Here is a 72,089-nt window from a genome sequence, read left to right on the forward strand (position 1 = left end):
GAATAAACAAATATATATATATATATATATATATATATATATATATATATATATATATATATATATATATATATACTCCCATTGTAGCCGAAGCATAGGAGTGCCAAAGAAGTCTATGGAAACTAAGTTTCAGAACTCTGTGCAGTGCTGTGAAGCACATGTTAGGACTTTACAATTTGCATATTTACCACATATATATATATATATATATACATATATATATATATATATATATATGTATATATATATATATATATATATATATATATATATATATATATGTATATATATATATATATATATGTATGTATATATATATATATATATATATGTATATATATATATATATATATATATATATATATATATGTATATATATATATATGTATACATATATATATATACATATATGTATATATATATATATATATGTATATATATATATATATATATATATGTGGTAAATATGCAAATTGTAAAGTCCTAACATGTGCTTCACAGCACTGCACAGAGTTCTGAAACTTAGTTTCCATAGACTTCTTTGGCACTCCTATGCTTCGGCTACAATGGGAGTGGTTTTCCTAACAACGTAGCTAGTCCTCTTCTGTGTCTGGAATCAATTAAATTGCCTCTTGAGCTGCGTTTACACAGGCAGCCCAATTCGGATCTTTTTTCCCCACTAATTTGATCAATCAGATCAGCTCTGAAAAGATCTGATGTGAAAAGATCTGGTATGATTGGTCAAAATACCAATTACTGCATAATAGGTCAGAATTGGGTTGCATGTGTAAAAACAGCCTATGTGAAAACGAATCATCACTCAGATGTAAGCTTTTAAAACCCATAAACCCATAAAGCCAAATAACCTGAAAAGAAACATTACCAGCTATTTTTATTCATTGTGTCTATAGTGTCATGGGCCTATAGGCTATACGATAGTATAAACGTTAACCTGTTCGCATGTGGAAGTTACGTAATTATCTTATGGGTGTTTCATGTGTGCTGCTCGCGTGTAGTCTCAATAACCAATCACACTCCAAGCTCTTGACTTGCTACCCGGAGAGGGCAGGGTATAGCTGCTTTTATGATGACGTATTTGGATTGACGTGCCTGTGAACGAGTGACCCCGCCAGTCCACTGCCATGCCCCTCGTTGAAACCTAAACCAATGCATTCGCTCGAGCGGAGTAGTCCCGTCTGTTGACAGAGTACGAGCGTAGCAAATAAGATTAAAACCTACTTTTTAAGTCCTGGACTAATTTGGTCGAAAACGTTATAGCTACTCTCAGAGGCTTTTGTCGTTGTTTTTGTGTGGCTAACGTTCTATGTTTGGTATCGGAGTGGAATAGTGTGTCCACACGGAAAGGGAGGATTCATTCTATTCAACCTGGGCCCCGTTCATGCAAGTGAGTTGTGCGCTTTTATTATATATGTACAGTAGCTAGTTAGCTAGGCTAACACGTTAGCACAGTAGCTAGTTAGAATTAAATGCCACGTTAGCATACTGGCTATCTCATAACTTTACTTGTAGTTAAAGACGTCTGTGAATCTATTGTCATGCCATATAACGTCATATTTCTTATTAAAAAAAGTAGTACACGTTTGATTACAACGGAATTTGTTACCCAGTTTTACTTGCTCGCGACGACAGGGACAAGCCGACCACTGTACTGTTGGACTTCGATTGATCGACCTCAGTATAGTGATAATTCCATGAAATGTTGTTATTCATGCCAAACTTTAACGTCATTATCAAGCATGACAAAGTTAGACTTGGGGTGAAAGCTTTTCAGCCTAGTAAATGTTAATTTAGCTTCCAATTAACTAGCTGTCAACATTTCAGGCGTAATTTGAGTTAAACCTAAAGCCAATTGTCTCTGGTAAACTACCAAGCCACTAGTTGACGTTAGTTACCCACTGTAGCTATTCAATTCAGAGGGACTTTATGTTTACATGACCAAAGCAAGTGAAATAAACAAAAGTGAGAAGACACAAAACAACATCAACAAAAACGTTCTCATTCTAGAAGATGGGAGAGGTTACTGTATACTATAGAGATAGATAGAGGACTCATCTTTGTAGCTGTGCTTTTATAGCGTCTGACAGCATGGGCAAATTGAAGTAGTACATTTTTCACAATTGGCTGATCACTCCTGTGACACGGTTGAACATGAATCCAACAGGGTCACAAGGAGGGATCAGCCAAACAAGTTGGAAGCACTGATATACAGTGCCTTCAGAAAGTATTCACACCCCTTGACTATTTCCAAATGTTGTAGTGTTACTACAGCCTGAATTTCAAATGGATTACATTGAGATTTGTGTCACTAGCCTACACACACAATATCCCATAATGTCAAAGTGGAATTATGTTCTTTTTTTCTTTTCTTTTTTTTTACAAATTAATACAAATATTTAATATATTGAGTCAATAGGTATTCAACACCTTTGTTATGGCAAGCCTAAATAAGTTTAGGAGTAAAACATGTCTTATTAAGTTGCATGGACTCACTCAGTGTGCAAGTGTTCAACATGATTTTTGAATGACAACCTCATCTCTGTACCCCAACATACAATTATCTGTAAGGTCCCTCGGTCAGGCAGTGAATTTCAAACACAGACTCAACCACAAAGACCAGGGAGGTTTTCCAATGCCTCACAAAGGGCACCTATTGGTAGATGGGTAAAAATAAAAGCAGCAGATGTTGTATATCCCTTTGAGCATGGTGAAGTTATTAATTACACTTTGGATGGTATATCAATACACCCAGTCACTGCTAAGATACAGGCGTCATTCATAACTCAGTTGCCGGATAGGAAGGAAACCACATGAGGCCAATGGTGACTTTGAAATGGTTAGAGTTGAAAGACTGTGATGGGAGAAAACTGAGGATGGATCAACAACTGTAGTTACTCCACAATACTAACCTAATTGACAGTGAAAAGAAGGAAGCTTGTCCAGAATAAAATATTCCAAATCATGCATCCTGTTTGCAATAAGTTACAAAAGTAATACTGCAAAAAATGTTATTTTTTGGGGGCAAATACAACACATTACTGAGTACCACTCTCCATATTTCAAGCATAGTGGTGGCTACATCATGTTATGGGTATGCTTGTTGTCGTTAAGGACTGGGGTTTTTCAGTATAAAAAAGAAACGGAATCGAGCTATGCACAGGCAACCCACACACATTCATATAACCTGCATAGACACACACACAACACCCACACGAATAACGACACAACACAAACACACATACAGTGCATTTGGAAAGTATTCAGACCACTTCCCTTTTTCCACATTACATCCCAGCCTTATTCTAAAATTGATTTAAATAATACATTTTCCTCATCAATCTACACACAATACCCCATAATTACAAACCAAAAAAGTTGAGACATTTTTGCAAATGTATATCAATTAACAGATACCTTATTTACATAAATATTCATACCCTTTTGCTATGAGACTTGAAATTGAGCTCAGGTGCATCCTGTTTCCATTGATCATTGATGATTCTACAACTTTATTGGAGTCCACCTGTGGTAAATTCAATTGATTGGACATGATTTGGAAAGGCACACACCTGTCTATGTAAGGTCCAACAGTTGACAGTGCATTACAGAGCAAAAACCAAGCCATGAGGTTGAAGGAATTGTCCGTACAGCTCTGAGACAGGATTGTGTTGAGGCACGGATCTGGGGAAGGGTACCAAAAAATGTCTGCAGCATTGAAGGTCCACAAGAACACCGTGGCCTCCATCATTCTTAAATGGAAGGAGTTTGGAACCGCCAAGACTCTTCCTAGAGCTGGCCGCGACGCCAAACTGAGCAATCGGGGGAGAAGGGCCTTGGTCAGGGAGGTGACCAAGAACCCAATGGTCACTCTGACAGAGCTCAAGAGTTTCTCTGTGGAGGTGGAAGTACCTTCCAGAAGTACAACCATCTCTGCAGCACTCCACCAATCAGGCCTTTATGGTAAGGTGGCCAGACGGAAGCCACTCCTCCAGTAAAAGGCACAACAGTCCGCTTGGAGTTTGCCAAAAGGGACCTAAAGGACTCTCAAGACCATGAGAAACAAGATTCTCTGGTCTGATGAGACCAAGATTGAACTCTTTGGCCGAAAGCACACATTACACGGACACACACACAAACTTTTGTTGCTGCTACTCTATTCTTTATTTTACTCTTATCTATCCTGATGTGTAGTCACTTTACCCTGCCTTCATGTACATATCTACCTCAATACCTCCTACCTTGATCTGGTACAGTTACTCCCTGTATATAGCTCCATTCTTGTGCGTGTTACGGTAAAGTCTACACCAGTTGTATTTGGCGCATGTGACACACATATTTACATTTTTTTATTTTGTTTTAGAGTGGCGCAGCGGTCTAAAGCACTGCATCTCAGTGCAAGAGGCGTCACTACAGTCCCTGGTTCGAATCCAGGCTGTATCACATCCGCCGTGATTGGGTGTCCCATAGGGCGCCGGGGTAGGCCGTCATTGTAAATAAGAATTTGTTCTTAACTGACTTGCCTAGTTAAATAAATAAATAAAAAGAGTAAAACCTGGTTGTCTGCTGTCCATCAGGCACTGGGAGATAAATTCACCTTTCAGCAGGACAGTAACCTAAAAGAAGGCCAAATCTACACTGGAGTTGCTAACCAAGAAGACAGTGAATGTGCCTGAGTTGTCGCGTTACAGTTTTGACTTAAATTTACTTGACAATCTATGACAAGACCTGAAAATGGTAGTCTAGGAATGATCAACAACCAATTTGACAGAGCTTCAAGAATTTGGAAATTAATAATGGGCAAATGTTGCACAAACCAGTCCTCCAAAGGAATGAATGGAATTCTAGACTATTTCAATTTTAAATGTTTCAAGGACAATATTACGTGTTTGAAGTATTTTGTTGTTGTGGTGGGGACTGTAACATGAGTAATAATTAGCTCTCTAAGTTCTTCAATGACTGACATGACAAGCAGAACTGCTGATGCGTTACCCAATTTCGAAATTGCACCTTGTGCATTCTACTATTACAACAGTTTGGGAACCACTGCATTAAACACTACAGTATTTCATTGGCATTCAACATGGTTTAACAGCATAAGCAAATGTAAATCAATGCACTTTTTTATTTATCTATGTTAGCATTCCATCTCATAAATTATGTTAACCTAAAAAGGTTTTAATTAGTGCTTATTCAACAACTGCTTGTTTGAGTTTTGGGTTTATTCAGCAGAACTACTCATTGGCACTAGTGAAAAAGCCACAATATGTAGGGCGTCCAATCAAAACCGCATCTTTTGACTAATAGTAAAATATTTTACTTGTGTAGATACTTTTCTAAGAAAAGCAATGGTCCAAACCTCATGTCTCTATCATCTGTCCAAAAGTTATTGGAGTTTTTACCCTTGTAGGATTGCCAAGATTAGGGTGACTAAATCTTTGGAATTCGTAAGAAGAGGGGTTAAAAATCTGAAAAGATATATTTTTGTCAGCTTGTCTGGATGCTGTGTGAGAATCAAGGCAAACTGACAGGCTCACCGTTGAACTAATTATCTTTCTTCTCAAATCTGGAGGGCATCAAAAAATATAAAGGTAAGACGGATGTTGATTTTCAGATTCTAGTATACGCTTTTTTTATATTGTGATAAACAAGCATATCTCTGTGAAATGTCAAAGGAGCACTGAGTGTACCGCAAGCTTTTACATTTAATTAAACTTGTCATGTTAATTTCTCTTTTTGCGACAACTTTGCGACCACCACAACCTGTAAAATCCTGAAGTCGCTGCGACAAATGGCACCGCTCTGTCAACAGAGCTCTGTGCTTATTATCGGGTGTATTAGGTTACGAAATGCAACTTTTGGGATATAATGTTAATGAGCGATTCCGAATATGAAGAATCATATTTGTCATAGTAAAATGTATTTTATAACATAAGGAAGTGAAATGTCATCACCAAATGTGTTTTTACTCAGGGTGGGGGGGGGTCCAACTTGAGGTGTCCAACAAAAAAAAGACTGCCGTTGTTGCGCTTAGACATTTCCACTTCACAATAACAGCACTTACTGTTGACTGGGGCAGCTCTAGCAGGGCAGAAATAACAATAACTAATGACCCTGTGTTGATAATCATGGATATTGACTTGACCACTTTGGCATACTTTTGTGGCACAGTCTGTAACGCATGGCTACGGGCGTAGGGCCACGAACGAGACTCTCACTGCCTGTCTCTTTGCACTATGGTCAGAGCTGGCTGCAAACGAGGATCAGCTAGGGGGCTATCAGATTTAACATTTTGATGCTATATTTATAATTATATCTAGTATATGCAACAAATTTTCCACCAACAGGTTTCAATATCATGGTTTGCATTTTCAACACCACAGTCAAATAGGCTGTCGATTGCAACAAACAGAAAATACATCCCTCCCTACCTTGTACCCAGTATTAGAAGGCATTCTCTGAATGTCATAACTTTTAGGTGATTCGTAACAGTCTCTTTCCATTCCTCAAATGCTGGAATTGTACTGGAAAAAAATATATATAAATGCGAAATGTTGGTCCCATGTTTCATGAGCTGAAATAAAACATCCCAGAAATGTTCCATATGCGCAAACAGCTTATTTCTCTCAAATGTTGTGTTTACATCTCTGTTAGTGAGCATTTTTGCCTTTTGTCAAGATAATCCAACCACCTGACAGGTGTGGGATATCAAGAAGCTGATTAAACTGCATGATCATTACACAGGTCCACCTTGTGCTGGGGACAATAAAAGGCCACTCTAAAATGTGCAGTTTTGTGACACAACACAATTCCACAGATGTCTTAAGTTTTGTGGGAGTGTGCAATTGGCATGCTGACTGCAGGAATGTCCACCAGATCTGTTGGCAGAGAATTTGTATGTTCCTTTCTCTACCATAAGCCGCTTAAAACTTCATTTTAGAGAATTTGGTAGTACGTCCAACCGGCCTCACAACCACAGGCCACGTTTGAATTATATGTGGTATGATTGCAAGTTAGCCTATTACAGATCTGGACAAACGATCCACCTACCGCTATTGTCACTGAATGGTCGATAGAGGGCAGGATAGACAGTTGGATTGGACTATATTGACCTGTGGTATAGTAAGCGCGCGGAAAAGCGTAGTGCCTAAGGGAAGTACCTTGATAGGGGAGGCGCATGCAAGGAGATGAGGAAGTTGGGCTAGGATGGAAGAAAATGTATAGTAAAACCTACAAAATGGTGAATGTAAACCAGTGAAAAAAATGCACTACCCTCCCCTGTGCTCATATATTTATTTATAAAAAAAAAATCCCAAGAGCACAACAACAAAAAAGTTAGGACTCTCTCTCTCTCTTCCCCCCCACCACCAATTTAGAACTGTCCCTATTTCGCTGGTACCTTTCTTGTACATGTAGCCACCACCGATTTTAAAATGTATGTGATCATAAGTCTTATGCAATGTGTTGCAAATGGCTTCTTCTGTTCTGTATTGCAGGTCAGGTGTACCTTCTCAAGGCCACTGCTGCAGGGGCCATATACTCATGGAAACACTGCCGGAGGCACCATAGGGGTGCAGTGGATAGCCAAGCTTTGAGAATGACCTGAAGACAAGTTAAAACACAATAATCACCCAAAGAACATTTGAGGGCTAGAATGTTCATTAGGTCTTTTTTGGCTTTTTTTGTTTGCTCCGTTAATATATTCTCGGGAAAACCTGAGGAGTAACTAATTGGTGGAACTCTAACCTGCCCGAACAAGTTATTCACAGCCGTGTTGATTTAAAAGAATATATATATACCAACAACAAAAAACACCTGTGTGAAAAGTCTCTACGATGGCCGCAGAAGGATATCAGTACAGGGCACTTTATGATTACAAGAAGGAGCGAGAGGAGGACATTGACCTCCATGTGGGGGACATCTTAACAGTGACCAAAGGGACCCTGGTGGCCCTAGGGTACAGCGACGGCCTGGAAGAAAGGCCAGAGGACATTGGCTGGCTGCCTGGCTTTAATGAAACCACTCAGGAAAAGGGAGACTTTCCAGGGACATATGTGGAGTTCATTGGGAAGAAGAGGATCTCTCCTCCCACTCCCAAGCCGAGACCCCCCAGACCCTTACCCGTGGCCCCGGGCTCCTCCAAGGCTGACTCTGGTGATGAACTAGGTGAGTGATAAACAGTATACAGTACAAAACCAATGTTCACATTGTAAACAAAAAAACAAAACAGAAACAATTCAAACATTTCACACTGCATGGGTAAAATGTTGAGCTGGGTGATATAGACACAAATCCATATCATGATAAATTTACTGAATTATCACTAATGATAAATTGAATGGTACATTTAATGTGCACCATAGTAATTTATGTTTTACCTTAAAACTACCACTACTACTTTGAATGTTGTATCTATCAATTGTCCAATTAACAAAAAACAACATATTAGAAAACGTATTTATTTGGTCTGTGTCGATCATTTTCGGTTATCATCCCAGCTCTTTCTTTTTATTTTTTTACATGCCCTACAAACCCCATTGCAGGTTTTGATTGAATAGGCCTCTACGCAATTAAGCCAAACTTTTCTCCTGCGTTAACAATCAGTTGCTGAAACAAAATGCCAAACCAAAGGCTAATCCACGATAGGTTTGCAGGCAGCCAAGCTGACTTGTAACCTTGCTGTAGAGGTGGTGGAGTGGTTCATCCTTCACATAGACTAACCTCTTGTTAACATTACCACTGAGTTTTAGATAGCCCTTACAAACCCCTTTGTTGGATTTAATCGAAAATACTTTTAAACCCACAAAGCAAATCCAGATGGTCGGCTGCTTTGTAAATAGCCTACCCCTTACATTTCAATCGTCCCTCAGTGGTATGCTTCTTTTTGAAAGCACTTGAAAGACTCTACCCTGATGTTATAACATTGCATTTTATTTACAGAACTTCCCATTTGTGTTGGATGGACCTTGTGCATTACTGCATTTGTGACATTTCAGACTTTGTTCCTTCACCATTTGAGAATCTCTTTGTGGAAGCCATTTGGTCAAACCACAGTAGTAATTCAACCCATTGGGCTCACTTCATGGTTCCATTTACACTCTCTGCTCCAGGGTAGTATTGTGTTACACATGGTTGTGTTGTAGCTAGGACACACAGAAGATTGTAGACGCCTCATATTGAAATCATATAAGATAAAAAGTGATGGATTCCAATGCCTAACCTTTATTAGATTTGTTCTCTCCCAACATCAAATAGATCCCCAAAAACATCTATGTAAGAGACCAAAGCAAACAATGCCTGATTTATGATATCTTTATGTTGTGTTGGATGCATTTGCTGAAGCAATCCATTTGGCTATCTACAAAGTATTAGCCAATTCTATCTCTTGTTTAATTTTATCCTATCTCTTCTTAGATGATTGGACATTCGAACCACTGCCCAGTTTATAGCTAACCTGGTTAGCAGATGTGCGTCACAGACCTCTACGTATCCATCCTTCAATTAGGGCCTGTGGAAACCTGTTACCTTGGAGTTGGAAAAAAGCAGAGGTGTTTTCAAGCCGCAGTAATTGCAGACAACCTAATATTTACAAAATTAAGGGTCCACACGATTGTCACAATCATGTTGTTTTTTTGTCCCACTTCTTTCATCATAGAGAATGGGTAAATTATATTTTGCTTGTTTTTTTTTGTTTGTTGCCTACCTGGCTGTATGCTTTTTGGTCACACTGAATGGAACGATTTGCATCCTGTGAAGTTTCCAATGATGATTTGTTAGGCAGTAATGATTGCTAAACGGTTTACTACAATGTTTACTAAACGTCAGATTGGTGTAGCCTACGCGCCAACGTTTGCATGGGAGCCATTTCCTTGACAGTTTATTTCTTTACATTAAGCCCAAGCAAGTCAGTTGAAATGTTTTCCTTTTTGTTTCGGTCCCAGCGTCAAACAGTAGCTGAGAAAGGGGACTCGCATGGTGGGACCACAATGACATCTTTGATAAAAAGTGGCAGTGCTCTCACAGCCCCACTGAATACTAACCAGGGCCGGAGGACAATGGGGCTTGGCTCCGGTTCAGTGCATTATGGTGCTGCGCAGCACCTAGTACCAGCCCAGTGGTTGGACTGCTGGACCACTCCTCTTTGAAACTCTTCCTGGCCTGCATCGAGAAAAGATTTCATTTTGCTGTAGGCACAATTATAAAAAAAATTACAGTCGTGCTATTTTCTACTGACTAATCCACGTGAAATAAATGGGCCAGATCTGAACTGGAAGCCTGTCTGTTTGCATTGGGTACATTTTTGGGGAGATTATTTTGGCCTGGCTAAGAAAATCTGTCATTCTGACCTTTTGTAATCCGTTTTTTTTGTTGATATTCCGCTAACAAAAGGTGACGAGAGTCATCTTCGTGTTGTGGAAAATCCTCGAGTCAACGCGATTGCATATCACACTTTTGAAATGTCATTTTTTTACGATGATACATCATGTTTTTTTTGTTTTTTTAATTGACCTATTATTAAACCGAAACAACCCGGGCTGTTTCAGGCAACACTGACACAATTCTATATGGCCACTCGAGGCTACAAGACTTTGTAAGTAGAAAGACATGCATCTTTAAAGATGCTGTGGCGTATATTCAGGCTCTCTGACTTTGCGTAGATCTGTCAGCTCACCTATACAACAGGCTCTGGTGGCCTGGTTTCCATTTCCTGTCCTTTGTGGTGCGATTGTGAAATTCTTTAGCTGGGGCTTGCAGGGTGAGCGAGGAGCCATATGTGAAGGGGACATGTGGTGAATGGGCATGACTGTGGTTGAGTGGCAGCGCTGAGCCCAGAGCAAGTGTGAATGTAGCACCAGGAGAAGAAAAGTCTCTGTGTCACGGGAAGGGGGAGAGAGTGCTTGAGGCTGGGAGGGAGGAGTGTGGGAGGGAAGGGGCTGGGGAAAGGGATTGGTGAGCTGAGTGATCAGGGCTGCAGGCTGGCTGGTGAGAAAGGAGAGGGGCTGGGAAGCGTGGGGGCTAAGGCCTGGGCAGGCTAAGGGGCTGAGGAGGGCTCTGGGCTGGTTCGAGTCTTGTTGCTTCAGAGTGTGATTTATTGCCTGCCACTGAGGGATCTGGCAGATCCCCTCTTTCTTTCCTCCAGTGCTTCAGCTTTTTTTCCTCTCACCCTCCTCTTTTTTAATGTTTTGATAATGTTCTTGGAGTCGGTCCCTGCTGGGAGGGTGAGAGGGAGGAGAGCGTAGGCTTGGAAAGGGGCCTCTGCTCTCATTGAGCCACAGGGGTTTACTTCAGAGCAGCAGATGTGGATAGAGGGAAAGAGCGAGAGAGGGCTGGGCCGGGCTTGGAGAAGCATTCCGGTTCATTCCAGCTCCCAGTCTTTTTAAAACACCAGCATGCTGCTGCTCCTTTCCTAGGCCTCTCGACTGAGTCATGTAGCCAGCCAGCCAGCCAGCCAGCCTTGCTTGAAAAGAGGACCTTCACTCTGGGCCTGAAAACCACTGAGAAGAAGGAAGCGTCACTTTCAGTTCACAACTTCCATTCACTTATTTTGTCTGGCAGGCTCGAACCAGAAAATCTTCCTACTAACTCCTCCCTTGTAGAACATTTTAACCAGTGTTTGATGTGATCCTGGTGTTGTGAGGCCATTTTATGCAGCTGAGGTTGTTTATTGTGTGACAAAAACGGCGCACTAGAATGTCCCTCTGGTTTATAACCAGCTATACTTGTGTCTGAGTTTTCTTTGTCACCACCAGCCTAGTGGTGGGGACCAGCTGACAATAGTGCTGACTACTGTCGTCATTCAATTGGATTGCCCATTGATACCATAACATATTCTAACCGCAATTCAATTGTGAAATCTCTCAAATTCCAATTGCCTCCCATGGACAACGTTTGAATAATGTGCGATGGTTGATAGCTTGCCTATAGGTAAAAAAAACGAAAAAAAAAAAATCTTATGTGCTTTATTGCAGACAGTGTGGCCAAAGCCACATTTCTGCTTCGTGTGTATGCAGCTATTAGCACAACATAAATACCATAGTGTATATAGACAAGCAAAATAAGAATAACTATTCAAACTATACAGGAGTTTCTCATGTAAACCATATTGCACATAATGCTGAACACTTGATTTAATGAAACGATTCACAAATGTGTGGACATTTTAAAAGCCTTTTTAATTTTCAACAACAAAGGCCTAATTCTTGCAGGGACATGTGGCGTTGGAGAGCTATTGTCTTTACCCTGTACCATTCAGGGGGGGGGGTATGTCGTGTACATGTGTCCCACACTACCTACGGTGGTTCAGAAATAAGAGATTTTAATCTACATCCGTCTCTTTACACTGCAAAAATATGTGTCATGGGGTGTGTGTTGTCAAACTACTGTAAAGTAGAGCCCAACCGATTTATCGGTTGCCCGACATTATCGGCTGATATCCTTTTACGGATGTATTTGTATTTCAACATTTAATCCACCGAAAAGGACTGATAGAAAAAATGCGACAAACACTTGGGGGGGGGGTTGGAGCAGTTCTTCATAGAATTTTACTTAATTTTTGCATTTCATTATTTGTCCTGAATAGGGCACTCTTTACATGGCTATAAACCCATCTTGCCTTGGCGTGCTACAGCAAGACTGGACACTATAATTCAACACAACTACACCAGTCGGAGAGGAGAGTAAACTACTGTGAACTAACTGTTACTGATTTTATGGTGAGTTCTGAGTAGAGTGAAGCTTGCATGCTAAATAAAGTGCAAAAAATGCACACTGACCATATACTGTTACGAAGTGTCATGGATGGGCGTCGCGACAAGTCATGGATGCTATGCTCAAATGTGTTAAGTGCAAAGAACATTCGACTCTATGGTAACGCTAAAGCCCTTTACGTGAAGCCCGCTAAATCTGGTGGGTTTTATATATGCTTTTTTGAAGGGTATTCCTCAAGCTTTGTCTTCAGAGACACAAAAAAAATGTAGAAGGTTACAAGGTAGTGCTTCATATTTACATTTTGATGTATGGGTTGTCATTTGTCAGGGGCTGGTCCAAATTCACGTTTTGCCATTCCAGCCTGTGTGAGAGTACTTGACGCCATTCACTGAGGGGCTAGTGCTATCCGGGATCCTTGGGACATAACCCCTACCTAACCTGAACCTTGACCCTTACCGTAATCATTTTAAATTTCAACTTCAATGGGGTAGGGACATCCCAAGGATCCAGAATTGCAAGGACTGTTCATTGAGGCAATGCTCGGGGCAACCGGCAGCGAATTTTGTGATGTTTTTCCTTTCAACTACCAGAAGTCAGTGGCTACAATTGATGTTACATAGCTAAATACTAGGGATGCACGATATATCGGTGAACATATTGGAATCAGACGATATTAGCTAAAAAGGCCAACATCGGTATCGGCCTGATGTCTAGTTTAACAACGATGTGCAAAACCGATGTCAAAGCCTATATAACATAGGTACATGATGTAATGACGCCACGTAAAATGTTGCGCTACATCTGCAACACAGCATTCCTAACCTAGCCCACAATGTCTGCTGTGTGGATCGAGCAGTCAACAAGTCGTGCAGTCATTTGAAAGAGTAAGAACATTTCAGCAAGACAACTCAAAGGCGAAATCCATTAACCTCTATGGGCTAGGTGGGACGCTAGCGTCCCACCCGTGGTGCACTCCATCAACAGCAGGTGCATTTCAAGAGCGGCAAATTTGAATCCAAATAAATGTCAAAATTCAAATTTTTCAAACATACAACTATTTTACACCCTTTGAAAGATAAACATCTCCTTAATCTAACCACGTTTTACGATTTCAAAATGGTTTCACGGCGAAAGCATAAATTTAGAGTATGTTAGGACAGTACATTTACAAGACAGGGTCACCAAAACCATAACACCAGCTAAAATGATGCACTAACCTTTTACAATCTCCATCAGATGACACTCCTAGGACATTATGTTAGACAATGCATGCATTTTTAGTTCTATCAAGTTCATATTTATATCCAAAAACAGCGTTTTACTATGGCATTGATGTTGAGGAAATCGTTTCCCTCCAATAACCGGCAGTCAAGTCAACACCACAAATTAAATAATTAAAATTAGAAAACATTGGTAAAATATTATATTGTCATTTAAAGAATTATAGATTTACATCTCTTGAACGCAATCAACTTGCCAGATTTAAAAATAACCTTACTGGGAAATCACACTTTGCAATAATCTGAGCACTGCGCCCAGAAAAATACGCGTTGCGATACAGACTAGACGTCATGTTGGGGAGATCTAAAATCGAAAATACTATGTAAATAATCCATTACCTTTGAATCTCTTCATCAGATGTCACTTCCAGGTATCACAGGTCCATAACGAATGTAATTTTGTTCAAAAAAGCTCATCATTTATGTCCAAAAATCTCCGTCTTGTTAGCACATGATCTAAGCCAGCCGGACTTCTCGTCATGAACGAGGGGAAAAAATATATTTACGTTCGTTCAAACATGTCAAACGTTGTATAGCATAAATCATTAGGGCCTTTTTTAACCAGAACATGAATAATATTCAAGGTGGACGAATGCATACTCTTTTATAACGTATTGGAACGAGGGTACCCAACATGAACTCGCGCGCCAGGTGTCTAATGGGCCATCATCGTTCCATGGCTCTTGTTCGGTCAGATCTCCCTCCAGAAGACTCAAAACACTTTGTAAAGGCTGGTGACATCTAGTGGAAGCAATAGGAAGTGCCAAAATATTCCTCAGCCCCTGTGTTTTTCAATGGGATAGGTTTAAAGGTAATACAACACATCAGGTATCCACTTCCTGTCAGAAAATGTCTCAGGGTTTTGCCTGCCAAATGAGTTCTGTTATACTCGCAGACACCATTCAAACAGTTTTAGAAACTTTAGAGTGTTTTCTATCCATATATAATAAGTATATGCATATTCTAGTTACTGGGTAGGATTAGTAACCAGATTAAATCGGGTACATTTTTTTTATCCAGCCGTGCAAATACTGCCCCCTAGCCCTAACAGGTTAACGCCAAGATAATGGTATTCATTGCCATTGACAATCAACTGTTCTGTCGTGGGTGTTGTTGGCTTTTGCCAACTGGTCGAGCACCGGTACACATGTTGCCCTACCGGAGTTACACAGTAATAGCGTCACTGCTATTAGCTTCGCATGTCAAAAAAGATACACATCAAATAAGCTTTTAATTTGACACTTCAAATAACAGTTTTATTATAGAATGTTGTGTGTTCTGAATTTGCACGTGCAAACCAAGCGCCACCACTACTATCAGTAGCACTGTCAAAGCTGTACAATAAAGTCTGCAAACAAGCAACACCGGCCACGAACGATGTGTTTACAATCCCGCGTTGGTAATAAACCATTATTTGTTTGACCGCAACTTCTGGGGTAGCTAGCGTTAGCTTGGTACCTAGCTAGCACCAATACAACCAGCCTGAAAACGATGACCAGTAGAAACTGAAGTCATTTTCATTGTTCTTAGCAATGATTTGGGAATCCTTGTGAGTATTGTTGTTCGCCTATTGAAATCGAACTTCAGTTCATGAAAATAAATGGCTAGCCAGCTACTTAACCCTGTTGCCGATAAAGCTATCGTTATAAGCAGCCAGCTAGCATCATCTGGCTAGTGAGGCTCGACTGGACTGGGTTATGTGTTGTGAAGCAGGCCACAATAAGGATTTGGCACAATAGTGGAATTTGCGGTTTTCCTTAAAAATAGAAGTACCTCTTTGAAAGTGATGCAGAAGGTTACAGTTGGTGGAATCATGCCATATTTAGACTAGATAATGTCAAACAAGGTTGGAATGTGAGTCAATGAAATGGTGTATCAGTCTACTTGGTGACACCCACAGAACACAACTGTGAAGAGTTTATGCAAATATTAGCGTTGTAGCTCTTATCGCGGGACTGTGACTGGGGAGATGATTTCACACAATCAGCCTATTTTGTGTGTTGATAATCATATTGCACTGTACAGCTTTACCTAAGGATTGGGGATCAATGAAATGGGGTATCGGTCTACTCAATACCAAGATATTTTTTCCCAACATCCTCCTCAGAGTTATCAGACTCCAAAATATCCACGCAGTATTATTTTTCCTCTGGAATAGTGTTCAATACACATAGGTTGACAATAAATGTAATAAGAGCTACGACGCTAATGTTCTCTGGGTGTCACTGAGCAGACTGATACCCCATGTCATTGAGCCACAATCCATAGGTAAGGCTGTAACAGTGAAATAAGTATGACCCCAATACAATTCTAAAGTATAATACATCCAGTGTGATTTCAACAGATTTTTGTCAAATTAACAAATTGTCTTTTGTTGATGTTATATAACATTCCAAGCTCGTTTAGCATGATCTATTCAATTATGGCATAATTCTACTGTTTGGATTCATTTGCATCATTGTCAATGACATACTTTTTATTTTGAAGGCTAACCGCAAAGTCCACTATTGTGGCTAATCCTTATTGTGGCTAGTTTCACATAGATGGGTCTGACAACCATTAACCAAATAAGAACTGTCTTATAAATTAGGGTTATTTTAGATGACACCTAGCTATATAGTTAGCTAGCTAGCTAACTAACTATAGCTACTGAAACAGATTGTCATTTTGCTATGTTTTTAGGGAAGAACATTGTTTGCATCCATGAGCAAGCTTTTTTATGACCAGCACTGTAGGTGTGCGAGACAACTTTACCAGCCTCATAGTATATGATGAATCGTTGTGACATATGAAATACGGGTGATTGTGTAATAACTACGTAAATTTATGAACGTGTTAAATTATTATGTGACGTGCAGTCATATTCAGGTCCTGATTGGTCAACAAGCTTATTTGACACGTCAAATAGTGTGTTATTTGACAAGCAAAGACCAAACGGCGTTCCATAGTATGATAAATCCTGGTTGAGAATGAAACGACTGAACAATGAAACAGCACAGCAAGTAAGTGAAAGAAATAGGTTTTGATTGTTTTACTGGTAGTGGGGACATGCATAAATGCCAACAAAATAACTTTTTGGTGGGGTGTGTGTGTGTGTGTGGTGTGTGTGTGTGTGTGTGTGTGTGTGTGTGTGTGTGTGTGTGTGTGTGTGTGTGTGTGTGTGTGTGTGTGTGTGTGTGTGTGTGTGTGTGTGTGTGTGACCTTAACTAGGCAAGTCAGTTCAGAACAAATTCTTATTTACAATGATGGCCAAACCCGGACAACGCTGGGGCCAATTGTGCGCCGCACTATGGGACTCCCAATCACGCCGGGATTTGAACCAGGGACTGTAATGACTCTTATTGCACAGAGATGCAGTGCCTTAGACCGCTGTGTGAGTGTTAACTATTTAACTGTACTAGAATGCTTAAGGTTGCAACATTTTTAAATATTGGTTATCAGTATCGATATCAGGGTTTTTTTGGCAAGGAAAATATCAGATATCGGTATCGGCCAAAAATGTAATATCGGTGCATCACTAGTAAATACCAATATATTGAAAATGTGTCATGTCATTGAGCTTAGGCTTCAGTGAATCAGTGCAGTTTATTCTCCTTTCACTAGAGTAACATATTGTGGCACACAATTGCCGGGTTTTGCCAGGGTAGATCATCATTGTAAAATAAGAATTTGTTCTTAAACTGTTTTCTTCTATTAAAAAATCATCCATTTCTAGTGCTCCAAAGTGTTATGTGGTGCTTAAGTTAATGTTCTTTCCTCAAGTGTAAGAAATCAGCTTTCTGATTTTAAGCACAGATTTTTTTATTTTTTAGCTATAATAATACAAATATTTGCGCACATATTGGTTCTGTAAATATTTCCACTTTTAAAATTGGTATAGGATCCTAAAATTGGATATTGGTTGGCTCTAGGGTTAAGTTCTATGTTTATGATTCACACTGGCTTTTATCAGTCTCAACAGTTTCTCAGAATGTTCTTCGAAATGGTTGAAGTAAATTCTGCCAAACTGATTGTTCCCCAACAAGTCCCTACAAGGCACATAGGCTACGTGCTCCGTCTTGCTCAAGGACATATTTTATGCCGTTATTGTCCCGGATTCTTATCGAAGTAGGCCTACAAGTTTATCATTCTTTGGAGACGATTTTCCTCTCACGTTCAACTTAAAGGGAATGGAGGTAACCTAAATCAGACACACTGTTAGGATTGTCAAAGTACTTAGCACCTCTGAATAGATAGTGTCGGCAGTCACTCTTTTGTGTTCACACAGCAGACACCTTGGAAGTGGGAAGCCACTCAGCCTTGTTAAAATACTCCAAACGAGAAGGTGGCAGTAGTGTTTTTTTAACAGTGCTAACACAGGCAGCTGTTTCATGGAAACGAGCTAATCCATTGATTTCATTCTAATGTTAATACTAGCAACAGTGCTGCTTGTGCCGTCATTCTTTTAACAAACTTTGCATCGGCACTGTTCAAATAAATGTGTTTTTGCTAAATATTCAGTAGATATTGTTAAAAGTTGTCCTTGTGCATGGAGTTGTTTGGTTTATTTAACTTTGCAATCATATATATCTATTTTTTTTTGTTTTTTTGTTGTTGACATTTTCAAGTGAAAAATCGGAGTCTCAGAATCACTCTGTTACCGTGGATTTATTTCCAAACACCTTTTTTTGACATGCATGCTTAACAGATGTAAGTCACCTTATCTTTTCTCTAAGACTGCATTTTATCAGCCTATTTCTAAGCGCAAACTCATGCCTATTCTTAGCTAGGATGCTGTGGTGGCTGTTTTGCAACTGTGTAGTTGGTCATGCTTTTATACATGTGAATGTGCACGATGTGGACAGACAGTTTGCAACATGCAGTAGTGCAGGAGGCTAAAGCGACAGCTTGACGCAGACAAAAAGGAAGAGTACGATAGAATGAGAGGAGAGGGCGCTTTACTCTGAGAGAACTACGCCTGTACAGTATTAAAGTAGAGAGAATAGTTAGCATGTAGGAGAGGATAGGGGGTTTTGTATCCAGCCGCTAAGAGTAAAACAGTAATAAAGTTAGCCCCATTTGTAGCTGTACCAAAGAGGCTCAGGAATAAGAGGGAGAGAATGAGGAGAGTGAATAAGTACACTCTGTCTGCATAGCTGGAGATTTAGATCATGTAGAATTCTTATTTTCGGGGCCAAAATAGTGCTCAGGCAAAGAACATTGCTGTATTGAGATGTTTTTCTGAAGGAGAATTGTTGCCTCGTTCTACAAAGAATGCACACTTTCCCTTAAACCAGGCATGGAGTGGTTGGGGTGGTTCAAATATGCCTTTATTATATGGAGCCTATGATAGATGGCCAGACCCACTCTAAAGTCAAAGACCCAACTAACTCACAATTCAGGTAGTTACATTGTGCCCGCTGGAACAGTTTACTCTGTGGTGGGAACGCAGCCGCGGTATAGCGCAGTCGGGGCGGCAATGGCGCTCCTTTGGTGGAGGGGGGCACACAGACTGCACTGATTTGTGGCGTTGTGATGAATCAGTAGAATTTTACTAAGTGCTGATTGCATTAACTTGGGGCACAATGCCGGCAGGACAAATGGATGCACGGTGAAAGGGAACTGAATGGTGACTGTTTCACACACACTGTGTTGGGTCATCTGTGCTGCTGGTGCTGTAGTTTACAACTTTACACATTTGATTACCCCGTTTTTATTTTGAAGATGTGGTATTTTGTTTATTCTAAATGTAGCCTCTATTTTGGTTTATGCTACTCGTGTAGTAGACCAGTATAATGGCAAGTATTAAAGTCGAAAAGAATGTGAAAGTCACACCTATAGGGTTTTATATGATTATTCTGCATCTAGACTTTACACTCTTTGGGATTTCCCCCTACGTGCTAAGTGCATATCAGGCCATCAAATTGGAGCTGATCACATTCAAACACCAAAGCACAAACCGCACAGAACTTAATTTGAGGGCAACAATCAAACCTATCCACATTGTAATTTGATTTATCTTTTTAAAACCCTCACCAAACTGCTCTTGGCCCGGCAGCATTCCAGTAAAAGGCCTGTTTTTATGGGCCTGTGTGCATGAGACCGCGCACATGTGAGTTTCATTACTTGATCGCCTCCAGAGACTGGAGTCTGAATTGGCAAATCTTATTACTGGAGGCAGAGCATGTCTGCGAGCAGGATTAGACAGCGGGAGAGCGAGAGAGGGGGGGATAGAGGTGAAGGAAGGAAAGAGAAGATATGGAGAGTGGGAAAGCGAGAGATGTAAAATATGCCAAACATCAGTAAAAGGAATGGGTACCATGGTGAGAGCCCGCCTCACGTTGAGAGAGGCGGTGTGGAGTTCTATAATGGTCCAAAGGGGACTTATTGCACCCAGGCCCCTATGCTGATACCCATAATGCATACTGTGGCTGCCATTGACTGTGATTAGGTTGCACATTTTGGGGAATATTCAGAGGTGGAAACTTTCCGTGGGAAGTAACGGAAATATATGCAAATTAATATTAATCCCATTTAAATGTAGATGTTTTTTGCATTGGATATAAACTCAGCAAAAAAAAAAAAACGTCCTCTCACTGTCAACTGCGTTTATTTTCAGCAAACTTAATGCGTAAATATTTCTTTGAGCATAACAAGATTCAACAACTGAGACATAAACTGAACAAGTTCCACAGACATGTGACTAACAGAAATTGAATAATGTGTCCCTGAACAAAGGGGGGTCAAAATCGAAGTAAGTCAGTATCTGGTGTGGCCACCAGCTGCATTAAGTACTGCAGTGCATCTCCTCCTCATGGACTGCACCAGATTTGCCAGTTCTTGCTGTGAGATGTTACCCCACTCTTCCACCAAGGCACCTGCAAGTTCCCAGACATTTCTGGGTGGAATGGCCCTAGCCCTCACCTTCCGATCCAACAGGTCCCAGATGTACTCAATGGGATTGAGATCCGGGCTGTTCGCTGGCCATGGCAGGCCACTGACATTCCTGTCTTGCAGGAAATCACGCACAGAATGAGCAGTATGGCTGGTGGCATTGTCATGCTGGAGGGTCAGGATGAGCCTGCAGGAAGGGTACCACATGAGGGAGGAGGATGTCTTCCCTGTAACGCACAGCATTGATATTGAGCTTGTTGCCATTGCAGGCAGTCTGATGATGCTGTGACATACCGCCCCAGACTATGACGACCCTCCACTTCCAAATCCATCCCATTCCAGAGTACAGGCCTCGGTGTAACGCTCATTCCTTCTATGATAAACGCGAATTCGACCATCACCCCTGGTGAGACAAAACCACGACTCGTCAGTGAAGAGCACTTTTTGACAGTCCTGTCTGGTCCAGCGACAGTGGGTTTGTGCCCATAGGCGACATTGTTGCCTGTGATGTCTGGTGAGGACCTGCCTTACAACAGGCCTGCAAGCACTCAATCCAGCATCTCTCAGGCTCTTGCGGACAGTCTGAGCACTGATGGAGGGATTGTGCGTTCCTGGTGTAACTCGGACAGTTGTTGTACCAATCCTGTGCAGGTGTTGTTACACGTGGTCTGCCACTGCGAGGGCGATCAGCTGTCCGTCCTGTCTCCCTGTAGCGCTGTCTTAGGCGTCTCACAGCACGGACATTGCAATTTATTGCCCTGGCCACATCTGCAGTCCTCATGCCTCCTTGCAGCATGCCTAAGGCACGTTCACGCAGATGAGCAGGGACCCTGAGCATCTTTCTTTTGGTGTTTTTCAGAGTCAGTAGAAAGGCCTCTTTAGTGTCCTAAGTTTTCATAACTGTGACCTTAATTGCCTACCGACTGTAAGCTGTTCGTTTTTTAACGACCGTTCATTCATTGTTTATGGTCCATTGAACAAGTTTATGGTTCATTAAACCCTTTACAATGAAGATCTGTGAAATTATTTGGATTTTTACAAATGATCTTGAAAGACTGGGTCCTGAAAAAGGGCCGTTTCTTTTTTTGAGTTTATTTACCATATCATATGGAGACAGAAACATTAACCATTTACCTTATCATAAGTAGGCATAATTGCAAATGATTAAATCCTTCCAATAGATATTTTTTTTAAACAATTTAGTTACGAATTGAACTTTAAATGAGTTGACTCTTCACATGGGATGATTTCACTGAACAACAAAAAGGGCATATTTAATGATCCCCAATGATCCATCGCATCTCCCAAAAACGTTTTCAACATACATCTGTAAAATGATAGTCTACAAACTAAAGCTTTGGTTCTTCCTCTCAGGCTTCCATGTCTTCTCCCTGGACCTCCTCAATGTCCATCAGACTCTGGGGCCTCATCTTCACTTTCACTTTCCAACCTTGTTGAGGATGGCTCGTTGTCAGGCTCAAAAAGCCTCAAATTTGCCCGGATGGCCACCAATTTTTCAACCCTTGTATTGGTCAGCTTGTTGCGTGCTTTGGTGTTTGAGTGTGAGTGTGTTCCCAAATAAGGACCAGTTGCGCTCTGAGACGGCTGATGTTGGTGGGATTTGGAGGATGATGGAGGCAACAGGGGAAAGAGCCTCAGATCTACAAAGTCCCTTCCACCAGGTGGCTGATGAGATATGTTGGCACGACTGCCATATTGCATCTCCATCCCAAAGCCCTTGCTTGGAAGTGTACTTCGCCAGACTGCCAAGAACCTTGCCCTCATCCAGGCCAAGTTGGCGAGACACGGTAGTGATGACACCATAGGTCTTGCTGATCTCTGCACCAGACAGGATGCTCTTGCCAGCATACTTGGGGTCCTACATGTACGATGCGGCGTGTATGGGCATCAGGCAGAAGTCTTCACCCTTTTTGATGAATTTCAGAACTGCAGTTTCCTCTGCTTGGAGCAACAGTGAAGTGGACAGGGCAGTATGGATTTCTTCTCTTACATCTGCAAGCAGAGTCTGAACATCAGACAGGATGGCATTGTCTCCCTCAATCTGTGCAATGGCTACTGCTATAGGTTTCAGGCTGCTTACCTCTCTCTCCCAAAATACGTCATCCAGGAGGATCCTCTTGATGGGGCTGTCCATATCGGCAGACTGTGATATAGCCATTTCTTGGAGACTCCTTCCCATCCAAGAGACTGTCAAACATGATGACAACACCACCCCAACGGGTGTTGCTGGGCAGCTTCAATGTGGTGCTCTTATTCTTCTCACTTTGCTTGGTGAGGTAGATTGCTTCAATAACTTGATGACCCTTCACATACCTAACCATTTCCTTGGCTCTCTTATAGAGTGTATCCATTGTTTTCAGTGCCATGATGTCCTTGAGGAGCAGATTCAATGCATGAGCAGCACAGCCAATGGGTGTGATGCGAGGGTAGGTCTCCTCTACTTTAGACCAAGCAGCCTTCATGTTCGCAGCATTGTCTGTCACCAGTGCAAATGCCTTCTGTGGTCCAAGGTCATTGATGACTGCCTTCAGCTCATCTGCAATGTAGAGACCGGTGTGTCTGTTGTCCCTTGTCTGTGCTCTTGTAGAATACTGGTTGAGGGGTGGAGATGATGTAGTTAATTATTCCTTGCCGACGAACATTCAACCAACCACCAGAGATGATTGCAATACAGTCTGCTTTCTCTATGATTTGCTTGACCTTCACTTGAACTCTGTTGAACTCTGCATCCAGCAAATTAGTAGATAAAGCATGTCTGGTTGGAGGGGTGTATGCTGGGCGAAGAACATTCAGAAATCTCTTCCAATACACATTGACTGTGAGCATCAGAGGTGAACCAGTTGCGTACACAGCTCGAGCAAGACATTCATCAGTATTTCTCTGACTATGTTCCCCTGACTACTGATTCCAGGAGAACCATGAGCTATTGCTATCGGTAAGGTGTCTGATTCATCATTTTCACCTCGAAAAGAAGTAGAGGGACTTTTGTCAGAGGTTGCTTGTTGTGAGCGCTGAGGGAACTTTTTATGCAATTGGCCAGATGATTCTGCATCTTTGTTGCATTCTTCACATATGATTTGGCATGGTATTTGCAAATTTACACAACTTTTCCTAATACATTAGCTGCAGTGAAATGTCTCCACACATCATATAGTGCCGTGGCATTTTCCTGTAGAGATGAGAAAAAAATGAGTAAATAACCCTAAATACAATTCCATGTATAGTTAAGCAGTTAGATTAAACAACTCCTTTGTAAGATAAATGTTTTAAAATGAAATATGTATGGCAACAGGTGAATTAACACTCCTCAGTTAGCAGGCTCAAGCAAGCTAAAACCCACATGGTAGCAAAAACTAACTAGCAGAAATTGTTAACAAGTTAGAAATTATTTAACTTCCCATGGAAAATTGTCAAAATTACGGAAAGTTTCCAACCCTTTGCAACCCTAACTGTGGTATGGATCAATCACACTAGCTATATCTGTTTATCAAAGTAGACTGCGACACCTCCCTCTTCTGTACTGTAGTGTTTTTTCATAATGGCTAAACAAAGGTAGATGAAGTTTGGTTCTTATATCTTGTAATGGGAATGCTTTGGACTTTATTGATTGAATCAATTGATATAGGCCTAAAACAAACAAACAAACAAATGGTTTCTTTTTGTTCAAATATAGGCCTGGATGGCAATGGTTGTCGTCTTTATTTGTCTAATTTCTTGGTGGAATCTGTAATTGTGAGTCTTGAAATTGTACATTATGATACTGGTTTATTATAGACCTTCAGTTGAAACAAATATTTTGCACAAAGCACCAATAAATGTTTGTTTTTTTGTTAGATTTTTTTTCCTCCTGTGTAGCAACAGGCTATTCATTGGTTCTCAGTGAGGTGCATGCGTTGCTCTTTTCTCTCTGCAGGGGGAGACGTAGTCTCACTTTTCTCATGCCTGCAGCCCCATTTCATGTGTCCAAACTCAAGGCTACTCCATGTAATATAGCCTATTTCACATGCAATACACTGCATGGTATAGTAGTAAAAAGCCACACTGACCTGGCCATTTCACCCAATAGCTTTTTAATACTATTCTGACAGTTAATTGAGGGAAATAAATATTGTTTCAACAACGCGTCAACCGCTGAGGACAGATGTATTTTTTTTATACCCAGTTGCCCCTTGAAGTAAATGGACTCAAGTCACACATGTAACACTATGGCTGCACTACTGGTCATCAGTTTTCAGTCACACTTTTTCCACAGAACCTCCTCCCCAGAAGAAAATAAATACTAGAACCTCTGAAAATGCTGGTTACATGACCGGGACCTTACATTTAAGAGGTGTGTGCTATCTTTAGTCCGTCGTTGGTGTTCCATGCCCTCCAGCCTTTACTGGAGTTTACAGGTACCGTTTGAACTGGGGAGAGAGTGTTCCCCTGTAGCCTACGCCAGCCGCACCACAGCACCAGTGGCAGCTGCGTTGACTTCCTCAAGTCAACGCTGAGCTGATGCCATCTGAGATATTATGAGGAATCCTGCTAAACACGTGGGCTTGTGGAGACTTGTTCAATAGGTTCCTCAATAGTTTCTTTAGTAGGCTATTCCCGAATGGGGGGGGGGGGGGGGAACTATTTAGCAATGGGCAGCTACTCTTAAACGTTCACATTTTCCTGCAGTGTCTTTAAATAAAATCCTTTTTGCTTTGAGAAATTGTCTCAAGCCTGGGTGAAGGGTTCTGCTATGTGCACAAGCATTCTAATAATGCAGGCATTGAAAAATGTTCTCCTTTTTGAACTGTGGGAGCGACAGCGCTGAAAGCTGCAGAAGGACTAACCGTACCTGTATGTTTGCATTCCTTGTTATCTCTCTGCAGAGCAAAGGAGCAAAAGCAAGTGAAATAGATAAACCAGTTTATTATCTGGTTGCCTCGCTCTCTCGCGCTGCCCCTCTCGCTCTCTCGCGCTGCCCCTCTCGCTCTCTCGCGCTGCCCCTCTCGCTCTCTCGCGCTGCCCCTCTCGCTCTCTCGCGCTGCCCCTCTCGCTCTCTCGCGCTGCCCCTCTCGCTCTCTCGCGCTGCCCCTCTCGCTCTCTCGCGCTGCCCCTCTCGCACTCTCGCGCTGCCCCTCTCGCTCTCTCGCGCTGCCCCTCTCGCTCTCTCGCGCTGCCCCTCTCGCTCTCTCGCGCTGCCCCTCTCGCTCTCTCGCGCTGCCCCTCTCGCTCTCTCGCGCTGCCCCTCTCGCTCTCTCGCGCTGCCCCTCTCGCGCTGCCCCTCTCGCTCTCTCGCGCTGCCCCTCTCGCTCTCTCGCGCTGCCCCTCTCGCTCTCTCGCGCTGCCCCTCTCGCTCTCTCGCGCTGCCCCTCTCGCTCTCTCGCGCTGCCCCTCTCGCTCTCTCGCGCTGCCCCTCTCGCTCTCTCGCGCTGCCCCTCTCGCTCTCTCGCGCTGCCCCTCTCGCCCTCTCGCTCGCTGCCCCTCTCGCCCTCTCGCTCGCTGCCCCTCTCGCCCTCTCGCTCGCTGCCCCTCTCGCCCTCTCGCTCGCTGCCCCTCTCGCCCTCTCGCTCGCTGCCCCTCTCGCCCTCTCGCTCGCTGCCCCTCTCGCCCTCTCGCTCGCTGCCCCTCTCTCTCTCTCGCTCGCTGCCCCTCTCGCCCTCTCTCTCTCTCGCTCGCTGCCCCTCTCGCGCGCTCTCTCTCTCTCGCTCGCTGCCCCTCTCGCGCGCTCTCTCTCTCTCGCTCGCTGCCCCTCTCGCGCGCTCTCTCTCTCGCTCGCTGCCCCTCTCGCGCGCTCTCTCCCTCTCGCTCGCTGCCCCTCTCGCGCGCTCTCTCCCTCTCGCTCGCTGCCCCTCTCGCGCGCTCTCTCCCTCTCGCTCGCTGCCCCTCTCGCGCGCTCTCTCCCTCTCGCTCGCTGCCCCTCTCGCGCTCTCTCTCTCTCTCTCGCTCGCTGCCCCTCTCGCGCTCTCTCTCTCTCTCTCTCGCTCGCTGCCCCTCTCGCGCTCTCTCTCTCTCTCTCGCTCGCTGCCCCTCTCGCGCTCTCTCTCTCTCTCTCGCTCGCTGCCCCTCTCGCGCTCTCTCTCTCTCTCTCGCTCGCTGCCCCTCTCGCGCGCTCTCTCTCTCTCTCTCGCTCGCTGCCCCTCTCGCGCTCTCTCTCTCTCTCTCGCTCGCTGCCCCTCTCGCGCTCTCTCTCTCTCTCTCGCTCGCTGCCCCTCTCGCGCTCTCTCTCTCTCTCTCGCTCGCTGCCCCTCTCGCGCTCTCTCTCTCTCTCTCTCGCTCGCTGCCCCTCTGCCTTCATTAGATCCCTTCTGCTCTGTTTCTTGATCTCGTGGCATTGCCTCATGGTAATCACCAACTGATCGGCCCAAACATTTCTGTCATTTTCTGTGTCACTCGACACTGGCCCGTCGGCATTGGAACTATCAGGTCGCACAGATGGTACTGAGAAGCAACTTTATCTTCCCCCTCCCTGTGTCACTCACAGGGCTGCTATGGATAGAGTAAATAAACACAGTCCCAGATACAGGACACTTTGAATAGTACTGCGGTTTGAGGGAATATCCACCAACCGATTTCTTTTTTTTTTGTATATATATTTTTATTTTTTTGATACGTGGAGTCATATCTATCTATATTATATCGTAGAAAATAAAATTGTGAAAGCTGATATAGGTCTACTCAAAACTCTCATACTTAAATCACTGTGTGTCTATGTACAGATGAGCACACAGAGGTAGCATTTCACTTTTAAGAACACAATGTATCTTGCTGTAGTTATCACAATGGTAAATGCAGTCTTATCTATAATCTAGGAATGCTAGAATATGATTGTAGATAAGTTGAAAAAAATAGAACATGATTGTATCTAGGCCTAGCTAGGCTTGTTATTCTGCATATTTACTTTTAGCAGCACTGAGGCCAAGTGTAAATTTAGCCCCAGGTTGTGAAGTGAGTTTCCCAGAAGTGGGAGGCCGATGCAGGCAGGGCTTTGGCAGTAGAGGGACAGCAGTGTAGGATATCTGTCTGGGTAGGAAGGTTACACTTCCAAGTCATGCAGAGGTGGCACTGGATGCCTAGCTGTCTATTTGGGGAAATGTTGGTGTTCCAGTACCTCAAAGTTCACTGCTTCTGAGAAAACGAGTCGCTTTCTGGTCCGTGTGGTGCGGTCCACACTGTGTCTTCCAGATGACGGTTGTCTCTTTAGCCTACACAGGGTTTCGTGGCTGAAGGTCTCTCTCCCTGCTAATCCAGTTGGTTCACATACAACCGGACAGCGTTATCCACAGCGTTCGGTGCGCTAACGAGGACGTAGCGTTAAAATATGGCAGATCATTATTTAGGCAAGCAAGCAGCCTCCTTGGGGAGAGAACGTTTCCAGGCTCATGACCGGTGTGTATGCGTAGATGGCTACTCTAGATGCCCGGTTTCGTGCCCGTTTACAAAAAAGGGTAGAGCAAAATAATTAACATTTGTTTGTTAAAAACAATAGGATAAATACACATGAAGGCAATGCCACTACATTGCCTTAATATTGGAACCTTTTGAAATCTTCTGAGATGTATTTATTTATTTATTTTAGATGCTCTACATCTGTTAATTAGTTAAATAAAGGGGAACCGTGAAAGGGGCTCCATTCATGGTCGTCTGCGTTTGAAACTGCAGACTGAAATCCTCAAACAGTTGGGCCTTTCAGAAAGGTGCTCTTTCAAAATAACCTTTTTGCAAATCCAAATAAAATCGGTGCCAGCCCACAGACCCTTTCATGTCCACACCTGGACGCTAAGATCTAATGAAAAAAGTGGGGTGGAGGGGCAAAGCCTCAGACCTGGCTTGCCTCATGCATATCACATGGTGTTTGCTTAGCCCCTTGGTCCACCCCAACGCTACCTTCGTGGTATCCTACTGCTCGGCACCACTCCAACCTGAATCGTTCGGTTGTGCACAGTTGCCTTTTTGTCTCTCCATCAGTCCTTTGGTCTGGTGTCTGCAATACCTTTTGAAGTAGCGCTCCAGTCCCAAATCTCCCTTCCTGACCATTTTTAAAAGGCACACCATGTCACACCATGTGAATGGATTGCAACGTGGGATTGATATATTAATAGGCTGCCTGAGGGCGAGGGGTGTGTGTGGAGGCCATCATAGTGGTGGGATTGAAGTGGAGGCCCAAAATGGACCCCTTTGTGTCGTGTTAGGGAGGGTTGGAGGAATTGACTCCGTTACCTATAACCATCCAGGGCTTGGTTAAACCAGGGTCGGGCAATTTTCAATTAATGTACTGCATTTCAATGCACTTCCTGAAATGTTGAAATAAAATGAACCCTCAACAACTTATCCCCTTTCCTCTCTCACTCTTTGTTAGCCTCCATAATTGTTATCGGTTGAATCCTAAAACTACCTTTTTTAAGTGAAAATGACTTATTGAACCGCTATTCCTTTCTTCTCTCGTCTTCCAGGCTCCGCCCTCCTGGACCTGACAGAGCAGTTTGCGCTCCCAGAGACGGCTCCTCCCATGCTGGCCAGGCTGCTGGAGGCCATCGAGAAGAAAGGTGCACTGGCCTGTACACAATGGACTAGCACACATCCACACTGGTCATCTAAACATTTCCTAGATTTACATTCTAGAAGATCCACCCCTCGTGTATCAACATTTATTTATCATTTACTTATGTAATTACTTATGTAATTATCATCATGCTGAGATAAAGGTCCCTTTGGTCTGAAGAGCCCTGTAATTACAAGAATATTCCAAAATCTATACACTATGAAAAGCAGAACAGTGATACAAAACACAATCATAGAAAACACATTCTTCAATAAAAAAGTCATTTAATCAGCCACCTGAATTGCTCTAGAGTAGGGCTTTCCAACCCTGTTTGAATTGCCCTAGAGTAGGGCTTTCCAACCCTGTTCCTGGAGAGCTACCATTCCGGTAGATTTTCGCTCCAACCCTATTAATCTAGCGCTTCTGATTCTCACACTTAGCTGATTGATAAGAAGAATCACGTTAGTTACAACTAGGTTTTCGCTCCAACCCCAAAGGGTAGCTCTCCAGAGGCATCATAATATCCCATTTGAGAGAGTTTGGGAGGATATTCCACCAGTAAGGTGCAATGAAACTAAAAGCAGGTTTACCTAACTCAGTGGAGATTGAAGGGATTTCCAGTTAGCCATCCCTGAGACTAGGTCTGGTAGCTTGTTGTGCGCTTTATTCCCTGAATGTTTTCATACTTAAATAAATCGGAAGGCCGTTTATAGTGATTTTATGACTTTGTAGGAATTTAAGTAGTTGCATCTAAGCTAATGGCTTATCATGTGCTGCTTGATTCTGTGTAGGTCTGGACAACCCAACGCTGTACAGGACCTTCACAGCCGATGGTGGACTGGATGTTAGACAGTGCTTTGATACTGGTGAGCAAAATTCATGTTTATCACTTACAGTGCATTCGCAAAGTTTTCAGACCCTTTGACTTTTTCCACATTTTGTTATGTTACAGCCTTATTCTAAAATGTATTAAACTGTTTTTTTCCTCATCAATCTACACAGATACCTCAATGACAAAGCAAAAACTGTTTTTTAGAAATAGCACATTTAATTAAGTACTTAGACCCTTTACTCAGTACTTTGTTGAAGCACCTTTGACAGCGATTACAGCCTCTAGTCTTCTTGGGGATGACGCTCCAAGCTTGGCACACCTCTATTTGGGGATTTTTTTCTCTGCAGATCCTCTCAAGGTCTGTCAGGCTGGATGGGGAGTGTCGCTGCACAGCTATTTTCATGTCTCTCCAGAGATGTTTGATCGGGCTCTGGCTGGGCCACTCAAGGGCATTGAGACTTGTCCCGAAACCAGTCATGCGCAGTGTTGGCTGTGTGCTTAGGGTCGTTGTCATGTTGGAAGGTGAACCTTGCACCAGTCTGGGGTCCTGAACATTCTGGAGCAGGTTTTCATCAAGGATCTCTGTACTTTGCGGCATTCATTTTTCCCTTGATCCTGACTTGTCTCCCAGTCCCTGCCGCTGAAAAACATCCCCACTGCATGATGCTGCCACCACGATGTTTCACCGTAGGGATGGTATTGGCCAGGTGTTGAGCGGACACATTCAGGTCAAAGAGTTTAACCTTGGTTTCATCATACCAGAGAATCTTGTTTCTCATGGTCTGAGAGTCCTTTGGGTCCCTTTTGGCAAACTCCAAGCGTGCTGTCATGTGCCTTTTTAGTGGGGAGTGGCTTCCGTCTGGCCACTCTACCATAAAGGCCTGATTCGTGGAGTGCTGCAGAGATGGTTGTCCTACAGGAAGGTTCCCCCATCTCTACAGAGGAACTCTAGAGCTCTGTCAGTGACCATCGGGTTCTTGGTCAAGGTCTTGGAATAGTCATGGTGGTTCATAACTTCTTCCATTTAAGAATGATGGAGGCCACTGTGTTCTTGGGGACCTTTTAATTCTGCAGAAATGTTTTGGTACCCTCCCCCAGATCTGTCTCTCGACTCAATCCTGTCTCGGAGCTCTATGGACAATTCCTTCGACCTCATGGCTTGGTGTTTGATCTGACATGCACCGTCAACTGTGCAACCTTTTATATAGACAAGTGTGTGCCTTTCCAAATCATGTCCAGTCAATTGAATTTACCACAGGTGGACACCAAGTTGTAAAAACATCTCAAGGATGATCAATGGAAACAGGATGCACCTGAGCTCAATTTCGAGTCGCATAGCAAAGGGTCTGAATACTTATGTAAATAAGGTATATATTTTTTGCAAACATTTCTAAACCTGTCATTATGGGTTACACAAAATGTGGAAAAGTCAAGGGGTCTGAATACTTTTCGAATGCACTGTATATCCACCCAAATTCAATGTTATTTGACTTTGTGTGCAATTTTTTGGGGGAAAAGCAGTTTGACTTTGAGCGAATGGTATGTGATTCTATTCAGATCCTCCGTCAGCAGACCTGGACCAGATGGACCTGCAGATGCTGTGTGACGGTCTACGTCGGTACCTGCAGGATCTTCCCCAGCCTGTCATCCCACCGGCCATCTACACTCAGCTGGTACACACCGCCCAAGGTACTCACACACACTGTGACTGTAACACTGCCATACACTCATCAGAGTACACCACATGATGTACACACAATCACATAACCAATATTCTATAGCACCTACTTTTTCCTTCCTGTCAATGTTCTACTAGAAAATGGGTCATGTCCAAATCAGCTTGTCGGTTAGAGGTTGCTGTTCATTCAATTTGTTTGTTGCTCTCAGCAATCACTTTCAGTGGAACGTGCCTCAACCCAAAGGTACGGTGTCTAGTTAATTATTGGCCTACAGCAGCAGTCCGAACCTAATCTACCACTGGCCGGGCTGCTGAACACTCTGTACCTTGGATCGGGAACCCACAGTACCTAGAGCTAGTGTCAATATCCACACACACACACACACACACACACACACACACACACACACACACACACACACACACACACACACACACACACACACACAGAGAGAGCAGGTTTGCTTTATCTCTGTCTTATGTTCTTCAGTGCTATCTCAGAGTAATCTTTTTGTCACATGGCCAGAAACAGGATCTCTGTTGTTAATAGCAAGTTACATAAGTTTATCTCAGTGCTAGCCAATCACCTGCAAGTGTACCTTGCACTCCACTCATTGTTGAGCACACACAATCTCAATGCGGTTGTCTAACCCGATTACTGAGCACAGGGCTCCTTTTTCTGCCACCCCATTGGTCGAAGGGAAGTCTGCCTGCACCTCTGTAGCTTTAACTGTGGGAGCTTTTTGAAGGGTTTTGTTAGTGCGTAGCCTGCAGCATACCTGTGCACACATTCAAAGTCATACATGTGTGGCAATGCAATGTGTATATCTCCCTCTGATCTCTATCAATGAATTTCTGCGTAACCTGCGTAAGTGTGAGCACATAGAAACATGTGTATGTATGTATGACATACCTCCCTCTCTGACACCCATGTGTGTGTTGGTCCCACAGAGGTGCAGAGCCCTAAGGAGTGTGCCCAGCTGCTGCGTCGCATCGCCAGCACGCCCAGCCTGCCAGCCCAGTACTGGCTCACCTTCCACTGCCTGCTGCGCCACTGGTCCCGGGTGTGCCACAACGCGCCCAAGAACCTGCTCAGCTCCCGCGCCCTGGGCGAGATCTTCAGCCCCATGCTCTTCAGACAGCAGGCTGCCAGGTGGGTGGAGGAGAGAGAGGGACTGGCGCGCACAGACAGGTGTGCACAGACAGCCAGACACTTTTTATATACTCAAGGAAACGCACTCTCAGACAAGCAGCCTACACACACACACTCTCACTGACACACACACACACACACACACACACACACACACACACACACACACACTGACACACACACACACACACACTGACACACACATTTGCAGTGAAAGGATTTAGGTTGGGAAGCTTTTCTATTTGCCAGCTGTGCTGTTGCAGTTAAAGCAGCCATGCTTGAAGTCCCATCAGTTAGAGAGTGACAAAGATTGAGCAAGATCATGCACAGATTAATCACAACGCCAGGGCCAGCAGGGACAGACTTTTTTCTTCTTCTTTTTTCACTCTTTCATCAGCTGCGAGCCCAGCCCGGATGCTCACATCAAGATCATTGAGACCCTTGTGACTAGCGAATGGACAGAAGCACAGGCGGCTCCAGGTAAGAAACACACATTGTCCTTTTCTATTATTTGTCATCTGTTAAAGTTCTAGTTGGAGGTGTATGCAGAGATACAGAACAACTATATTTAAGCTATATGAATGCCCATCTCTTCCTCTGTGAAATTATTTACACTGACGTACTGTACTTTGTTATTGAGGGGCATTGAGACAATGGCCCAAGTGCATACATTAAGACTGCAGTGGTGCTAAGCCCATGGTAGTTACTGACTGACTGGGGGAACCGAGGGGAACAGCAGGGAACCTGGGCTGTTCTTAGCCCGTAGAGCCACACTGGGACTCGCACTCTAGCAGTAGCACAGAGCACAGGATGTACTGGCTGCACTGCATGGGAAAAAGCCTCCATTGTGGGGCAAAAGCTGCCCCATCGCATACCTAGCTAGCTCCATTTATTACAGCTTTAGTTAAGGTTTTCTGCACTAGTTTAACTTGTATGGGCTAGGTGGGACGCTAGCACCGGCAGGACACAGCCAGTGAAATATCAGGGCGGCAAATTCAAAAACAACAAAATGTCATAATTCAACTTTCTCAAACATACAACTATTTTACACCATTTTAAAGATACACTTCTCCTTGATGTAACCACATTGTCCAATTTCAAAAAGGCTTTACAGCGAAAGCAAAACATTAGATTATGTTAGGAGAGTACATAGACAAAAATCATCACACAGCCATTTTCCAAGCAAGGACATGTGTCAATAAAACCCAAAACACAGCTAAATTAAGCACTAACCTTTGATGATCTTCATCAGATGACACTCCTAGGACATTATGTTACACAATACATGTATGTTTTGTTCGATAAAGTTCATATTTATATCCAAAAACAGCATTTTACATTGGCGCGTGATGTTCAGAAAATGTATTCCCACCAAAACGTCCGGTGAATGTGCACATCAATTTACAAAAATACTCATCATAAACGTTGACAAAATATATAACAATTATTTAAAGAATTATAGATATGCAACCGCTGTGTCAGATTTTTCAAAATTCTGAGTACATAGCTCAGCCATCACGGTGAGCTATACAGACACCCGCCAAGTTCGGGGCAACCTAAACTCAGAATTAGTATTAGAAATATTATTTTACCTTTGCTGATCTTCGTCAGAATGCACTCCCAGGACTGCTACTTCCACAAGAAATGTTGGTTTTGTTCCAAATAATCCATATTTATGTCCAAATACCTCCGTTTTGTTCGTGCGTACAGATCACTTATCCAAAGGCATAACGCGCGAGCGCGGTACCAGAGATGAAAGTCAAAATGTTTCATTACCGTACTTAGAAGCATGTCAAACGCTGTTTAAAATCAATCTTTATGGTATTTTTAATGTAAAATTGCGATAATATTCCAACCGGACAATAGCGTATTCATTCAAGGAGAAAAAGAAGGAACAGCGTGCTCGTGTGACCCCGCATATCCAATCCCTTTGTGGCCAGGCAGTCCACTCAGAAACTGAGCTCCTATTATCTTCCCAGTGACAGGAAAATGCTCAAACCACTTTCTGAAGGCTTTAGACAGCCAAAGGAAGCCTTAGGAAGTGCAACGTAACCCCACGGATACTGTAGTTTCGAAAGGGACTAGAAAGAACTACAATTCTCAGATCCTCCACTTCCTGGTTGACTTTTTCTCAGGTTTTTGCCTGCCATATGAGTTCTGTTATACTCAGACACCATTCAAACAGTTTTAGAAACTTCAGAGTGTTTTCTATCCAAATCTACTAATAATATGCATATTCTAGTTTCTGGGCCAGAGTAGTAACCTGTTTTAAATTGGGTACGTTTTTCATCCGGCCGTGAAAATACTGCCCCCTAGTCCAGACAGGTTAAAAGGCTTTATTGTTATATGCCAGTCAATGTTTGCAAATCGGCTGCAATTAGCCTGTCTTCATTTATATACCGGGTAGTTTGGATCCTGGATGCTGATTGGCTGAAACACTATTCCACCCGTCTGTATATCGACAATATCATGGGTATGATGCAAAAATCCACGTTTACTGTTCTATTTGAAGTATCACTACGCTGTTTTTGATATACCACAGCAAATGACAAAATAAAAGCAATAAGGGTTTTATTAAACACATTATTTCTCCTTGCTTCTAACCTAGAATTTGGCTTGCATAACAACAAGAACAACCCTTAGTCGTGTTATATTGGCCATATACCACCCCCTCTGGCCTTATTGCTTAAATATCAGCCTTTCATTTAGAAAAGCTGAATTTATTTCCTCACATTTATAACTCAATCTTTAATACCAGAATCTTGGCTTGGCTGTGTTTGTGTCACACATCTTTCATTGTGACTTGGCGATGGAACCTGCAAAGCATTCTTCTGGGATGGGGAGGGACTAGCTTGACTCATCAAAACAGTTATGCAAATTGCAGCATATAGCCTAGGCTTAGGCTGCAGGAGTTTGTTAACCCATGGTAGTCTCTCAATGATGGGGTCTAAAACGGTATTGTGTAAAAATGGGTTGTTCATTTTTAGTTTGTAGCCCAGGATAGAGCCTCCTTCCTCTTGAGCAGGAAATCAGTGGCGTGTTGAGATCAAAGTGAAAGTAGTTGAGGTTACAGGGCTCTAGGTGGATTCCATCCTACGTGTGCTGTGCAGTGAAGTAGGCTACCCTTGATTAATTATGTAAGACGTTATACCGTGGCCAGAAATGCACAAACTGAATTTTGAACATTTGATAAATTCAGGCCATGAAGGAATAATGCCCTATACTGTATAAAAGAAAAAGCAATAACATGTGATTTTAATTTTCATCTAACCAGTAGAGTGGCCTTAGCCTAGCATTCTCTAGACTCCAGCAGGCCGGATGGTGTGGGACTGCAGACCGTTTGCGTGGCACAGTTGGCTTTTTACAGTCGCTAGTTAAAACTGCTTTTGGTGGGCAGGCCCAGTTCCTGGCTGTGACTGTTGAAACGTTTTATTACCTGTTTGGGACTATTTATAACGTCCCCCTCGCATGGGCCACTGTCAGGAGTTTGCACCTGCAGGAGCAATGGGCCGACGGGGATGGAGGCAAACTGACAGGGGGAGGCTGGCCGGGCGGGCAATGGCAACACCGCAAGCTTTGACATTTCTCTTTCTGCTGAACCAGCCAGGTCCCTTCCTGTGTGAATGAACACTCGTATGCTCACACACGCAAACATACTATGTTCCAGACACACACACACACACACACACACACACACACACACACACACACACATATATACACACATGCCAGGCAGGTTGAACTTGGGAGGGGAGCCGTTTGGTGGTCAGTTGTGTCAAATTTGACCCGTTTAACGTCACCTGTGTGTTTGTCTTTGAGAGCATGGGAGACTTTCTACGAAAGCGTGTTTATGTTTACTGTCTGCACATGCGTGTTTCTCTGAATGATAACCTGCCTGTGTGTGAGTATGTCTGTGTGCCTCCTCCCAGTTACTGGGGGCCTATTTTAAGTAATCTGTTTCACAGAGCACCTTTTGTTAGCCTGGCGGCTGCTCCTACTTCCTTGGGCCACAATCCTCCCCCTCTAACCTCCCCCTCTCGCTACTCCCTTCCTTTCAAACATGGAGAGGGACACGCACACAGACTCGGTCGGCACTATGGCCAGGTTTCAGAGTGGGCATGCAGGGCCAACACCGGGGCAGCAGCTCAGCTAATCATTAACCAACCAGCGGCCTCAACGCGCCCAGGGAGAGAGAAAGAGGAGAGGGGGGTAGAGGGTCGTCGGGAGAGGATTGGGGGGTGGGTTGGGAAAGTGAGAGGGGGTTGAGAGAGAAGGGGTGTGAGGAGGGGTAGATAGCGGGAGAGAGGGTGGGTGGGGAGGGGGGTAAAGCAAGGGGAGAGGAGAGGGGTGGGTAGAGAGAGAGAGAAGGGGGTAGAGCGAGAAAGAGAAGGCGGGTAGAGAGTGGGAGGTAGAGAGCAAGAGAAAGAGTGGGAGACGGGGGTGGGTTAGCGAGGGGGAGAGAGAGAGGGGTGAGGTAGAGCGAGATGGGTACAGAGAGGCACCCTTCCCTCCCTCTCTCACACCACCTGCGCCAGACCAAGGAGTAAGCCAGGCAGTCAGGAAAGCAGAGCAGGCAAGCAAGCGGTCGCATGCTGCACCTGCCTCCCAAGAGTTACCGGATTACCTGGATTTCATTAAGTACCACGGAACAGGCTGTCATCTTCCCTGAGAACTAAACTAAAAGAATCCAGATAAAGCCACAGAATGGAACTTTTCAGGAGGACTTGAGTGTTCGATCTAGAGTATCTGTTTGGATTTTGTACATCGTTTTGGGGGGAACGAAACAAAGTTCATAGTGGAGACACCACTGGTGCCTTTACCAGAACATGCACAACTTGCAACGTGAGTTTGAGATCTTGAATCTTTGCAAATCTGATACAATTAAAATCTTAAATGTTTATTGCTAATGCAAGGGCTTCAGCAAAACCTCTAGACAGAGATGAATAGGCCTGATACACTTTTTTGAATAACTGTACTTGGCAACATGGGACAGGAACGAGACTGACAGATGTATATAATATTTTTTTTAAATATAAAATATATATATATATTTTATATACATCTGTCAGTCTCGTTCCTATATATATGGCCAGTCTTCTAGAGCTGTCAAGAGAACAGGATCTCTCCTCTCTGTCTGTCGCCGTCTGTCTCCCTCGCTCTCTTTCTCTCTCTCCCTCGCTCTCTTTCTCTCTCTCCCTCGCTCTCTTTCTCTCTCTCCCTCGCTCTCTTTCTCTCTCTCCCTCGCTCTCTTTCTCTCTCTCCCTCGCTCTCTTTCTCTCTCTCCCTCGCTCTCTTTCTCTCTCTCCCTCGCTCTCTTTCTCTCTCTCCCTCGCTCTCTTTCTCCTCTCCCTCGCTCTCTTTCTCTCTCTCCCTCGCTCTCTTTCTCTCTCTCCCTCGCTCTCTTTCTCTCTCTCTCTCCCTCGCTCTCTTTCTCTCTCTCTCTCCCTCGCTCTCTTTCTCTCTCTCTCTCCCTCGCTCTCTTTCTCTCTCTCTCTCCCTCGCTCTCTTTCTCTCTCTCTCTCCCTCGCTCTCTTTCTCTCTCTCTCTCCCTCGCTCTCTGTCTCTCTCTCTCTCCCTCGCTCTCTGTCTCTCTCTCTCTCCCTCGCTCTCTGTCTCTCACTCTCTCCCTCGCTCTCTGTCTCTCACTCTCTCCCTCGCTCTCTGTCTCTCTCTCTCTCCCTCGCTCTCTGTCTCTCTCTCTCTCCCTCGCTCTCTGTCTCTCTCTCTCTCCCTCGCTCTGTGTCTCTCTCTCCCTCGCTCTGTGTCTCTCTCTCCCTCGCTCTGTGTCTCTCTCTCTCTCCCTCGCTCTCTGTCTCTCTCTCTCTCCCTCGCTCTCTGTCTCTCTCTCTCTCCCTCGCTCTCTGTCTCTCTCTCCCTCGCTCTGTGTCTCTCTCTCCCTCGCTCTGTGTCTCTCTCTCCCTCGCTCTGTGTCTCTCTCTCCCTCGCTCTGTGTCTCTCTCTCCCTCGCTCTGTGTCTCTCTCTCCCTCGCTCTGTGTCTCTCTCTCCCTCGCTCTGTGTCTCTCTCTCCCTCGCTCTGTGTCTCTCTCTCCCTCGCTCTGTGTCTCTCTCTCCCTCGCTCTGTGTCTCTCTCTCCCTCGCTCTGTGTCTCTCTCTCCCTCGCTCTGTGTCTCTCTCTCCCTCGCTCTGTGTCTCTCTCTCCCTCGCTCTGTGTCTCTCTCTCCCTCGCTCTGTGTCTCTCTCTCCCTCGCTCTGTGTCTCTCTCTCCCTCGCTCTGTGTCTCTCTCTCCCTCGCTCTGTGTCTCTCTCTCCCTCGCTCTGTGTCTCTCTCTCCCTCGCTCTGTGTCTCTCTCTCCCTCGCTCTGTGTCTCTCTCTCCCTCGCTCTGTGTCTCTCTCTCCCTCGCTCTGTGTCTCTCTCTCCCTCGCTCTGTGTCTCTCTCTCCCTCGCTCTGTGTGTCTCTCTCTCCCTCGCTCTGTGTGTCTCTCTCTCCCTCGCTCTGTGTGTCTCTCTCTCCCTCGCTCTGTGTGTCTCTCTCTCCCTCGCTCTGTGTGTCTCTCTCTCCCTCGCTCTGTGTGTCTCTCTCTCCCTCGCTCTGTGTGTCTCTCTCTCCCTCGCTCTGTGTCTCTCTCTCTCCCTCGCTCTGTGTCTCTCTCTCTCCCTCGCTCTGTGTCTCTCTCTCTCTCTCCCTCGCTCTGTGTCTCTCTCTCTCTCTCCCTCGCTCTGTGTCTCTCTCTCTCTCTCCCTCGCTCTGTGTCTCTCTCTCTCTCTCCCTCGCTCTGTGTCTCTCTCTCTCTCTCCCTCGCTCTGTGTCTCTCTCTCTCCCTCGCTCTGTGTCTCTCTCTCTCCCTCGCTCTGTGTGTCTCTCTCTCTCTCCCTCGCTCTGTGTGTCTCGCTCGCTCGCTCTCTCTGTATCTGTCTCGCTCTGTATCTGTCTCGCTCTGTCTGTGTCTCGCTCGAGCGCGCTCTCTCTCTCTCTCTCTCTCTCTCTGTGTCTCTCCCTCGCTCTCTGTCTCTCTCTCCCTCGCTCTGTGTCTCTCTCTCCCTCGCTCTGTGTCTCTCTCTCCCTCGCTCTGTGTCTCTCTCTCCCTCGCTCTGTGTCTCTCTCTCCCTCGCTCTGTGTCTCTCTCTCCCTCGCTCTGTGTCTCTCTCTCCCTCGCTCTGTGTCTCTCTCTCCCTCGCTCTGTGTCTCTCTCTCCCTCGCTCTGTGTCTCTCTCTCCCTCGCTCTGTGTCTCTCTCTCCCTCGCTCTGTGTCTCTCTCTCCCTCGCTCTGTGTCTCTCTCTCCCTCGCTCTGTGTCTCTCTCTCCCTCGCTCTGTGTCTCTCTCTCCCTCGCTCTGTGTCTCTCTCTCCCTCGCTCTGTGTCTCTCTCTCCCTCGCTCTGTGTCTCTCTCTCCCTCGCTCTGTGTCTCTCTCTCCCTCGCTCTGTGTCTCTCTCTCCCTCGCTCTGTGTCTCTCTCTCCCTCGCTCTGTGTCTCTCTCTCCCTCGCTCTGTGTCTCTCTCTCCCTCGCTCTGTGTCTCTCTCTCCCTCGCTCTGTGTCTCTCTCTCCCTCGCTCTGTGTCTCTCTCTCCCTCGCTCTGTGTCTCTCTCTCCCTCGCTCTGTGTCTCTCTCTCCCTCGCTCTGTGTCTCTCTCTCCCTCGCTCTGTGTCTCTCTCTCCCTCGCTCTGTGTCTCTCTCTCCCTCGCTCTGTGTCTCTCTCTCCCTCGCTCTGTGTGTCTCTCTCTCCCTCGCTCTGTGTGTCTCTCTCTCCCTCGCTCTGTGTGTCTCTCTCTCCCTCGCTCTGTGTGTCTCTCTCTCCCTCGCTCTGTGTCTCTCTCTCTCCCTCGCTCTGTGTCTCTCTCTCTCTCTCCCTCGCTCTGTGTCTCTCTCTCTCCCTCGCTCTGTGTGTCTCTCTCTCTCCCTCGCTCTGTGTGTCTCTCTCTCTCTCCCTCGCTCTGTGTGTCTCGCTCGCTCGCTCTCTCTGTATCTGTCTCGCTCTGTATCTGTCTCGCTCTGTCTGTGTCTCGCTCGAGCGCGCTCTCTCTCTCTCTCTCTCTCTCTCTCTGTGTCTCTCGCTCGCTCTCTGTGTCTCGCTCGCTCGCTCTCTCTATCTGTGTCTCTCACTCTCTCTGTGTGTCGCTCGCTCTCTATCTCTCTCTCGGTGTGTTTTTCTCTCTCTCTCTCCCCTGCTGTACTTTTAGAAGCTGTTGGTTCTTACAGACCCCATATATCACCCTGCTGTCTGTCTGTGTGGTCAGAAAGGCATGCTGATTTATCTAGGGACTACATTGCAGAATTTTCCATTTAGACTATACTGTTTCAGAGAGGCAATTTTTGTGGCCCCAAATGGAATTTGGTTCACGACCGAGCTCAAGAAAAAGAAGCCTATGCATATGTAGCACAAGCTAAGTTGAGTAATGTATTATATCCGTATATAAGTCAACTGTAGGCTATCTTAAGAAATGTTTTTAATATGTATAAAATCATGTGTATGACTTTCATTTAGTGCGTAGCTAGCTATCATTGAAATGAGATCATGTGTCCTTAAAAAGGTAAAGCCAAGCTCAGCTGTCCTCATCATCACGCAGATAAGCTTTTATCAGGTATATTGACTTTCAGTCAATGTGGCTAATTTCATCATTACCAAGCTACCTTTGGAAAGACGCCGTTCCCTCATCCTTTTCGTCCCCATAAGCCGGTCCTGGGATGACAATGACCGCGTTCCACTCTTGGCCCCTAGTTTTAAACCCGTACCCAGAACTGGGGCTATTTTAGTGTCCCTCAGCCGCGCAGAGAAGTCCTGAATTTGCTGAGTGTCACTCCTGGAGGATTACTGGTGTATTTTGGAGCCTCCGGATGTCGGGTGACAGTAGGAGGGAGGCTGTGACCGGGACACAGGCTTTAGGACGTGTAGTGTAGCTCCTCTGCCTGGCCTGCCTACTCAGTGGTGGAAAAATTACCCAATTGTCATACTTGAGTAAAAGTAAAGATACCTAATAGAAAATGACTCAACTGAAAGTCACCCAGTAAAATACTACTTGAGTAAAAGTCTAAAAGTATTTGGTTTTAAATATACTTAAGTATCAAAAGTAAAGGTCTAGATCATTTCAAATTCCTTATATTAAGAAAACCAGACGGCACAATTTTCTTATAAAAGTTTTTTTTTAAATGTATTTTTTTTTACAGATAGCCAGGGTCACACTCAGATATAACTTACAAACAAAGCATTTGTGTTTAGTGAGTCCGCCAGAACAGAGGCAGTTAGGGATGACCAGGAAATGTTCTCTTGATAAGTGTGTGACTTTGACAATTTTTCTGTCCTGCTAAGCATTCAAAATGTAATGAGTACAAATGTATGGAGTAAAAAGTAAATTATTTTCTTTAGGAATGTAGTGGCGTAAAAGTTGTCAAATATAAATAGTAATGTACAAATGCCCCCAAAAATGACTTAAGTAGTACTTTAAAGTATTTTTACTTAAGTACTTTACACCACTGTGCCTACATGATGCAGCAGCCAAGCTGGCTTTGTCTCAGTGCCAACAGTGGGCAGGACTAAACCGGTGCACAACGTGCGGGGAGGTGGGGCGAGCAACCAGCAAGAGAGGGGCAGAGGGGAGGGCTGAGAGTCAGAGCAAGCGAGGAAGAGAAAGAGAGAGGCTGCAGGTTTTTTTCTCTCACATTGTGCTACAGCTAAGAGAAGATGTTGCACGGTTTGGTTTGGCAGCAGCTATAGTCAGATCTTTGGAAAGGATGCTGTGTACGGAGGTTGTTATAGGGGTATTTTAGCCTGCGCGTGTTCTAGTCTATATAGATACTGTGATCTGCACTGCATGGGCTGTGCACATTGAGGGATAGCATCGGCAACTAAAAAAAGAAAAAAGGCAAGTGTGCTTTCAAAATGACGACATCGCTCTCAGGAAATGAAAAATGCAGGAGTGGTCGGTGACAGTCCCCCTATGTGATTGGCTGTGGTAAGTGATGTAACGCGTTACTGAGCAAGGAAGCAAGCAAGCTGCCCTTTATGATGGCTTTTTAAAATGGGGTTCGAGGCGCTTCTACAAAGAGAACAGGGCACCTTTCTGGGCGTATTACGATATTCTGTTATCATTCAAATGTGCAACAAGGCGATCTCTGAAACATGGATGATTTGGAGGACTTGTGTCTGAGATCTGAGTTTGATGCTGATTCCGAACCTTTATTTTACTTAAGAGATGGACCTTCCAGGTAGGCGAACTGACTCGCTCAGTCACGTTGGATGTTGCATGACAAGTCTTTCTCTTTGCATGCTGAGACACTGGTTTCAGTTTGACCAGGAGATTAGTCTGAGGCTAGGGGCTAGCAGCAGCTCAGGAAGTTCACAAGGCAATGTAATGTGTTCTGGTGGTGGTGAAATGTCACCTTGGCTGTCAACCCAAAACCTGCTGCTTTCATTTCCATACCCTCAGGTCATCTCCTCTCTTTATCTCTGAGCTCCTCTCTTTGGGATCAGTGGCTTTAGGCACTCCTGCCACCAGTTGGGTGTTGATGTTTATGTACTGTTATTTGTACTATATGTACTGTTACATATAATATTCCATCTCATGGATATGGCTCATGTTATAAACATGTGTATTATACCCATGGCTCGGTGTCTCTCCTGCTATACTAAAGCCTGCGAGGTCCAGGTCAATAGGCAAGCTGCTAGAGAGAGAGAGGGAAAAAAGGGAGTGCAGCAGTACTAGTGGGTTAAAAATAGCCTGCTACCATTTCAGCTCTGCTCCTTCCTCCTCCTCCTCCGAGAGAGAGGCAGCTATAGGAAACCTGAGCAAGGTAGCCGGCCCTCGCAGGTTAATGTCACTTGTGATTAGCCAATCCAGTGCAGAAATTAGGGCTTTTTGATGAGCCCATCTTCACGGAATGATTTCTGAAGGGGTGCTATGCAGGGGCCAGCATCACAGACAATGGACACTAGAGCTAGCAGCATGGAATCAGAATGGCAATCTGCATTAGGGAGAATGTTGTTGCTGAGAAGAAGCCATTAGAAGGGACTGGATGTGCTCAATGCCATGCAATGATTTTTTTTGTCAATGGATCTGTTTATTTATTTTTTTGTCTCTACAGACAGTTATAATGGTAGAATGTAGTTATAGGACTTACAGGATGATACTCCAATGGTTTAGCGCTATTTGTATTTGAGCTGCTAGATCACAGCTGTGCTCCATTTAGATCTGAAATTGTGCAGTGTAATTTATTATATTTTTTTTGTGGCCGTTCTGCAGAGATGCATGGTATAATCGGGTCAACAGATGGGGTTGATTTCCAGTTGTTGTGATTTATGGTTAGGTCCGAACACGGAGACTGGGGATAGTGATGGGAAGGGGCTTCTTTTTCCTGAATGAAATCCCTTCTCCCTGACACACACACTCTCACTCAAGTGGAGAGAGTAGTGGGGAGGATACTGCTAACTGCCGCAGACGTTTGATTGGGTTCACGTCTCCTGCTCGCGAGGCAAAGACGTGTCCAGTTGAATGTGTATCGCTACAGATTTGTGGGCCAATTTAATTATCTGCAAAGGAAATTGAATAATATTGCATCTCGCAGCTATAGAGTAATAGATATTTCAACACGCACTTCCAGCTCCCCCCAGGAATACGCTGGCTAAGCATTACATTATAGTCTAATGGGTGGCAGGTAGCCTAGTGGTTAGCGCATTGGGCCAGTAACCGAAAGGTCGCTGGTTCGCATACCCGAGCAGACAAGGTGAAAAATCTGTCAATGTGTGTTTGAGCAAGGCACTTAACCCTAATTTGCTCCAGGGCCGCCACTACTGTGGCTGACCCTATAAAGCACCACATACACGTATTCAGTGTATGAATACATATCTATATTTTTTTTCTTAGACTATGCCAGGATTTTCTGACATTCCTCCTGATAACTTTATGATTGTTCTTAATGCACTAGGAATTTGACTGTATCACTATCTCATGTACTAAGCAGCCATCTCTCCCTTTTCATCCACTACAGCCCTACCTCCCAAGCCACCAAAACCCACTCCCCCTGCTGTCACTAACAACGGTATGAACAACAACATGGTGCTGCAGGACGCCGAGTGGTACTGGGGAGACATCTCCCGCGAGGAGGTCAACGAGAAGCTGAGGGACACGGCCGACGGTACGTTCTTGGTCCGTGACGCCTCCACCAAGATGCACGGCGACTACACTCTCACGTTGAGGTAAGACTACCCTTCCCCATTCCCTTCCTCTTAAATACTTCTCACTTTTCTTGATAACAAGTGTTTGTTGAATATTTAGTTTTTAATTGGTTCTCTATTGGTTTCCACCTTCAGAAAAGGGGGTAACAATAAGCTGATCAAGATATTTCACCGGGATGGGAAATACGGCTTCTCTGACCCCCTGACCTTCAACTCGGTGGTGGAGCTCATCAACCACTACCGTAATGAGTCCCTGGCCCAGTACAACCCCAAGCTAGACGTGAAGCTGCAGTTTCCCGTCTCCAAACACCAGCAGGTAACCATCAGCATAATCATCAACTATATTTGTTTAGGACTTTTCATACAATACATCTTAGATAAAAGGTCTTTGCAAGTTCATCATCAATCTGAAGTTTCGATCCATTTCTTCTCCTTTCCTCCTCAGGATCAAGTGGTGAAGGAGGACAATATCGAGGCTGTGGGGAAGAAGCTCCATGAGTACCATCAGCAGTACCAGGAGAAGAATCGAGAGTACGACCGACTCTACGAGGAGTACACCAGGACGTCCCAGGAAATCCAAATGAAAAGGACAGCGATCGAAGCCTTCAATGAAACCATCAAGATATTCGAGGAGCAGTGCCAAACGCAAGAGCGGTACAGCAAGGAGTACATTGAGAAGTTCAGGAGGGAAGGCAATGACAAGGAGATCCAGAGGTAAGGACTTGGATCTAGACCCCCCCAAAAAATTATAAAAAGGTTGAATTTGGACAGTAACATTTTCTTAACTGATCAATTTCTTCATGTCTCTTAACTATGTGAATTATTGTTTTTCTCAGGATCATGGGCAACTATGAGAAGCTGAAGTCTCGTATCAGTGAGATCGTGGACAGCAAGCGGCGTCTGGAGGAGGACTTAAAGAAGCAGGCTGCTGACTACCGAGAGATCGACAAACGTATGAACAGCATCAAACCCGACCTCATCCAGCTCCGCAAGACCAGGGATCAGTACCTCACGTAAGTATAATCTCTATCCACCTCCTAGTCTCAAATAAATTCAATTAACTTTGTTCTGGTGAGGGAACATCTGGTAAAGGTCTCCCTACTTCCGGTCTCTAATCGGTGTTGTCATGGTTCTTGTGTTCCAGGTGGTTGACCCAGAAGGGAGTCAGGCAGAAGAAGCTCAACGAGTGGCTAGACATCAGAAACGAGAACACAGAAGAGTGAGTATTCTAGACTGACCTTCCATCCTTTTTATGTTCCTGGTATCTAAAGTTGACAAAAGGGAATCACATTGCACCATTTTTAAATGGGGTAGAAACATTCAATATCAAACTTGAATTATCTAACTCCCTCTCTTCGTCCATCTGTGTTCTCCAGTCAATACTCTATGGTGGATGACGATGAGGACCTTCCCCACCACGACGAGCGCTCCTGGAAGCTGGGCAACATCAACCGGCTGCAGGCTGAGGCCCTCCTCCGGGGGAAGAGGGACGGAACATTCCTGGTTCGAGACAGCAGCAAGGCAGGGTGCTACGCCTGCAGTGTTGTGTACGTATAAAGACCTTGTACTCATTCTACTTGCTCGTTATAGTACATTTGTGTACACATCTACCTCATCCAGAACTGACATTACCTGCTTTGGTTACTGACATAATTTACCTAAGAACTACTGCAAACACAGTTCAGAGACCGTTTGGGTACAGGTGTTATGTGTTCCCTTGAAGGTTGGGACTGTGCTGCTTTACTCAGTTTCTGTTTACCTCAACCTGTATTCCAGCTATCTGCTTCTACACTGTTCAGTACATCAACGTTGGCACTGCAAACACGCATCAGACACTGTAGACTGGTGTAGCATTCAGTGTAGACATTGCAGCTCAACCGTGGACTAGTTTAGTGTAGGGTAGAACCTCACTTGACCAAGGGCTTGATGGTTTGTCGAGTCGTAGAATCAGGTGTGCCGTAGGGCTGGGCTGTAACAAAAATGTACAACCCTGACCTAACAGGACATGACTTGACATTTCTCTCTCTCCTCTCCAGGGTGGAAGGTGAAGTGAAGCACTGTGTCATCAACAAGACGCCCTCGGGGTTTGGCTTCGCTGAGCCTTACAACCTGTACAGCTCGCTCAAAGAACTGGTCCTCCACTACCAGCACACGTCACTGGTCCAGCACAATGACTCTCTGAATGTGACACTAGCGCACCCCGTCTACGCACAGCAGAGGCGGTGAGGACCCTACCGGCCATTCAGTCGGACAGAAACGTCTACTCAGACTTTGTCCTCAAGGATTTTAAAAAGCTAGGATGTGTCTTGCCTACTAACATACATACTTTTTATCCACAAGAGAGGAAAGGACTAAAGACAACCGCAAAACGAAGCCTGAAAACATTTCAGTGACTGAACTGACTATGAGCAGTGGCGAGAGCCTGAATGTAGTCTTGTTACTCTCGTGCTTATTGTGGGAGCACAGAGTCAAGGCGAAACTGCTGAACTCTCTCCCTGAGTGGAGGACATTGGAGGCCTTTTCCTAATGGTGCTTGTTCTTTCAAAGCTTTACCAGCTGGAATGTCAAAACGGAGATAAAACTCGAGTGCATCATTTTTTCCCCCTACCGTTCCTCCTCCTCTTTTCCCCATTTGTTTTTACTGTGTGTATGTGTCTGAGAGTGTTTGAGAGTTTGTGTGTGCGTCCTTCTGACCAAAACTCACAGTATCTGAAAGGTGTTGGGGGTGTCTAACACACCTGTGTGTTTAAGTGTTCAGTGACAGACCGTGGATCAACTGATAAATGTAGCAAAATGGCACTTTTGACAAAGTATAATCGTTTTATTGAAAAAGGCTCCTACGGACTTGTTGAATCAAAGGAGCAAAGGAGATGACAAGGTGGCAAGAATTCCGGATTTTTCCCTTGCTTACCAGTGCAGAGACTCAACTGTTCTCTACTGTGGATGAGTGAAAATATGAACGGACTTGAAATGGAAATACTTAATTATGTATATATACAGAGGAGAATGTCAGTACAAAGCGATGAAAACCTACCATACCAAAAAAGCTCAGTTCATTTTCATCCTAATATGCTATGCAATTCTGTGTCTACCTTATTTCTGCAAAGTTGTTTTTATTCTGTTGCAAACCCATAATATAAGCTTGTTTTTATTGCTTGAAAAAGTGTATTTTTCCCATGTAAATATCCAAGAGGATATTTTGTGTCAAAATGCCAAGATAAAAACTGCTTCATATTTTTTAAGAAATTAAATAATAGTAACATACTTTATTACAAATTTTTATCAGCAACTGATAAAATATGAGTGTTTAATTAGTACTTTTTTTTGTTGCTTCAAACTGATGTTCTTCTCAGGCTGAGAGCCTTTTGAGTATTTGACAGCTGCTTCAGTCACAATAAATATTTCTAACAGAGCCACATGTTCTACATCTTAGTCGAAAAACAAACAATGGTAGCATCCAAAGTGGCAGCCTATTCCTTATAGGATACGGGGACTAGGGTGCCGTTTGAGACGTAGCCTATGACTCTTAAGTATGAGCACTCTCTTAGCATGGAATAATGGGAATATTTGTTGATTACTGCAATCGTAATGGTGCATGTTGTACTCAACTTTTCAACCATCTCCATGGAAACAACAGTATAGATTTATTTTGTTATATAACCTTTCCCCTTCACAAGGAGATCAAAGCAAATCTGTGTTTTTAAATGACGAAAATTGTTATTAAAAGTATAAATTGGGAGACATTTGATCTTCCCGTATGCTTTGTCCCTATAGTATTTTTTTCTGTATCAGAAAATCTGTTGAGTGTTTTAAAGGGGTGGATCAACTCATTTCGAATAATGATTGCTTATTATCTTACGACTTTTTCTGCCAATACATAGTGGTTCTGTTACTTGGAGAAAGTACCAACATTTTGCTGCAACCCTCTAGTAAACATTTAGTGTCACTGCTGCAGTTTTAGATTTTTCACCCCTTTATTCAAAAATTCAAATGTCCATGAGTGTTAATTAGGATTTTAATCTGTACTACACTGTAAATAAACATGTATCAATGGAAATTCACATTGATAGATATTGTATGACCTAACAAAAAAAATAATCTTGATACATTTCTTTTTAGCTCCGTTATGTCCCCAGAATGATAAACATAGTAACTTTTGTCGATAAATAGATTTTATTTGAATTATAAAATATTATGTTCAACTTTAGACTATCAGCTAAAGACTTACCATCCAAGCCCAGTCAATAAAATAACATTAAAATGGAGCATACAGCCATGCAATCTCCATAGACAAACATGGGCAGTAGAATGGCCTTACTGAAGAGCTCAGTGACTTTCAACGTGGCACCGTCAGAATGCCACCTTTCCAACAAGTCAGTCAAATTTCTTCCCTGCTAGAGCTGCCCCATTCAACTGTAAGTGCTGTTATTGTGAGGTGGAAACATCTAGGAGCAACAATGCCTCAGCCGCGAATTGGTAGGCCACACAAGCACACAGAACGGGACCGCCGAGTTCTGAAGCGCTTACCACGTATAAATCGTCTGTCCTAAGTTGCAACACTCACTACCGAGTGCCAAACTGACTCTGGAAGCAACGTCATTACAATAACTTTTTTGGGAGCTTCATGAAATGGGTTTCCTTGGCCGAGCTGCCGCACACAAGCCTAAGATCACCATGCGCAATGCCAAGCGTCGGCTGGAGTGGTGTAAAGCTCACCGCTATTGGATCAATGGAAACGCATTTTCTTGAGTGATGAATCGCACTTCACCATCTGGCAGTCCGACTGCCTAATCTGGTATTGGCGGATGCCAGGAGAACGCTACCTGCCCCAATGCATAATACCAACTGTAAAGTTTGGTGGAGGAGGAATAATGGTCTGGGGCTGTTTTTCATGCTTTGGGCTAGGCCCCATAGTTCCAATGAATGCAAATCGTAATGCTATTCTAGACAATTCTGTGTTTCCAACTTTGTGGCAACAGTTTGGGGAAGACCGTTTCCTGTTTCAGCATGACGGTACCCCCGTGCACAAATCGAGGTCCCTACAGAAATGGTTTGTTGAGATTGGTGTGGAAGAACTTGACTGGCCTGCATAGAGCCCTGACCTCAACCCCATCGAACACCTTTGGGTTGAATTGGAACGCCGACTGCGAGCCAGGCCTAATCGCCCAACATCATTTTCCGACCTCACAAATGTACTTGTGGCTGAATGGAAGCAAGTCCACGCAGCAATGTTCCAACATCTAGTGGAAAGCAGCATGTCCACTGTTTAGCTCTGCAATGTGGATGTGCGTCATTCTGATTGGTCAAGAGTCAATAGCTATTTCAAATCCCCATTCCTATTTACAGCAATACATTTCATTTCATGCATGACACATTACCTTTGTGAGCCCCCATGGGAGTGGTTTATGACGAAGCGTGAGCAAAATAGTCTGTGCAGTGTTTACGAGATGCTGTCACCCTGCCTAGCAGTCTTGCGTCAGTGTATGACCAAAACGGTTAATATGTAGAATTTTCCTTTTTACACATTTTAAAGGAGTAGTTCACTATTTTACAACTTTATGTTAGACGGTTCCTCTCCCTGAAAGTAGTCTATTGGCCATAACAACAAAAATGTAATGGCCAAATGACCTTTAAGTAACATCAAACCAAATGTGGATTTGATTTGAATTGATTTCAGGTTATTTTGATTTTTTTTTTTTAAACATGCTCACATCACTTTCATTGATTGTTAGCTTTTTAGTGGTTGTTTATAGAACTGAACCATGGATTACAGTTTCTCATTGCCAATAGGCTACTTTCAGCATGAGGAACCATCTAACATCCAAGTTGAAAAATATTGAACTACTCTTTTTAAGATGAATTGTCGTTAACTGTTTTTCTTTTGCTTTACTCACATTGGTTCACTCAAGGCCAATAACTACAGAACCAGTTAAAACAAAGCAAGTTTGGATTCAAGCTACTATGTCACCTCTGGGATAAATACCCATTGTACTATACAATACCTTTTCAAGTTTTGTATAATTGTAGTTTGATCTCAGGTTCTGTGGCCATGGTCTTGTTTGTGTCACTTTTGTCCAAAGTGTCATCTCTCTACGCTCTGTGTTCTATTTTATCTTAACCCTCAATGACTGTATGACTTCAGGTGACTGTGACAGAAATGTTGAGATTGAGATTTACCAGTGTTCCCCAGTTTTGCTTCAAACCTGTATTAGGCTTTGTTAAAATGAAATAAAAATGTTTAAGAAACAATTTAAGTAAATTGCTCATTTTACCAGAATATTATGACATCTATGGATCCATAGCAGCTGAAAAGTCCAACTAGATGACTTCAAAGGAAAAAAGACTGAATGCTCCTTTTCAGTTGCAGAACTCTGTGTTGGGTGTCTTTTTTTTCTTTTTTAGGTTATGCAAATTCTGGGTATGGCATGATGGCACAGCATTGATGTCACCAGTAATAAGAAAACCGAGAGCATCTGAACGCGTTGTTCCCTCTGAGAACATTCACATTGTGACTGAATTTATAGAGGCGTATGTGGTTTTAGCTATTCTGTCACTTAATTCTAGAATGGTCTTTCAGTTCCTACATTTCACCAATTCATTTCTTCTTGCAGATACAGGATGTTAATGATATCATTGTATTAAATGAAATGGGTCACTTTATCAGATTTGACTTTATTTTAGCATTATTCTTTGTCATGCACAGTACCACAGTAAGCACAGTGTTCCTTAACCAGGCTGTGGTTACTTAACTTATTTAATGCCTTGACCCACCAAAACAGTCTTGTCACCACTTCATACAAACTACTGGTTCCATCCACAGTGAAATCTTAAGCAGCAACCCAGTAGGGATTGGCTGCCATCCACCATTGTGTGTAACAAGTTTATCACAGTCTTTTAACATGTTTTAAGTGTTTCAAAGACATCCAGTGGCGTGCCAGCAGGCCATACCAGACCTGACTGACTGGGAGCAATGAGTCTTTGTCCTAGGTTATGTTACATTGCTCCAGCTCAAAAGGCACATAGTTCACTGGAGGTTATGGCCATCCCAGCAAACTCGAGTGATCATCTGCAGAGAGCGGGAGTGTGAGAGAGGGAGATCATTTGAGCAATGCAGACCAAAAGTAAATATAGACTGGATTCTTCCCATTGCAGTTCCTTGAATTGCAAACACTAACCACCCTCCTGCCCATCATTACAGTGTCCTTAGTCTGCATTTAGAACCACCAGGATGGGAAATTCTAGAATGTTCAGTTTTAAAACATGCGGAAATGTATTTCGTTAGAATTCGATCACCTTCTAGCACTTCCTCTCAACTAAAGTGCCAGAATGCAGATGTAGCTACGAGATGTAGGATATAGATGAGGTTGATCAAGCGTATCCTCTGACAACCACTGTGTTTACTGTTTGCGTCAGCATGGGAAACGGAAAATGTAAAACCACAGAGCACATGACCTTAACCTCTCGACTTGTACTCGAGCTGAGTACAAGCCACACCTCAGCGGACTGCATCTTTTTCACACATACGAATAAATATATAGACCAAATGTTTCCATAGTAAAATGTAGTGCTCATCTTAAAACATGACCGAAGTAAACTAGATTATGCCTGCATTTAGTCACAGCTTCTTTAAGTAGTAAATCATAAACTATTCATAATACTGAAATAATATTTTTAAAAATTAGCATTTTGATTAAGGAATCTTATAAATGTTAGTTCTACTCCTAACTCCAAGATACCTCGATGCACAAAGCTATTATGGCATCAAAGTTAAACCGAATGAGACAGCTAAGGGGGAGTGTCCATTAGTGAAAGGCCTTAACAAGTTCAAGGCAGTTTCCCATCTTGAATTCAAATTGGTGTTCTAAACACATTTGCCTACATGAACAACTCTAACCCATTGTTCATAATGTTTGTGCCACCATTAGTTCGATCTGCACTAGGTGTATGAAGGCTGGTTAGAGCTGAGGTTGGGGGTCTCCAACCCTGGTCTTGCAGTTGAGATCTACCAGCGAGTCTTACAGTTCACATTGAAACACCTGAATAAGAGTCTCATACAGTAGCCTATATACGGTCATAAATGTAGTGCAGAAAAGGACATTGCAGCGAAGCAACACTCTCGCCCAGCTGGGCCCTGGGTAATAACGCTGCTTAGGTGGATTCTGCTGGCGTTAGATCACAGATGATGACATTAATGGTCTCCTCTGCTCCACATCTCTGATTAATGGGCTTAATCTGCAGAGACATTTTCAGGACAGAGATTTACAATGGTTAAGCTTATAAATGAGGCCAGCAGAGGTCAGCCGCATTTAATGATTTGTATTATGACGTACATGTTAAAAAGAGAGGAGATGTGGGCCCATGTGAAATGTTTTGAGGTACTTAGTTGTAATGAGATGGGATGCGATTTTATGGGTTTTGATTGTGGTTGGTATGTACTGTTGGCGGATGTGGTACATGTTTTGAGTCAAGGAAGTGCACGTGCATGCACACACACTCATAGTAGGGGAAAAAACTGTTGTAGGCCCATTCCAATTTAACAGAGGTGTTTTAATCTCAGTGTTTGGATTTCCATTTTAAAAGTTCTGTCAGATGAATGTCTCAACAGGATGCTCTTCTATCACATCCATCTAATGCCAGCCCTGATTTAAATTAGTATTTAGTGAAAACTAAAGCATGCACCTGAGCATACTCATCATGGAAAGAGTCATACTCATATCATACTCATTCATATGCTAATCATATGCTATGGCTGAGCAGCTGGTAGCCTAGTGGTTAGAGTGTTGGACCAGTAACCGAAAGCTTGCTGGATTGAATCCCCGAGCTGACATGGTAAAACAAATCTGTCATTCTGCCCCTGAACAAGGCAGTTAAACCCACTGTTCCCTGGTAGGCTGTCATTGTAAATAAGAATTTGTTCTTAACTGGCTTGCCTTGTTAAATTAAAAAAATAAAACAAGGACGGTTTGAGAGTAAGTGAAAAATGTAATTCCATTCCAGTTTCATTTGGTGTGTTTTTCCCCCACTATCTAATCATGGCATGGGGTTGTTCAATGACAGACCTGTATTTGTTTACATTGATGGTTTCATTTCAGAGACAAATAATCATGTTTTTTTGCAAAATACTATATATCCGCCTCACTCTCAGAGAAATAAGTAGTACTAGGTTTTACACAGTCAAATCAAATCAAATTGTATTGGTCACATACACAGATGTTAATGCGTGTAGCAAAATGCTTGTGCTTCTAGTTTCAACAGTGCAGTAATATCTAACAAATAATCTAACAATTCCCAACAACTACCTAATACACACAAATCTAAAGGGGTGAATGAGAATATGTACATATAAATATATGGATGAGCAATGGCCGAGCAACATAGGCAAGGTGCAGTAGATAAAATACAGTATATACATGTGATATGAGTAATGTAAGATATGTAAACATTATTAAAGTGGCATTATTTAAAGTGACATTGTTTAAAGTGACTAGTGATCCATTTATTAAAGTGTCCAGTGATTGGGTCTCAATAAATCAAATCAAATCAACTTTATTTATATAGCCCTTCTTACATCAGCTGATATCTCAAAGTGCTGTACAGAAACCCAGCCTAAAACCCCAAACAGCAAGCAATGCAGGTGTAGAATACACTATATACATGTGATATGAGAAATGTAAAATATGTAGACATTATTAAAGTGGCATTATTTAGAGTGGCATTGTTTAAAGTGACTAGTAATCCATTTATTAAAGTGTCCAGTGATCGGGTCTCAATGTTGGCAGCAGCCTCTCTGAGTTAGTGATTGCTCTTTAGCAGTCTGATGGCCTTGAGATAGAAGCCACATTTCTTCAGCCTCCTGAGGTTGAAGAGGCACTGTTGCGCCTTCACCACAATGTCTGTGTGGGTGGACCATTTCAGTTTGTCTGTGATGTGTATGCCCAGGAACTTAAAACTTTCCACCTTCTCCACTGCTGTCCCTTCAATGTGGATAGGGGGGTGCTCCCTCTGCTGTTTCTTGAAGTCCACGATCATCTCCTTTGTTTTGTTGACATTGAGTGAGAGGTTGTTATCCTGACACCACACTCCGAGTGCCCTCACCTCCTCCCTGTAGGCTGTCTCATCGTTGTTGGTAATCAAGCCCACTACTTTTGTGTCGTCTGCAAACTTGATGATTGAGTTGGAGGCGTGCATGGCTATACAGTCGTGGGTGAACAGGGAGTACAGGAGAGTGCTGAGCACACACCCTTGTGGGGTCCCAGTGTTGAGGGTCAGTGAAGTGGAGATGCTGTTTCCAACCTTGTGTCATCTGTGGACCTGTGGGGGCGGTATGCAAACTGAAGTGGGTCTAGGGTGTCTGGTAAGGTGGTGGTGGTATGATCCTTGACTAGCCTCTCAAAGCACTTCATGATGACAGAAGTGAGTGCTAGGGGGTTGTAGACATTTAGTACAGTTATCTTTGCCTTCTTGGGTACAGGAACAATGGTAAGCATCAGGGGACAACAGACTGGGATAGGGAGCGATTAAATATGTCCGTACACACACCAGCCAGCTGGTCTGCGCATGCTCTGAGGACGCGGCTAGGGATGCCGTCTGGGCCAGCAGCCTTAACATGTTTAAATGTTTTACTCACGTCAGCCACTGAGAAGGAGGGGGGGGGGGGGGGCGCAGACTTTGTTAGCGACGGTGGCACAGTACAGTCGTGGCCAAAAGTTTGGAGAATGACACAAATATTCATTTTCACAAAGTCTGCTGCCTCAGTGTCTTTAGATATTTTGTCAGATGTTACTATGGAATACTGAAGTATAATTATAAGCATTTCATAAGTGTCAAATGCTTTTATTTACAATTACATGAAGTTGATGCAAAGAGTCAATAGTTGCAGTGTTGACCCTTCTTTTTCAAGACCTCTGCAATCCGCCCTGGCATGCTGTCAATTAACTTATGGGCCACATCCTGACTGATGGCAGCCCATTCTTGCATAATCAATGCTTGGAGTTCGTAAGAATTTGTGGGTTTTTGTTTGTCCAACCGCCTCTTTAGGATTGACCACAAGTTTTCAATGGGATTAAGGTCTGGAGAGTTTCCTGGCCATGGACCCAAAATATCAATGTTTTGTTCCCCGAGCCACTTAGCCTTATGGCAAGGTGCTCCATCATGCTGGAAAAGGCATTGTTCGTCACCAAACTGTTTCTGGATGTTTGGGAGACGTTGCTCTCGGAGGATGTGTTGGTACCATTCTTTATTCATGGCTATGTTCTTAGGAAAAATTATGAGTGAGCCCACTCTCTTGGCTGAGAAGCAACCCCACACATGAATGGTCTCAGGATGCTTTACTGTTGGCATGACACAAGACTGATGGTAGCGCTCACCTTGTCTTCTTTGGACAAGCTTTTTTCCGGATGCCCCAAAGAGAAAATGACTTTACCCCAGTCCGATTCCTGTACCTTTTGCAGAATATCAGTCTGTCCCTGATGTTTTTCCTGGAGAGAAGTGGCTTCTTTGCTGCGCATCTTGACACCAGGCCATCCTCCAAAAGTCTTTGCCTCACTGTGCATGCAGATGCACTCACACCTGCCTGCTGCCATTCCTGAGCAAGCTCTGTACTGGTGGTGCCCCGATCCCACAGCTGAATCAACTTTAGGAGACGGTCCTGATGCTTGCTGGACTTTCTTCAGTGCCCTGAAGCCTTCTTCACAACAACTGAACCGCTCTCCTTGAAGTTCTTGATGATTTAGGTGCAATCTTACTGGTAGGAATATCCTTGCCTGTGAAGCCCTTTTTGTGCAAAGCAATGATGATGGCACGTGTTTCCTTGCAGGTAACCATCATTGACAGAGGAAGACCAATGATTCCAAGCACCACCCTCCTTTTGAAGCTTCCAGTCTGTTATTTGAACTCAATCAGCATGACAGAGTGATCTCCAGCCTTGTCCTCGTCAACACTCACACCTGTGTTAACAAGGTAATCCCTGACATGATGTCAGCTGGTACTTTTGTGGCAGGGCTGAAATGCAGTGGAAATGTTTTTGTGGAATTCAGTTAATTTGCATGGCAAAGAGGGACTTTGCAATTCATCTGATCACTCTTCATAACATTCTGGAGTATATGCAAATTCTCATCATACAAACTGAGGCAGCAGACTGTGAAAATTAATATTTGTGTCATTCTCAAAACTTTTGGCCAAGACTGTATTATCCTCAAAGCGGGCAAAGAAGGTGTTTAGTTTGTCTGGAAGCGTGACGTTGGTATCCGTGATTATGGCTGTTTTTGTAGTCTGTGATTTCCTGTAGACCCTGCCACATACGTCTCGTGTCTGAGCCGTTGAATTGCGACTCCACCTTGTCCCTGTACCGGCATTTCGCTCGTTTGAATGCCTTGCAGAGGGAATATCTACACTGTTTATATTCAGCCATATCGCAAGACCTCTTTCCATGGTTAAATGCGGTGGATCGCGCTTTGTTTTTCGCGATTGCCGCCATCCATCCACGGTTTCTGGTTAGGGTAGGTTTTAATAGTCCCAGTGGGTACAACATCTCCAATGCACTTCTTTATAAACGCACTCACTGAGTCAGTGTATAGATCAATGTCGTTCTCTGAGGCTGACTGGAACATATTCCAGTCCGCGTGATCAAAACAATCTTGGAGTGTGGCTTCCGACTGGTCAGTCCAGCATTGAATGGATCTCGTCACTGGTACATCCTGTTTAAGTTTCTGCCTATAAGCCGGCACGAGCAAGATGGAGTCGTGAGCGATGTGCCCATTTACAAAGCCTGACCAGAAGACCGCTCTGTCTGCCCCTTCTGCATCGCCGTTGTTTTCGGTCAGCTGCTGGGATTAGATCCATTGTTCTGGGTGGTGGTCCGAAGAGAGGATCTGCTTCGGGAAAGTCGTATTCCTGGTCGTAATTTTGGTAAGTTGATGTTGCTCTTATACAGTTGAAGTCGGAAGCTTACATACACCTTAGCCAAATACATTTAAACTCTGTTTTTCACAATTCCTGACATTTTATGTGAGGTCAGGACATTGTGATGGCCACTCCAATACCTTGACTTTGTTATCCTTAAGCCATTTTGCCACAAGTTTGGAAGTATGCTTTGGGTCATTGTCCATTTGGAAGACCCATTTGCGACCAAGCTTTAACTTCCTGACTGATGTCCTGATGTCTTGAGATGTTGCTTCAATATATCCAAATCATTTCCCTTCTCATGATGCCATCTGTTTTGTGAAGTGCACCAGACCCTCCTGCAGCAAAGCACCCCCACAACATGATGCTGCCACCCATGTGCTTCATGGTTGGGTTGGTGTTCTTCGGCTTGCAAGCCTCCCCCTTTTTCCTCCAAACATAACGATGGTCATTATGGCCAAACAGTTCTATTTTTGTTTCATCAGACCAGAGGACATTTCTCCAAAAAGTACAATCTTTGTCCTCATGTGCATTTGCAAACCGTAGGCTTTTTTTATGGCGGTTTTGGAGCAGTGGCTTCTTCCTTGCTGAGTGGCCTTTCAGTTTATGTCGATATAGGACTAATTTTACTGTGGATATACTTTTGTACCTGTTTCCTCCAGCATCTTCACAAGGTCCTTTGCTGTTGTTCTGGGATTGATTTGCACTTTTCGCACCAAAGTACGTTCATCTCTAGGAGACAGAACACGTCTCCTTCCTGAGCGGTATGACGGCTGCGTGGTCCCATAGTGTTTATACTTGTGTACTATTGTTTGTACAGATGAACGTGGTATCTTCAGGCATTTGGAAATTGCTCCCAAGGATGAACCAGACTTGTGGAGATCTACAATTTTTTTCAGAGGTCTTGGCTGATTTCTTTAGATTTTCCCATGATGTCTAGCAGAGAGGCACTGCGTTTGAAGGTAGGCTTTGAAATACATCCACAGGTACACCTCCAATTGACTCAAATGATGTTGTGATACGGTGAGTTATAAGTGAAATAGTCTGTCTGTAAACAATTGTTGGAAAAATTACTTGTGTCATGCACAAAGTAGATGTCCTAACCGACTTGCCAAAACTATAGTTTGTCAACAAGAAATTTGTGGAGTGGTTGAAAAACGAGTTTTAATAACTCCAACCTAAGTGTATGTAAACTTCCGACTTCAACTGTATCCAATAGTTCTTCCCGGCTGTATGTAATAAGACTTAAGATTTCCTGGGGTAACAATGTAAGAAATAATACATAAAAAAACAAAATACTGCATAGTTTCCTAAGAATGTGAAGCGAGGCGGCCATCTCTGTCAGCTCCATCTTGATTATGGATGTAGCAAATAACTACATTTTTAATAAAGAACTGTACAAATTATACATTTGTGACATCAATTTTTAATTAAAAGAAGAAAGAAAATACAGTAATATGACATCTGTATATAAAACATTTACATTTGACATTTTAGTAATTTAGCATATGCTCTTATCCAAAGCGACACTAAGTGCATTCATCTTAAGATAGCTATGTAAGACAACCACATATCACAGTCAAATATACAGGATACAAACATTCCATTCCAGCTAAACAGTGGATATATAGCATTCACATCTAAAATCCATGAATTAAACATCTGAGGAGAGTAATATTTTACACACACACACACACACAAAGGTACCCATAAGCAATCATTTCTGATGAAAAAACAGAAATGTGAAACATATTATTTTGGAAATAAAATATTCAAGTGCTTGAAACATGCCTGAAGATACAATGATTGGATTTAAATAGCTTAGTGAGTATCTTAGGGGACTCCCATTATGTACTATATGCACTTTAACATTTAGGGTAAACCAATTTTCTTCAATTAAAAATGCTTACTTTAAGCTTCCCCTAATCCCCATTTCTGAACATACAGTAGATGCGGTAACTGTGTGGCTCAATTGTGTGTGAATACATTTTGCCATATAATGTAGGCTTTACTGTACTTTCTTGAAAATATTTGGTATGTTTTGTAAATTTGAACTTCTCGGGCAGTTCCTCCTAAGGGCTAGAGGGCTGCCAGTATCTATTGCCACATGTATATTGATGAAATATGAACTGGATCTCATCTCTGAGGTTAGTTAGGGCATGTTGCAAAAGATACATTGGTGCAATTCATCCATGAAGATGGAAAACTGCTGATGTACATCCAGTTAAGAATGCCAACTTTTTGAACTTATAACCTGTCATAACCTACCATATCTGCACATATTTGAAAATAACTTTATATTGAGTCTCAGGCGGTCGTTATCTCTTAAAACTAGAGGAAGTGTCCAATCATTTCACCATATTGATTGCACCATGTCTGGTGACCTATATTGAACGTACTAGAATACATGTAGAAGGTTTAAGTAACATAGAGAAAGGGTTACGTTAAAGGTCCAATGCAGCTGTTTTTATCTCAATATCAAATCATTTCTGGTTAACAATGAAGTACCTTACAGTGATTGTTTTCAATTAAAATGGTTAAAAAAAGAGAAGAAAATAGCTTCTTAACAAATAGCAATTTCTCAAGAATTTCGCTACGACTGTCTGGGAGTGATCAGAGTGGAGAGGGGAAAACTGATAACTAGCTGTTATTGGCAGAGAGGTTTGGAACTCCTTTCTTATTGGTCTATTAACTAATTTACCGCCTAGTGATGTCACCAGGCAGGTCAAAACTCCATTCCACCCAAACAGGCTGAAATTTCAGGTCGTCTTTTTAATCAGCTATTACACTAAAAGGGCATTATCATAATTTTACAATGTCACAGTATTATTCCAACCTCATAGTGTGTAAATATAAAACACAGGAAAATCATGTTTTTGACTGCCAACTTTAAAGGTTAATTTAAAGTTCTCTTAAAAAGAATAGAGACACAAAAGCAGGCTATCTATACATTGAGTATAGTTAAACAAACGAAATAGCATTATGTTAGGGGGTTAAGGATAAGTAAAGGATTCAGACTACTGCTTGTCTTCAAAAGCCCTGATAGAAGGAGGATGGATGGGGCTTTTGGCATTACACAATACTCTGTTAATATTTGCCATACATATCTGTGGGATTGCAAACTCTCAGAATCAGATCTCTTGGAAGTCATTACAGAACAAAGTCCCTCTCCTCGTTAGACTAGAACGTAGCTACTGCAACCCTAACATGCCAACTGACATAGATTTCATACTTAATCCCATTGAAGTCAGCTTGGAGCATGGACCGAGGCAGGACGATGTCAACATCTTTCTCTGATGCTTTGCTCTGTCTGTCGCTCACAGTTCAATGCATGAGCATTGCGGTCTTTGGTCAGATCAATGAAACTGTGTGCATTGGAGTAGATAAGGCACACACGTGTAGCCTAGGTCAGCAGAATGAACATGAACCCAATCGTCCTGACAGACAGCCTTTCTTAAACAAATAATTCAATCACTCCATATATTACTGGCAGGCTTAATGATCTACTCTCCTGTCAGTCAGAGTGATTATAAGCCTCTAACCTTCTTTTTTCTATCTCCTTCTTCTAGGAAATGGATTATTAGAGACTGTTATATCACTGCCAGACGAAGGAGGCAGCTAATCCCCTTGCCTCCCCTCCTTGTCACCATGCTCTGATATAGACAGCAACCAAGGTGCAGACACTCACAGTCACACTCAGGATGCATCTTAATACTTTAAAGTGGCCTCCTCTCCTCATCTCCTTTCTTTCATTCATGTTGGTCTAAGAGCCCAGAACAGGGAAATACAATATGGTGGAAACTTACTAGGAATCAGACCTGGGTTCAAATACTATTTATTGTATTTCAATTACTTTCAAAAACACTTTAAAGTAAGTATCTGCCTGGCAGATATCTCAGCTTGGATGTCGGCCCACAAGCTCAATCTCAACCTCGACAAGACAGAGCTGTTCTTCCTCCTGGGGAAGGTCTGCCTCTTCAAGACCTCTCCATCACGGTTGACAATTCCACAGTGTCCCCCTCCCAGATTCCTAACACCCTGTCATTCTCTGCCAACATCAAAGCAGTGACTCGCTCTTGCAGGTTCATGCTCTACCACATCCGTAGAGTGTGACCCTACCTCACACAGGAAGCGCCGCAGGTCTTAATCCAGGCACTTGTCTTCTACCGTCTGGACTACTGCAACTCGCTATTGGCTAGGTTCCTCTCTTGTGCCATCAAACCCCTGCACCTTATCCAGAACGCTGCAGCCCGCCTGGTGTTCAACCTTCCCAAGTTCTCCCATGTCACCCCGCTCGTCCGCACACTCCACTAGCTTCCATTCGAAGCTTGTATCTACTAAAAGACCATGGTACTTGCCTACGGAGCAGCAAGAGGAACTGCCCCTCCTTACCTTCAGGCTATGCTCAAACCCTACAACCCAACCCGAGCACTCTGTTCTGACACCTCTGGTCTCTTGGCCCTCCTACCCCTATGAGAGTGCAACTCCCGCTCAGCCAAGTCCAAGCTCTTCTCTGTCCTGGCAACCCAATGGTGGAACCAGCTTCCTCCTGAAGCTAGGTCAGCAGAGTCCCTGCCCATTTTCCGAAAACATCTGAAATCTTACCTCTTCAAAGAGTATCTTAAATAACCACACAGCACCCCCCATCCTCACGATCCCCCCCCCAAAAAAAATAAAACACTCACACTTTACTTTTTTCTCCGGTTACTAGCTCTGACTTTGCTGATAGCTACTTTATTGAGGAAAAAATGTATCTATTATGACTGTGATACAGTATGTGGTTGTCCCATCTAGCTATCTTAAGATGAATGCACTAACTGTAAGTCGCTCTGTATAAGTGCATGTGCGAAATGACTAAAATGTATATGTATTTTGATAACTATTTGGATAAGTAGTAGAAGTAGTTGTAGTAGTAGCTGGATATTGGAAATGTATTTGGAAATACACTTGGAAAGTATTGGCATGTATTTGTTGAAAATACTCAAATACAGACAGTGTATTTTCAAATACAAATATTGAAATACTCATTATACTTTTGAACCCACTTCTGTTTGTTCCTAGGGCTATTTGAAATGTTTTTGAAAACGTGTATTTGAAAATAGTTTCAAATAGTATTTATAGGAAATTATTTGAAAATATTTTCTATTACTTAAAGTAAAAGTAGATGATTCGGCTACATTATTTTAATATGGCGTGAGCAAGGAAAGCTATAGCTGTTTACATGTATTGGACAGACAAATGTAGGGAACGGGATGCGACTGAAATTTTGCAGCTGGGGAGAGAGTTAGAGAGGGTGGAGGAAGAGGCTTGGCTTGAAGTGCTGGGCATCTCGTTATGACATGCATTATCTGAATTAGGCCTACGGAGGAGCGGCTTCTATGAAGGAACTTTGAATGTCTTTGAACTTCTGAGAGTTAGCTTAACGTTGGACCAGAGCTAGATAGCTAGCTAACAAGCTTGTGTGCATAGCGGCACCAGAATTAAAATAAAAACACATCTTACCTTTTTGTAGTTAAAAAATCCAATGTGAAATGTGATGACTATAGTATCCTTCACTAGCATTGAAAAAGTTAATCCATTCTAATTAAAAATATCTCCCTAATTTATGAATGACGCTTGTAATGTCAGTAGGGTACAGTACCCTATGCTTCGTAGGGGAGGGGCGGGTAGACTACACATGCACACACACTGGCAAAGATTTCCAGCTGGCATGCAGACACTGGAATAAGTTCCTGAGTGACAAAGTGAGGGTTTTGCGTAGGCACTTTGTTGAGTTTTTTTGTGGGACTGGAAATAAATGCCTGGAACGTAAAATAACGTTATTAACCGGTTCCCATTCTTTTAAAAATAACGGTTCTGTTCTGGAACAGTATAGATCACATTCATTCACGGGTTCTGATTCTGTTCCTCAGAAAATGTCCTTTATTGGTTTTCGGATCTGTTCCTGAACCAGTTCCAACCCCTGATTTAAAATACAAATATTTAAATACGCATGTATTTGAACTCTGCTGGGAATTGGACTTCACTTGTCCAGTCCAAGCACAATAGTGCCCCAAATTAAGGAAAGGAGACAAGGATCAAGGAAGCCACTAGATGCTATTGAGACACCCACACAGTCTCTCAAGGCTTTTATTTGAGGAGTCAGGCTTTAAGCCACTGCCATGATTAATCTTATCTCACCACCTGAGCTAAAGTGGGACACTGAAGCTGTTAAGTCAAGCCCGTGCTTAGCTAGTTAAAGGCCGGTAGATGCTTAATGCTTTTTCTATAAGGCTCATAAGTAGGGTCAGGAGTTTCCTCCAACTCAAACATTTTTTCTGGTCAGGTCACATGGACAGGGAAACACCCTACTTATACTGTGAGGAATAGAGTAGAAAATAGTTGACCTCAGCTCAACCTATGCTCGACTTCACATTGCCCATACCCTGACGCCCAGATAGTCAGCAGCCAACTCTGTAATGTCACCTGTCATTAAAGGCGAATTAAGATGACTTTCGAGCCAAGTCACACACTGTTGGGTGCATTATGCTAGATCGACAGTCTGCCCTGTAATAGAATGCATGTTGTAAATGCTCGTTTAGAGTTAACCATTAAGCGTGTAATGCGCTGATATGGTGGCTTGCCTTGGAGCAATAGATTAGATTACATAGTGTCTGTCTGGCTGGTGCCATGATAACACACACCTTGTCTAGAATGCCAACCATTTCATATGGCAACAACCTAAGGTTATTAGAGTTGACTGAGCTTTGACGGTTGATCATTCTTGGTTGGGGCAGTAGCCTCTTGTGTAATCATGGATGGATATCGAGACAAAGAAACATCTTTGAAACATCTATCCACCGTCTTTGGATTTCGGTGAAATCAAAGCCTTCTGATGACATTTCAATTACCTCTTGAACACATTGTTTCAATGTCAAAGCCTGAAAAGAGAGTGGTTTGCGGGTGATAGCGAAACAAAATAATGAGATACGAGCTATCTGTGGGGATAATTGATGCCACGTTTTAACTAGAAATCGATATAGTGGAATAACGTCATGCTTTCGAAGGGATAAAACATGTAAATCCTCTGTGATGCTGTAATGTAATACTGTCTACAGATAGCCTCCATCTCAAGAGACCCCGAATTGGCGTTTTTAATTCACTTAAAGTGAAAGATTACGCCCCACGTGTGAGCCTGAATATCTAACTGCGAGTGACTGATGGTACAGTATAGCGGGGATCTCGCTGGTCTCTGGTAATTAAATAGGCAGTAGGCACTGTGGAAATGACAGAGATGGCATCAGCTCTGATTAGTAAGAGTGAATTGTAGTACTTTATGAAGTGCGGGTGTGTCCCCATAAATTACGTTTGTTAATGGGCCAATGCATGCATTTCACAGCAGGGCTGACCCGAGATCAATGTGTGCATTGTGAACAGGACAGAAGCTTTGCTGTTGTGCTTTGGTTTCGTAACGCCTGCATAAAACACCTGTTTTAAGGGCTACAAAGGATTTTATTGGTCGTTTGCGATTTGGTGAATCAAATCAAATCTTATTTATTTATAAAGCCCTTCTTACATCAGCTGATATCTCAAAGTGCTGTACAGAAACCCAGTCTAAAACCCCAAACAGCAAGCAATGCAGGTGTAGAAGCACAGTGGCTAGGACAAACTCCCTAGAAAGGCCAGAATTTAGGAAGAAACCTAGAGAGGAACCAGGCTATGAGGGGTGGCCAGTCCTCTTCTGGCTGTGCTGGGTGGAGATTATAACAGAACATGGCCAAGATGTTCAAATGTTCATAGATGACCAGCAGGGTCAAATAATAATAGTCACAGTGGTTGTCGAGAGTGCAACAGGTCAGCACCTCAGGAGCAAATGTCAGTTGGCTTTCCATAGTCGACCATCCAGAGCCTCTCCACCGCTCCCGCCATCCCCAGAGAGCTGAAAACAGCAGGTCCGGGACAGGCAGCACGTCCGGTGAACAGGCCAGGGCTCCATAGCCGCAGATAGGCCTATATGCAATTATCCTAATTCATAAAGGATCTGGAATGTCTATGAGTGATATTGTAAGGCCATAGATCTTTATGTACCCCCAGACACAAACAAATCCTCATACTACCCATTTATGACTGAATTGAAATTGAACAAAGTACAATTTGATGATTGCATGGTGTGAAAGTTTTGGGGCTTTAGTCCCCAGCTGGTTGCACGAAGTGAGTGCAGGCATGGGTTAAATTGGGATTAAGGAAGAATACTAGTTTCCACCACCCAAAATAGGTTGGCTCTCCAAGATTATTTTTAAACTGACAGTTTTATATTCAACTGCCACTGTAAATCTGTTTTCTCCATCAGTATTCAGGGGATGTGATAAATACTATTTGATTTGAAAGGGGTACACGCCCCTCCAAGTCAACCAAGACTTGGGTCCAGGGCTAGGGCTGGACTATAGGGAATGGTTCTTCTCTGCATGTCTAACCTTTCACATTTGTGAGACATTTGTAAATAGACTAATTCTGCGGGGTTCATCTTTAAAGAAATGTTGGAACTGTAGGGGGTGCGTACTGGCGGCAGAGAAGTCAGGCTCAGGAGAACAAAAGCTGATTTACAACGGCGCAGTTTAATAAATAAAACCACCGTTAACAGAACAATAAATCAATGGGTAACAAAACCCGTCACACACCAGCATAACGTGCACAAGCACTACAATAAACAATTCCGGACAAGGACATGGGGGGAACAGAGGGTTAAATACACAACATGTAATGATGGAATTCAAACCAGGTGTGTGTGAAGACAAGACAAAACAAATGGAAAATGAAAAGATGATGGCTAGAAGACCGGCGACGCCGACCGCCGAACACTGCCCGAACAAGGAGAGGAATCAACTTCGGCAAAAGTCGTGACAGGAACTTTGAATATGAAGGAGGGAGATATGGGTCATCTCCTTGCTATCTTAATGTGACACACATTTCAAGGTAGAATTCACCACTCTTAGTCTTCCTCAATAGTTGACTATTTCTTCTCATTCCATTCCATGGGGTTCTTGGGTTATGGAGCTAAGGTGACTTTAATGAACCAGTGGCATTGGACATGATATGCATTCAATATCATCTACAGTGACATTTGTTGAAAATACTACCTACTAGCCAACATCTAATGGTGCATGCATCTAGAATTTCCTCCTGTTTCAGTACCTCCCAACCAAAAGGTACTTAAATAACTGTGCCCTCAGATCTGTGGAAAACAATCTGATGCGAGGCATAAAGAGTGTCACCAACAATATAATGTGATGGAATTTTTATGTGTTTAATAATAAAACCTTTAATATAACATAAAAATGGCATTTCTAGAATCACTTTTTGTTTGGTTTTATGCATCGTGTAGTGGGGTCACCTTTGCAGCCATGGTTGGTTGGGCTTGATTACCTTTTCTTAGAGGAAATAGAGAGAGAGGATTTTTTTTAACCTTGTTTTGAGGATATATTTTCAAATAAAAAGTTGTGCTTAGCGGAGTAAATACAAACTCTATATCACTGACAGAACTGGATTCAAATACTATTTAAAATATCTCAATTACTTTCATATTCATTTCAAAGTAAGTATTCAGCTATTTTTTTATTTTAAAAGACACGTAATAGAATATTGGAATGTATTTGGAAATACACTTGGAAAGTATTGGCATGTAATTGAAAATACTCAAAAACACAGACTAAAAACATTTAACCGATGTATTTGAAAATAGTATTTGAAATATGTATTTGGAAATACTTTGAAATAGTAGGCTATTTGTAGGAAATTATTTGAAAATACTTTCAAATACTTCTAATAGAAGTAGTTGATTCGGGCTACATTATTTGAAAATACTGAAATACACAGAAAATAAGTATTTAACTAACAAATAATCAAATACACATGTATTTGAACCCAGGTCTAATCACTAATCATGCAACAATAACTATGTTGCTATGTCTCAATGCAACTGATACATTTCTTCATAAACTGCAAGTTCCAATGGTAAATTGTATTAAGGGATTTACAGTATGTCAGAGGGTACAATGCCATGGAGATCTTGAGGTGGCCAATGGGACTATCCTAACCTTCTACTGTGCTTATAGGCAACACCTTTACCTGTTGAGTAATACATAATAATGTTAATGACTAGTCATCACAGATTTTTACAGTGACTCCTTTTACTGATAAATTATCCAGTGTTACCCTGATGGGTTCTCTTGTCTCTCAAGGGGATGAATAGCTTTTTTATAAAGAACTTTATAGCTGTAGTTTGATATAACACATATTTCATAAGCCATAAAACTGACACATTAACTCCTCGTGCTGGGGTACAAATCAGAAGGTTAATACTGATGAGATAACCACAAAAAGCAAAGTTGCTGAATGAAAATGTTTTCCCACTGTGGAGATACAGATATACAAATAAAATGGCATGATCCTCTTTACCCAAATACCCCTCCTTATGTCGGCATTCATAAAGCCTTTATAATTGCTACATAAGAAGACATTATACTTCTACTTCACAACCAAAATTGTTACCCCTACACTTCCATCTGCATTCATACACATTTCACCATCAGCATTACTCTTAATATGTTTCTAATAATTATTTCTTAAAGCGTACATTAGAACAATTAGAAATGCATTTCTCTTTACTAAGTGCTGTACAGTATATATGTTGGGGTCTTTAAGTGAAAAGCTCTTAACCTCCATTAAGATGAATCAGATACACCGAAAGGTGACCAAGGTCAGAATGGAGTTGATTGGCTAAAAGGAACTAGTGGTCACTGGACAGTCTCCGAATCCGTTCACACCATTACCCTCCGATACTAACCCTGGGTAAAAAGCTGTGGTTAAGAGTGTTCCATAGAAAACCACTATAAGGTGTAATCAGAAATATGAAATTGCATCTTCTTTATAGCTGCAAAGCCTTGACCCGTCGTTAGCTGTGTGTGTTTAGAATCACTCAGCCTCTGAGGATGAAACAGGAAATTCAATAATGGGGAGTGTGTTAAAAAACAAAGTGTAATCATGAAATAGGATTAAGAAAAGCATGGAGTGCATGTAGGAATATTATACTTGGTGATGTGATTTTTTTTTACCTCTAAATGTCTAAGCTGTCGGGGGGGGGGTTACTAAGCTAACATATGGAATTGTTTTAATAAGATGATCATACCGTTAGATATTTGAATTCCGTATGAACTCGGGAGAGGCGGAGGTCGAAAGCCATGCGTCTTCCGAAACACGACCCTGCCAAGCCCCACTGCTCACTGTACAACTGGTGACCGAAGTCAGTGTGCATACGCCCAGCCAGCCACAAGGAGTTGCTAGAGCGCGATGGAACAAGGACATCCCGGCCAGCCAAACCTTCCCCTAACCCGGACGACACTGGGCCAACTGTGCACCTCAATTTGTATATATATATATATAGCTTAGTAACCCCCCCCCCCCCCCCCCGACAGCTTAGACATTTAGAGGTCAAAAAAAAAATATATATATATATATATATACTGCTCAAAACAATAAAGGGAACACTTAAACAACACATCCTAGATCTGAATGAAAGAAATAATCTAACTAAATACTTTTTCTTTACATAGTTGAATGTGCTGACAACAAAATGACACAAAAATAATCAATGGATATCCAATTTATCAAACCATGGAGGTCTGGATTTGGAGTCACACTCAAAATTAAAGTGGAAAACCACACTACAGGCTGATCCAACTTTGATGTAATGTCCTTAAAACAAGTCAAAATGAGGCTCAGTAGTGTGTGTGGCCTCCACGTGCCTGTATGACCTCCCTACAACGCCTGGGCATGCTCCTGATGAGGTGGCGGATGGTCTCCTGAGGGATCTCCTCCCAGACCTGGACTAAAGCACCCGCCAACTCCTGGACAGTCTGTGGTGCAACGTGGCGTTGGTGGATGGAGCGAGACATGATGTCCCAGATGTGCTCATTTGGATTCAGGTCTGGGGAACGGGCAGGCCAGTCCATAGCATCAATGCCTTCCTCTTGCAGGAACTGCTGACACACTCCAGCCACATGAGGTATAGCATTGTCTTGCATTAGGAGGAACCCAGGGCCAACCGCACCAGCATATGGTCTCACAAGGGGTCTGAGGATCTCATTTTGGTACCTAATGGCAGTCAGGCTACCTCTGGCGAGCACATGGAGGGCTGTGCGGCCCCCCAAAGAAATGCCACCCCACACCATGACTGACCCACCGCCAAACTGGTCATGCTGGAGGATGTTGCAGGCAGCAGAACGTTCTCCATGGCGTCTCCAGACTGTCACGTCTGTCACGTGCTCAGTGTGAACCTGCTTTCATCTGTGAAGTGCACAGGGCGCCAGTGGCAAATTTGCCAATCTTGGTGTTCTCTGGCAAATGCCAAACGTCCTGCACGGTGTTGGGCTGTAAGCACAACCCCCACCTGTGGACGTCGGGCCCTCATACCACCCTCATGGAATTTGTCCTTTACTACTATAGGCCATAGAAACGCAGCAGATAACATAAATTAATGGCAACAAAAAAATAATATGACATTTTTTTCCCTAAGGAATAAGGTTTTCAAGTGTCTGTCCTATATCTAGGATAAAAGAAAGCTCAGGAAATATTTAAGTATTTTTGGGGGACACAAAACTACCTCCATACTTCTATTAATTTGTATGGGTTACCTTCAGACGAGTCCAGTGTCCAGTGACAGAAGTTGGCACATGAGCATTGCCGACCTCAGACAAGTCCCGTGGGGCTTGTGGGGGTCGTAGAGCAAAACGGAGAACACCATCGTGTTCATGAGAGTCTCATCTTTCCATAGAGTGAGAAGACCAATTTTCGAGATGTCTCATGGTCTGTCAAACACCGCTGTAGCTTGGATAGCAATTCACCGGATGCGGTGAATTGGAATGCAGCTCATGCAAGTAACCAGATACTGTATCTCTAGCTTAAACTGATGGCTTTTGATGGGGAGTTTTTTTATTGTGTTACTTAGATTCACTTACTGGTACCTCAATAGACTCTTAAGGATAATATGAACTGAATTGACAAAGTCTAGGATAACGTATGTATTGTACATCTTTCCTTCAATGCCAGTTGGTACTTAACAGTAAACGGTATGTGTCCAAACAACAATATCCATGTGTAAATTGACCGCCTAAAGGCATCTTTGCACTGAGATGAACTTTGCAAAATAACGTGTTCAGTCTCTGTACCACCTCAACCCCTGATGTGGCACACAGCAATGGACCAACAGTGTAAAGAGAAACCTCTAGACACAGCACTTACAAAAGTGTGTTCCAACAAATATTGCATGTTAAACATAATGAACATTTTCTCAATGCACATTAACTTTCATATTGTAGTGAACCCTATACGGTCTGGAGACAACTATAACCACAGTTTAACTCACCAAATACACTCTCCACCTAACTAACGCATGCTGCCCTGATATCCCAGTCCCCCCATTGCACTCGTCAAAATCGGACACATCACCGGTATGACATTTGATCAGATCTATACTTAGCAGTCATAACACAGATTGAGATTTAAAAATATTTGTGCTCCAGTAGGGCCTGTGAGGACCTGACTCCTGCGTCTGAGTACCCAGGGATTCATTGTGATGTTAATCTACTTTTATCCAGTAGGACCCTAAAATAAACCTGCTGCTCTGAATGAGCTTTCATTCCTCTTTGCCTGCCTCTCTCTCCTAGAGCCCATGCTGCAGAAGCTTTGGGGCTGACTGAGTCTGTTATGTCACAGCTAAAGCTGTAGAGCTAAAGTCATAGGAGAGAGGGAGAGGGAGGGGAAGAGAGAGAGAGCAATGATGACCCAAAGTACCATAAAAGGGTTCTTATTTTGAAAATGTTTTCACATTTTGTCTTAGAAACAATGACCATCATGACTTAAATAAAACGTAAATAAAATTATTAATTAGCCATTTAATTCTGCTCCTGTCCCACCCTTCCTTGCTACCCAAGAGTAGTCAAGCCCCCTT

The 72,089-nt window shown here is 43.2% G+C and overlaps 1 protein-coding gene across 6 annotated transcripts; it reads left to right on the forward strand.

Annotated features, from left to right (window-relative positions):
• The first annotated feature begins 1,130 nt into the window (after window positions 1-1,130).
• On the forward strand, window positions 1,131-51,454 carry pik3r1 (phosphoinositide-3-kinase, regulatory subunit 1 (alpha)). 6 transcript variants are annotated; one of them, XM_014137300.3, is made up of 14 exons: window positions 1,131-1,405; window positions 7,512-8,181; window positions 29,324-29,416; window positions 30,204-30,278; window positions 31,802-31,933; window positions 32,874-33,114; window positions 33,473-33,555; window positions 45,019-45,226; window positions 45,341-45,521; window positions 45,651-45,919; window positions 46,042-46,218; window positions 46,350-46,424; window positions 46,582-46,752; window positions 47,242-51,454. In XM_014137300.3, exons 2-14 carry the CDS (start codon window positions 7,851-7,853, stop codon window positions 47,429-47,431), a joined length of 2,226 nt encoding a protein of 741 aa, XP_013992775.1. In that variant the 5' UTR covers window positions 1,131-1,405; window positions 7,512-7,850; the 3' UTR covers window positions 47,432-51,454. The 6 variants fall into 6 exon arrangements, with proteins under 6 accessions (XP_013992775.1, XP_013992781.1, XP_082811607.1 ...); XM_014137306.3 differs by having other exon boundaries at window positions 32,874-33,075; XM_082955481.1 differs by lacking the exons at window positions 1,131-1,405; window positions 7,512-8,181; window positions 29,324-29,416; window positions 30,204-30,278; window positions 31,802-31,933 and adding an exon at window positions 32,773-32,790.
• The last annotated feature ends 20,635 nt before the right edge of the window (window positions 51,455-72,089 follow it).

The sequence above is a fragment of the Salmo salar genome, chromosome 01 (assembly GCF_965601325.2).
Source record: "Salmo salar chromosome 01, fSalSal1, whole genome shotgun sequence".
Lineage (NCBI taxonomy): Eukaryota > Metazoa > Chordata > Actinopteri > Salmoniformes > Salmonidae > Salmo > Salmo salar.

Excerpts from the sequence above, each read along its gene's own strand:
- pik3r1 (XM_014137300.3), top strand. The coding sequence starts at position 7,851 with ATGGCCGCAGAAGGATATCAGTACAGGGCACTTTATGATTACAAGAAG. Across the intron at positions 31,934-32,873 it reads GCTGGTACACACCGCCCAAG|AGGTGCAGAGCCCTAAGGAG; the intron begins GTACTCACACAC and ends TTGGTCCCACAG. Across the intron at positions 45,522-45,650 it reads CCGTCTCCAAACACCAGCAG|GATCAAGTGGTGAAGGAGGA; the intron begins GTAACCATCAGC and ends TTTCCTCCTCAG.